This window comes from Mesocricetus auratus, unplaced genomic scaffold (genome assembly GCF_017639785.1).
Source record: "Mesocricetus auratus isolate SY011 unplaced genomic scaffold, BCM_Maur_2.0 Super-Scaffold_100028, whole genome shotgun sequence".
NCBI classification, from domain to species: domain Eukaryota; kingdom Metazoa; phylum Chordata; class Mammalia; order Rodentia; family Cricetidae; genus Mesocricetus; species Mesocricetus auratus.
Genome location: NW_024429209.1, coordinates 13,927,899 through 13,985,113, shown reverse-complemented (window position 1 = coordinate 13,985,113; position 57,215 = coordinate 13,927,899). Strand labels below are relative to the sequence as shown.

Genomic DNA, 57,215 nt, shown 5'->3' with positions numbered 1-57,215 from the left:
CAGAGATCAATGTTAGATGTCTTCTTTCTCGTCTCGTCTAAATTTGTTTTGTTTTTCCAGTCAGGGTTTCTCTATGTAGGCTTGACTGTCCTGGCACTCACTCTGTAGACCAAACTGGCATCGAACTCACAGAGATCCCCCTGACTCACAGAGATCCCCCCGACTCACAGAGATCCCCCGACTCACAGAGATCCCCCCGACTCACAGAGATCCCCCCGACTCACAGATCCCCCTGACTCACAGAGATCCCCCTGACTCACAGAGATCCCCTGACTCACAGAGATCCCCCTGACTCACAGAGATCCCCCGACTCACAGAGATCCCCCTGAGTGCTGGGATTAAAGCAAGCACCACTGCTGCCTGCCATGGCAGTACTTTTTGAGACAGGATCTCTCACTGAACATGGAGGACTCACTGGTCAGCAAACCCCAGGGATGCCCCTCTTTCTGCCCCCCCAGCGCTGGACTCACAAGCAAGCTGCCTTTGTGGATGGGTGCTGAGGCTCATCCTCACTCAGGTCCTGCACTTTCTGGACCAAACCATCTCCCCAGATCCGTCCCCCATTCTTCAGACCCAACAGGCCCAGGGACTGCAAACTTACTCCAGTGCGGCGAAGAACCTTGGCTTTGCTCCTGAGGGCAATTCCCAGGAAAGGACACGCAGAATCAATTCCCAGGAAAAAGGCCAAGGGTGTTTGTGTTTCCATTTTAATTGTTCTCAGCATAAAGTCCTCCTTCCAGGCTGTGCGGTCTCAGCTGCCTGTTTCGCCACACTCCTGCCAGCCCAGGGTGTTATCAGATGTTCGGTTCTCTGCCCATCTGATAGGTGCTCGAATTTGCATTTCCCCTACTGTATTTCTCTGAATCTGGTAAGTCCTAGTCCTAAGAGATGTCCTGATTTCCCCGATGCTCCAGTGTAAAATATGCATTTTAGAGTTCCAGAAATAGATGCATCAGTCTCTGGATTTATGAAGTGTTCGAATTCCTTGTGACCGCTTCTGTTTTCCGGGAAGACAGTGTAGCATTGCTGCGGTGATGGCTGATCTTTTTGGGGGGTTAAGGTGGGGTTTTGAGGGCGGGGGAGATGGCTCAGAGGTTGAGAGCACTGGCTGCTCTTCCAGAGGTCCTGAGTTCAATTCCCGGCAACCACATGGTGGCTCACAACCATCTATAATTCAATCTGGTGCCCTCTGCGGGGATGTGGGCGGAGCACTGTGTATGTAATAAATAAATAAAATCTTTAAAAAAAAAAAAAAGGTGGGGTCTTGAGAAAGTCTTACTTTGTAGCTACATAGCCCAGGCTGGACTGGAACTCCCTGTGTAGGACAGGTTAGCCTCAGATTCACTGTGATCCTCCTGCCTCAGCCTCCTGAGTGTTGTGGTTACAGATGTGAACCACTGTACCCTGTGTAACAGTCAATTTGATCATATCCTGGAAACATGATTGTCATAGGCCTCCTTGACTGCACAACTGGATCATATCCTGTCTTGTGAGGACGTTTCTAGGGATGGCTAGCTAAGGGGTGCCACCTTGAATACAGCAGCATCACCCGTGGACTACAGCCTGAGCGGACCAGAGGAGGGAAGGAGAAAGCTAGAGTGAGACCAGGACACTGAGTTTGGGGTGTGTTGGGCATGGGCCATGGCTTCTGCCATGAATTCAAAAGCAGCTTGGGCTGGGACTGTGGGGATGGGGGGAGAGGGGAGGAGAGAGGAGGAGAGGGAAGAGGAACTGGGAGAGAGGAAAAGAGAGGAGGGGACTTGGGGTTGAAGTCACAGCTCTGCTGCCTACAGACTTGTGACTAAGGTCTCAGTCACTTCGGGACAGATGACCTGAGGGAGTTGGTCCTCTCTGTTCCGCACAGCTTCAAGGCTAGAATTCAGATCCCACCTTGCCAGCCCAGTGTGGGCCAGCCTGGGCTCACACTTGTGATCCCCTTGCCCTGTGTTTTCAGCAACCCTACTGGAAAATGAGACCACAACCAGCCCACTTTCTGCTCACTTGTCTCTGTCAATGTGACATCTGCAAGGGCAGTCTCCCATCCTGCGTCTCAGATGCCTGACTTTCTTCTTCTTCTTCTTTCTTTTCCCCTTTCTTTTTCATTTTCTTTATTTCCTTTGCATGCTACGTTTTAGGTTATGGGTATTCTGCCTACACATGTCAGACCATGCACATGTCCAGTGCCCACAGAGGCTTTAAGAGGGTATAGGAGCCCCTGGAACCAGAGCCACCATATGAGTGCTGGGAAGTAAACCAGGGTCCCCTGGAAAAGCAGCCAGTGCTCTTAACCTCCAAGCCATCTCTCCAGTCCTGCCTGCCTGCCTGCCTCCCTCCCTCCCTCCTTCCTTCCCTTCCTCCCTTCTCTCTCTGTCTCTCTCTCTCCCCTCCCTCCTGTGTGTGTGTGTGTGTGTGTGTTTCACACTCACACTATAATAGTGGAAATTGAACCTTGGGCCTAATGCATATGAGGAAAACACTCTACAGTGCTCCACGACTACAGCTCCAGACCCTCTGACATTCCTTGTCCCAAGACCACAAAAATAGCACATACAAAATCTAGACACTGTGCAGAACAAGGTACACTATGAAAGCAGACTGGACCTCAGGGCGTGGCCCTGCAGCAGAGTATTGAGCTCAATCCCAGCACCAGGAAACAACTAGGAAAAACCCAAATGCTCATCAGTGGAGATGTGGATGGATGGTTCCATGACCCACCCCACCCGACCCTCTCCCACTCCCACAGGGTTGTGTAGTAATGACATCACTTATTAAAATGTCTTCCAGATACACTCAGACAGCCCCCAGGGAGGATTTAAAGCCATTAAGGAACTGTCACATATGCTGTTAACCACAAACATCTTGCAGGGTCCTGTTCCATCTCCTTGGTGTCCATGGCCTTTCTGTAAATAGCCTGCTCACTTTCCTGTCGGGAGTTCGTATGAGAAGCTAGGGCATGAGGTTGTGGCCATTGACATAAGCTTTGTTCTCACTTTTTGAACTGATTTTAAGTGATGTGCCTTTCCTGTCCAAAAAGTTCCCCTAGTCTTGCCAGAACAATTTATTTTATTTTTCCCTTTTTTTAAGATAGGGTCTCACTAGCCGGGCGTTGGTGGCGCACGCCTTTAATCCCAGCACTTGGGAGGCAGAGGCAGGCAGATCTCTGTGAGTTCGAGGCCAGCCTGGTCTACAAGAGCTAGTTCCAGGACAGCCTCCAAAGCCACAGAGAAACCCTGTCTCTTTCTTTTTTTTTTTTTTTTAAAGATTTTATGTATTATGTATACAGTGTTCTGCCTGCATGTATGCCTGCAGGCCAGAAGAGGGCACCAGATCTCATTATAGATGGTTGTGAGCCACCATGTGGGTGCTGGGAATTGAACTCAGGACCTCTGGAAGAGCAGCCAGTGCTCTTAACCTCTGAGCTATCTCTCCAGACCGAAACCCTGTCTCGAAAAACCAAAAAGAAAAAAAGAAAAAAAAAAGATAGGGTATCACTTAGTAGCCTTAGCTGGTCTCATGCTAGATATGGAGACCAGACTGACCTGGAGCTTGCTGTGTAGACCATGCTGGCCCTGAACAAATGTATCTCTGCCTGCCTTGACCTCCTGAGCACTAATATTAAGAGCGTGTGACATATGCCCAACCTGTTCTTCCTTTATTTAAAAAATGTATTTTTTATTTATGTCTGTGTGAAAGTTACCCACCTTGTATGTGCTGATGCCCACAGAGACCAGAAAAGGAAGTCAAATTTCCTGGAGCTAGAGTTCCAAGTGTTGAGTCTCCTGACTTGAATAAGTGGATGCTGGGAATGGAAATTGATCCCTCTGGAAAAGCAGAAGCTAAAAGCTTTCTTAACCAGTGAGCCATCTCTCCAGCCTCTCATTTTGTTTACTTGTATGTTTTTTGTTTGTTTTGGTTTCTCTGTGCAACAGTCCTGGCTGTCCTGGAATTCACTCTGTTGACCAGGCTGTTCTGGAACTATCTCTGCCTCCTGAGTGCTGGGATTAAAGGTGTCTGCCACCACTGCCCAGCCAGCATCCCATTTTTTTTTTTTTTGTTTTTTGTTTTTTGTTTTCTTTTTCGAGACAGGGTTTCTCTGTGGCTTTGGAGGCTGTCCTGGAACTAGATCTTGTAGACCAGGCTAGCCTCGAACTCACAGAGATCCGCCTGCCTCTGCCTCCCGAGCCAGCATCCCATTTTAAATACAACCTTTGATTTATTATTATTATTGTAGGGGCACATTAAAACATCTTGGTGGTCTTCCTTTGTTTATTTTTATTTCTTAGACTTTTTATGCAGTACATATGTGTACCACGTAAGTGCCTGGAGCCCATGGAGCCAGAAGACTTTGGGTCCCCTGAAACTGGAGCTTTGGGTGGTATGAGCTGCCATGAGGATACTGGGAATTGAGTCCAGGTCCTGTGTCACAAGCGCTCTCAACAGCTGAGCCATCTCTCCCCGTTTGCTTGATTGTTTGGTTGTCTCCCTTCCTTCCTTCCTTCCTTCCTTCCTTCCTTCCTTCCTTCCTCCCTCCCTCCCTCCCTCCCTCCCTCCCTCCCTCCCTCCCTCCCTCCCTCCCTCCCTCCTTCCTTCCTTCCTTCCTTCGTGTGTCTATTTTGGTTTTCAAGACAGGGTTTCTATGTAGCCCTGGCTGTCTTGGAACTTGCTCTATAGATCAGGCTGTCCTCAGACTCAGAGATCCACCCGCCTCTGCCACTGAGATTAAAGGTATGCTTTAGTAGACCCAGCTAAATGGAAGTTTCTGAAACTGACAAAGTTCACAAGCGGCCCTCCCCTTCCCCCCTGCTGAGGGTAGGAGATGGAATCCTTGGAACTTGCTGAAGTCTTGCAGAGAGCTCCAGGGTTGGGATGTCTTTTGTGCACCTGCACACACACACACACACACGGACACACACGGACACGGACACACGGACACACACAATAAATTAATAAGCAAAAGGGGCTGGAGAGATGGCTCAGTGTTTTCAGCACCTACACGGCAGCTGGAAACCATTGGTAAGTCCAGTTTCAGGAGACCCGGTGCTCTCTCCTAACCTCCACAAGGCAGTAGATACACAAGTGTTGCACGGACATAGGCGAACAAAACACCCATACACATAAAAAAATTAAACTTTATAAAATTTTAAAACATTTAGAATTGATTTTACTCCTGATGACCCAGGGAAAACTGTCTAACTGCTCCCGGCCTCAGGGTCCTTTTCTGACAAATGTAGATGATAAGCGTTACTTTTTTTTTTTCCGAGACAGGGTTTCTCTGTATTGTTTTGTAGGCTGTTCTGGAACTCACTCTGTAGACCAGGCTGGCGTCGAACTCACAGAGATCCGCCTACCTCTGCGCCACCAACGCCCGGCTTTTTTTTTTTTTTTTTTTTTTTTTTAAGCGTTGCTTCTTTGCTAGGGTCATTGAGTATTAAATACTTGGATAGCACTTAGTGCGGAGCACTCGTCTAAATTCGGTGGTTAACAACTTTAATCGTCCCACCAATCCGATAAACAGGATTCTCTCGTGTCCATCAGTTGAGCTCAAACGCACTGAGCGATTGACTGAGCGTGGGTGAGTGGCTGGAGGAATCCTGCTCTGGGTACTCGCTGTGACGCCAGAAAGGGGCGGAGTCTCCCCGAGGGACTATGTGCCCTGAGTACTACAACTCCCAACAGGCTACTACTGAACTACAATAACCAGCATGCCCCGGGGCATCCACTTTAACCTCTTCCTCTTGCGTCGTTCTTCTCGTGGGAATTTGCATGATCATTTTTGCTTGCCAGTTGTGTCTGCTGGCAGAGGGTTTATGAGCATAGGGAATAAAGGGCCGAATTTAGGCCGTCGATGCATCTACTGGTTCTGAATCCCCGTTTTCTCATCCTTTTTTCCCCTCTCTTTCCTGAAACAGGAACCTCTGTAGCCCTGCCGGGCTGGCCTGGAACTTACATTGAACCCTTTTTTTGTTTGTTTGTTTTGTTTTGATTTGTTTTTTAAGGCGGGGTTTCTCTGTATTGTTTTGGAGGCTGTCCTGGAACTCGCTCTGTAGACCAGGCTGGCCTCGAACTCACAGAGATCTGCCTGCCTCTGCCTCCCAAGTGCTGGGACTAAAGGCGTGTGCCACCAACGCCCGGCTTGAACCCTTATTTTAAAGGTTGTTTGTTTGTTTGTTTTCGTTTATATTTGCTATATGCATGTATGTGCATCACATGCATGTCTGATGCCTAAGAGTCTAGAAAAGGGCTCAGAGTTTCTGATAGTTGTGAGCTGCTGTGGGTGCTGGGAATGGAATCCGGGTCCCCTGCAGAGCAGAAAAAACTCCCAGCTGCTGAACCACTTCTCCAGCCTTCCTTTCCTCGTCTTTAAAATGGGACTATTCGGGGCTGGGGAAAAATAAAATAAAATAAAATGGGACTATTCAGCCGGGCAATGGTGGCACACGCCTTTAATCCCGGCACTCGGAAATAAAATAAAATGGGACTATTCTTAGGAGTGCCTGGGATTTGTACATAGCTTAATGAATGACAGGCGGCTTTCCTGGTCCTTCATCCTTTCATTGTCAAGGGTCAAAGCATGCAGGGTGACTCTGTATTCCCCTTTTCAGAACAGGGAAGCAGATACTAGATGTTTTATATCTTTGGGGTGTTCCTTGTTGTTTGTGCCCAAACTGGCCTCAACTCTGTATCCTCCTGCCTCAACATCCCTATAGGGGTGTCCCTGTGGTATTTTGACTACGCAGTAGTGGGTTTCTCCGCTGATGCAATAAGCCAAATCAAACCGAATTAATAAGAGCAGGTTTAATCTGAGCAAAGCAACTCCTGGGTGACTTCTTGGGAGAAGAAAGCAGGAGAGAAATCATGTGTCAGGCCTAAGAACTCGGTTTGTTGTTGTTGTTTTGGTTTTTCAAGACAGTATTTCTCTGATTTGCTTTGGAGGTTGTCCTGGAACTCGCTCTGTAGACCAGGCTGGCCTCGAACTCACAGAGATCTGCCTGCCTCTTCTGCCTCCCAAGTGCTGGGTTTAAAGGTGTGCGCCCATGAGATCGGGTCTTAAATACCCTGTGGCATCGACCCGGCTTGGCGGGCTTTCGCAGGGTTCTCAGCTAAACACCACGTTCAGCTATCTATACAAACCTTTTAGCAGAAACCACCCAAAAAAGGTGAGCAGTGCAGACTCAAACCCAGAGACTCACTTCTGAAGTGAGTCAGCCTCAAGAGCTACATGCTCACTCACTAAGTGAGCTATTGGCTCACTTAGGGCCAATGCTTTCCAGTGGCCCTAAGTCCAGAGCAAATACTGTCTGTGCTTCCAAAGGCTGAATTGTGTCATGCTGTGTGAAGCAAAGGCGAATTGCATGGCATGTAGTTGGAAAACTGAGCATTCTGAAAGTCAGTTATAGCTGAAGTGCTCCAGTTGGAGAAGTCTGGGAAGTTTTTCAAAGGGAGTGACACTGAGATTGGGAACAATAGGAGGGATGGAAGGCTCTGAAGTGTGTGTGTGTGGGGGGGTGTGCGAGGTTCCCGCAGCCTTGAAAAGAGCCACACTAGGGAGGTGCCGCACTCTCCAGCATAATGTAAGCATAGAGTGAGGCTGGTGTGGTATTGTGGACACAAACCTGGAGACGCAGTTCAGTAAGCACAGCATCGGGACAGAAGGAAAGCCTCCTCCTTAAATATGAAGCCACAGACACCTCGTGAGCCCCAGCATAGGCCCAACCCTGGGAGCAGAGCCTTGGGCATCGTGTAGTCATTGTTGGGATAAAGCGTGAGTAGAACCTTGGCTGATTCCATGTCGGGAGGGCGAGGTTGGCCAGAAGGGCAAACCAAACATGCCAGGCAGAGCTTAAGTGAGTTTTATTACAAAGGGAAGGGGAAGGGGGAGGTAGAGACAGAGACAGAGGACAGAAGAGAAAGACAGGAAAAACCCTGTCTGCCCCAGGAGAACAGCAGGAAAGAGAGCTTATATGAGCAGGGTCTTTTAAAGGGGTCCTTTGCACCTGCGTGCAGATTAGGCAACCATGGAACCCTGGGCTGACCAGGGTACTGCCTGAGTGCATTCTGCCCGGTGACATGGGCAGCCCAGCATAATGCCTGAATCCTTATAGTCATCTTTCCCAGTTTGTCTAGAGACCTGGTTCCCTCTGTATTCTGGAGAAATTGTAACGGACTCCTTTTAATCTGGTGTACGAGTCTTCTGCACTGGATTATATAATTTTACCACATACTTCAAGAGGGGATGCAATGGCGATGCTTAGTAAATATCAAACAGGTGACAATGGGACGTTCTGGTGAGGGTTCCCAGCTTCACGTTCCCTGCTGGCGCTTAGCAGTGCGACCTGGAGCTGGCTACTTTCTCAGCGTTGGTTTCCACAGCCACTTAGGGGCTTCACAGACAAGATGGCTTCCGGGTGGGGTTTACAGTGTGCACGGATGTGTGCCTCTAAGACGTTTGCATACTCAAGACTGTTGAAATAGAATCGCCAAAGTAGGCCTTTCCTAATTGTTCCCTATTCCTATCATAGGTAACATGTTCATTTATATTCACTTACTTGTTCTCTGTCCAGCTAGAATGTAAAGCCCTGAGAACAGACTCTGGCCTCTTTGGGGATGCTGTTGTCTCCAGCATCTAGCGGCTCTCCTACATAAATATCTGAATGGATGAATGTTTAGATCAAGAGTGAAACGATGCGCCGGGCGTTGGTGGCGCACGCCTTTAATCCTAGCACTCAGAGGCAGGCGGATCTCTGTAAGTTCGAGACCAGCCTGGACTACCAAGCGAGTTCCAGGACAGCCTCCAAAACCACAGAGAAACCCTGTCTTGAAAAACCAAAAAAAAAAAAAAAAGAGTGAAACGATGCAGGGGTGTGGCTCCGTTGGTAGACAGCTTGCATGTATAGCAGGCTCAAGGCCCTGGGTTCTGCCAGCAACCCTTCTGAAACCAGGAATAGCACAGGCCTGCAACCCAAGCTTTTAGGAGGTGGAAATTCAAGGCATCCTCCTCTATAAAGTGAACTCTAGGTCAGCTGGGGTACCTAAGACGCTGTGTCAAACAAACAAAAAACGATTTAAAAAAATGGGGGGGCTGGAGCAATGGGTCAGTGGTTAAAAGCAGTAGCTGCTCTTCCAGAGGACCTGGTTTCAATTCCCAGCACCCACATGGCAGCTCGCAACTGTCTGTAACTCCACTTCCAGGGGATCCAACAGTCTCACACCAGTGCACATAAAATAAAGTTAAATGAAATTTTAAAAAATGGTCGGGCATTGGTGGCACATGTCTTTAATCCCAGCACTCAGGAGGCAGAGGCAGGTGGATCAGCCAGCCTGGTCTACAGAGTGCCAGGACAGCCTCCAAAGCAATACAGAGAAACTCCGTCTCGAAAATCCAAATAATAATAAATTTTCAAAAATAGCTGAATGCATGCCTCAGGAAGGTTCTCAACCCCCTAGCAACGCCCCCTGTCCCTTCTGGCCTCAGGCAGCAGCGAAGCAGGAAACAAGATTGTAGTGGTCCATAGTTTGACCTATTCAGGTACCCCATAACAAAAATCATCTGGCCTGGGTTCAAATTCTGACTCAGCATCTGAATTGAACACCTCTCAGTTTCATTTTCACATTAGTAATGACCTGCTCCCTACGTGGTGAGGAGGCGCGGGGCTCCGCAGCCCTTCCCCCCCTCCCAGCACAGCGCGACCAGCGCGGGCCCTGGCGCCGAGCACCTGCACACCTCCCCCGCGCCCAGGCTGGGCGGACAACCTGCAAGTCCCGCCCTCGTGCTCGCTCACTGAAGACCCGGGCAAAGCCCTTCCCGCCCGGCTCGTGCGACCCCGAGCGGGCGTCAGCGACACCGTCTGCGTCTGCGCCTACGCCTGCGCCTGCGCACTAGCGCCCGGGGGGGAAGCTCAAGGGGGGGTGAAGAAGGGGCCGGCCTTCGAACGACAGCGACGCAAGATGGCAGCCACCACAGGCTCGGGTGAGCGGAGGCGTCGGGCGTGCTGGCGGACGGGGCGCGGGGCTGGCTGGATTGGGCCCGGGGCTGGCGGAGGCCATGGTGGCTGAGCCGGGGCTCCGCGCTGTCCCCGCGTCCGTTCTTGGCGGCGCGGCCCGGCCCGGGACAAGCAGGCGGCGGCCGGAAGCCCGGGCGGGGGCAGCGGGGCCGTGGGCGGTGCGGCCAAGCCGGAGGTTCCGCGAGCGCCTTCGGGGGGTGGGGGTGGGGGAGGCCGGCCGAGGGGCCGAGCGAGCCCGGGAACGCCCGGGCGAGGCCCCGCTGAGCCGGCCCGAGTGACGGGGAGCCGGAGATGCCTGGTGGGGAACGCGGGAGCAACCCTAGGGAGCACGGGAGGAGACGGAGCCTCGCGGGCCGCAGGCGAGGCCGCCCCAAGCGCCCCGCGCACATTAGGGGTCGGGGCTGCGAGAGGGAGAGTCTCATGGTGGTCGCTTCCCGGGGAAATCGGGGCATCTGCACAGGCTGAGCCAGGGCGTCCGCAGCGGGGGCAGGCCTGGGTTGTGGAGACCGCGGTTTGCCCAGACAGGTTTCAGAGGGGCGCGCTGGGAACCGTGCGCGATGTGGGGTGGGCACGAGCAGGTGCCTCGGGAGCCCTGCGGGAGGTCTGGTGGGGCGTGTCACCGGTGGTAAGGCGCCTGCGGTGGGGACACTGAGCTGGGGTGCCGTCCCGAAGATGTTTCTTTTAGAGAAGAAAAACCTCTTCCTGCACCGGGCGGATGGAGGAAGTGCCTGTTTGGTTGGAGGCGGTCACTTTGGATAATTGGGAAAAATATATGGGTTCAACTCAAACTCCCCCTTATCTGGATGGGCGGGAGAAGAACACTGAAATGAGAAAGAACCCTTGGGTGACACGGAAGGCCTAGCTAGGTGGGGGTGCTTTTCGAGAAGCTCTGCCAGTCTCTGGTGGGCTAAGAGAAGCCTGCTGTGCCTCCGCCAGAGATGGGCCCAGGGGGAACCCGAAGGATGTGTCTCAGGACGAACAGCTTGCACTTGGTTGTTGGAGCATGGGGCTCTAGCGGTCTAGAGATGGGGTAGGCATTGGTGGAGGGATCCCCCGGGGTCTGGGAAGGCAGGAGAGGCTGGCTCTTCCAGTGAAGGATTCGGGAGAGACCGATGCCCCTGTTGATGAAGAGCTGCACCCTCAGGAGTCCGGTAGTGGAGGTGGGCCAGGGGCAAGGATAGGCCACCAGCCTGGGTACCGGCGTCTTGGAGCTGTGTGAGACACCAACAGCAACAGAGTTGGGGGTGGGTTGGTTGGAGGGAAGTTCTAGGGGAGTCATCTTTCCACGATCGCTGCTCTTGTGGTATTCCAAGAAGCCCTTGTGTGTGTTAGGACTGGGGGGTGAAGGGATGGGAAGCATAGGGGTTCTGCCTGCAGTGACCTACCAAACACGACCTGGGGTCTCTAGAGAAGGCTGTGCACAATGGTGAGTCAGCTCACTCACCGGCACAGCCATGGGCACTCCAGGAAGACCACGGCTGAGTCAAGCAAGACTGGGGTGGGGTGTGGGCATCTCCCAGAGCAGTGTCCCTGCCAGACCTAGGAGTGCAGTGCCTGGCAGCCAGTATTGGGGTGGCATTGCCACTCAGCTCAACTTGTAGTTACTTGAGACCATCTCACAATCTGGTTTGACAGCTACTCCTAACTTCTGAGGCGCTGCCAGTGCTCATGTGTACAGGGGAGGGAGACACAGACAGCAGCAGGGCTTGGCCTGGAATGTGGCTCGGGGGTAGAGTGTTCATCTAGCATATTGGAGGCCCTGGGTTCCATCCCTGGCACCACAGCATGAGGCGAGATCACCTAGTGTGGTTAGATATTGTGGGGCAAGCTTTGAGGTATGGTGAGGGCTTCCCATAGCTCTTGTCTGTCCTGCAGATGGTTCCTGGGGCCTATCGGGTCCTACTGTGTGCAGCAAACAAGATAGATGCAGCACTATTCTTGAGTGCCATTCAAACCAGACAGAAGACCATTCAGGGTGTAGATAAAGTGACTCCAAAAAGCAGGAAATGCTGTGAAGAAAGTGGTGTGCTGTGATGGGGGAGTCTGGAGAGGTGGGGCAGGACTCAATTCAGTGGCTCTAGTCGCCAGCGCATAGTGTTAAAAGAGCATGGGGTCTGTGGGGGGGGGGTGGCGCACACCTTTAATCCCAGCACCTGGGAGGCAGAAGCAGGCGGATCTCTTGAGTTCAAGGCCAGCCTGGCATACACAGAATTCCAGGACAGGGTCCAAAGCTACAGAGAAAACCATGTCTAGAAAAAAAAATACATGGGATCAGTGAGATGGTTTAGTAGGCAAAGGTCCTTGCTGAGCCTTGAGCCCTGAGTTTGATCCCCAGGACCCACTTTGCTAGAGGAAAGAGCCAGCTTCCACAAGTTGCCCTCTGACCTCCATAGGTGTCCCTTCCGCTGATAAATGTCAAGGCCTTGGCAATGAATTGGAGGAGAGATGACTGGGTTTTTTTACTAATGGCAAAGGGAAGCCATGCAACACATGGTCTGGTATGAAGCAGGCATTCAGTGTGTATTGAATGAATGAATGAATGAATTCCTTGAAGAGAAGGGATGATGAGACCTGAATTGTGCCCCAAGGCATCAAGAGGCTGTGGAGTGTTAAGAGTAGAAACAGGGCCTTAACTGGTTAAATTTCGGTGCTTAGCCTCTGCTCCCCTCTACACCCTTCAGGTGTTCTCAGGCCTGAGTCCACCTTTAGACTGAGCCTTTTCATTAATCTCTGCCCTGGTTGCCAGGAAACCACTGTGTAGCCTTGGTGTTCTTGTAAGGGTTGAGCTCAGGTTTTGTGGTCCCTGCTGTTGGCCCCTTCCCACATGGTTTGCTGCTGTGATCAGAGAGGAGCTGAGACAGCACACTGCAACCACTCAGGATGTCTGCAGTGACAGGCGGCTTCTCTCCTGTGTTTCCAGGACTACAGGATGGCTGTCACACAGTGGCCCTGGGCTGCCCTGCCCTGCCCTGCCCTGACAGTTAACCAGATACCAAGTACCAGAGTGACGAGCCCTGGCAGGGTGCCACTGTAAATATGCATGCAGGGGTGTGGTCTCTTGCACACATCCAGCTTCTAGAAATGTCACCATCTGGGCAGTAGAGATTGTAGTCTTTCCTTCCATTCAAGGGTGTCCTCAGACAGCTGGAGATGGGAGAGGAGCCCCAATTCCCATGGGTCACTGAGCCATCTTGGGTATAGCCAAGTACCTTTTCTCCTCCATGACTGCCCTCAGGACAGCTGCGTTCTGTGCTCAGCCTGAGAAACAAGTCTGCCCCACAGTGGGGCCTGCTTGGTGACCCAGTCCAGGTGGCATTCTCCTTTTTGATGTTATTTTGTATCATCATTTTAAGGCTCTCAGGTAGCTCAGGTTGATCTTCAACCCATTGTGCAGTTGAGGATGACTCTGGCACACCTCGATGTTCCTGCCCCATCTCCCAAGTGCTGGGATCACAAGTGTGCTGCCAGCTACCATTGTGTCAAGAATTGCCACATGAGGACTGTCAAGGTGGCTCGGGCTAAGAGCGCTTACTGCTCTTGCAGAGGACCAGAGCTGTTCTCAGCACCACGACAGGCGCTCAGAACTGCTTCTGCCTCCAGCTTCAGGCGTCCACTGCACCTCTTTTGGCCCTTGGCACTTGCACACACGTATTGCTTACACAGACCCTTACGTATAAATAGAATAAAGAAAGTCAGGTCTTTAGGAGAATTGCCAGGTGAGTTTTCTTGGAGCTTTTGCCCCTTCACGCTAACTTAAGGGGCTGAGAATTTAGCTCATGTAGCACGGCCTTCGGTTTGGCTTCCTAGCATCAAAAACTGACAAAACCACAGCAGCTTTCCTCTGCCTCCACCTTCTCCGTCTCTCGCTCTGTCTCCAGGTGAAGTGTGAGGACAGTGGAATAAATACAAGCTAGGAGTCCACAGCAGCGCCTAGAGCAGTGTGTTGGATGAGATGATCCCCCTCCCCAGAGGGGGTCTCACTATGTAGCCCTGGCTGTCCTGGAACTCACTCTGTAGACTTCGTTGCCCTCGAACTCAGCGATCCTCCTGCCTCTGCCTCCCAAGTGGTGGGACTAAAGGTGTGCGCCACCGTGAGGCCTATCTTTGAGAAAGTTGTTGTGTGCACCTTACGTGTGTAACCCACGCCTGCTGAGCTGGGGACTCGTGTGTCACACAGTAAAGGCCCTTGCTCTCATCTGTGGGCCAGCCTTCAGGGGACTCGTGTGTCACACAGTAAAGGCCCTTGCTCTCATCTGTGGGCCAGCCTTCAGGGGACTCGTGTGTCACACAGTAAAGGCCCTTGCTCTCATCTGTGGGCCAGCCTTCAGGGGACTCGTGTGTCACACAGTAAAGGTCCTTGCTCTCATCTGTGGGCCAGCCTTCAGGGGACTCGTGTGTCACACAGTAAAGGCCCTTGCTCTCATCTGTGGGCCAGCCTTCAGGGGACTCGTGTGTCACACAGTAAAGGTCCTTGCTCTCATCTGTGGGCCAGCCTTCAGGGGACTCGTGTGTCACACAGTAAAGGTCCTTGCTCTCATCTGTGGGCCAGCCTTCAGGGGACTCGTGTGTCACACAGTAAAGGCCCTTGCTCTCATCTGTGGGCCAGCCTTCAGGGGACTCGTGTGTCACACAGTAAAGGCCCTTGCTCTCATCTGTGGGCCAGCCTTCAGGCTCCTCGGCTTTGCTGGGGCTTGGGGTGTTTTTGTTGTTTGGACAGCATCTCGTGTAGCCTGTCCTCTCACACTGGAGCAGTCCTCCCTGAGCCTGGGATCACAGGTGAGCACTGCATGCCTGGCTCTAAGACTCACTTGCCCTGCAGGACCCGCCGGATGTCGGGTATTGGCTGTCACACGCCCTCTCACTTTGCCACACCTGTTGAGGGAGATGCCTCTTGGGATGGTAAGGAAACTGAGGCCGGGGTGACATAGCAGGTATTCAGTAAACACCAAGGGCTGTTGTAATGTCTGAGGGTGATGCAGAGGTGTGGAATCCACAGTGGTTCTGTCCCCTGTCCCTGAAGGAAGGGACATGGAATTCAGTGACTCCTTCCTGAATTGAACTTGTGGCTCATTCTTGGCCTCTACCCTATCAGAGAAAATCTAACCTTTGACTTGGTCACTAAGTCTACTATCCTGTCACACTAAACTGTAAAGATTGGTAGATTATGGGGCTGAAGAAATGGCCCAGTGGTTAAGAGCACTGGTTGCTCTTGGAGAGGACCCAGGTTGGGTTCCCAACACCCACAACCATCTGTGACTCCCGTTCCAGGAGATCCAACACCCTCTTTGACTTCTTAGGACATCAGGCACACACATGGTGCACTTACATACATGCAGTAAATTTTAAAAAATCAATAGCAGACTGCCATGGAGTCTTCACTGACTAGATCTGCCTAGCACAGTCTGGAGGCCTGTTACAGTGCCATACCACCCTCAGAGGCTCTTGTCTTGGAATTCCTAAAGGACATCCCAGGCCAGCTCTCAGACTGACTGGCTATCAGAATAAAAGTCGTCACTTGCCCGCTGTCCAGTTTCAGTGATGCTGTCTCTTAGAGCAGCACTCTGGTCCTGGCACAAGCTGTTTTCCTTGAACAGGCACCTACACCATAGCCAGCAAGCAGCTGGTCTTTCAGGACCCAGAGATCTGCTGTCACAAACCGGAACCTGTGAGCTAGGTGGTCGTGGTCATGGTGGCGAACACCTTTAATCCCAGCACTCAGGAGGCAGAAGCAGACGGATTTTTGAGTTTGAAGCCAGCCTGGTCTACAAAGTGAGTTCCAGGACAGCCAGGGCTGTTATACAGGGAAACCTTGTCTTAAAAAGCCAAGATTGCCGGGCGTTGGTGGCGCACGCCTTTAATCCCAGAGTGAGTTCAAGGACAGCCTCCAAAACAATACAGAGAAACCCTATCTCAAAAACAAAAACAAACAAAAAAGCCAAAAGATTAAATTATAAACAAAACAAAACAACTGGGCAGGACACACAGGCTGCCAGAACCATGGCTCTGTGGTCCCCGGTTTTCCAAAAATGTTTGTATTGTAATTTTATTATTTTTGAGGCAAGTCTTACTTTAGTTTAGGCTGGCCTGAAACTTGTAGTAATCCTCCTGCATCAGCCTCTTTAGTGCTGCACTTACATAAGCGAGCCACTGCATGAGATTCCCAAAAGATATTTTTATTTTTTAGATAGGTTCACTATGCAGTTCTAGCTGACCTCAAACTCAGAGATCACTGTGTCTCCCTCACGTGCTAGGGTTAAATCCATGTCTCTGTTGCCTTGGCTGGCCTGAATTAACTCACTGTGTAGACCAGGCTGGCTTTAAACTCATAGAGATCTGCCCACCTCACCTGGGTATTTTGTGCGTTTGTTTTTGAGGCTGTGTCTCGTGATCTTAGACTGACTTCTAACTTGACTAGTAAAGGAGAGGATGGCCAGGCGTTGGCGGCGCACGCCTTTAATCCCAGCACTCGGGAGGCAGAGGCAGGCGGATCTCTGTGAGTTCGAGGCAGGGCTGAACCGATAGCCTCTGAAACAATACAGAGAAACCCTGTCTCGTAAAAACCAAAAAAAAAAAAAAAAGGAGAGGATGGCCACAGATTCCTGGGCCTCTGCCTCTACCTCCCAAATGCTAACATAGCAAGATACACACTGCTACCCCTGCGTTTTGATGATGCCAGACTCTGAGCTCACATATGTCCTCCTGCTTGCTCAGCGAGCACTCATCAACTGAACTGCTCTCCCTTCTGTCTCTGTAGCACTCTGTTTGTTTTAGAGACAGGATCATGCTGTGTAACCTTGACTGGTCTCAATCTCACAGTCTCCCTGCCTCGGTTTCCTGAGGGCTGCCATTGCATATCCCATAATCCTTTTCCCGAGGTTTAGTATGTTGCTGTGCTTCAAACTACTGTGTTCCGACTTTTTCAAGGACACCTTGTAAAACTATCAAATATTCATGCTTTTTCAACCTTCATATCATGTTTTTTTCCTTCTTAGGAGGGTGGCATGTGTTGTGGGTACTTTTGGAGGTCAGAGGACAATGTAGTAGGAGTTGGTTCTCTTCTTCCACGGTATCGGTTTCAGACTTCGTGACAATGCCTTCACCCTTGGCGTCGTATTGCTGGAACCTGGATTTCAGTTGCTTTTGTTTTTATTTGTTACTACATTCATTTGCTTTGTGTGGTTAAATGTGCCATATCGCGTGGGTGGAGGTCAGAGTTTGCATAGGTTGACTCTTGCTGTGTGGGATCTGGTGTTAGAACTCAGGGAGTCTGACTTGGCAGCAAGGGCACCTTGCCATTCCCTGGATTTCACTTGTGTTCAAGTATATTCATTCTGTACTTGAAATCGTGCCCTGAGGTTCTGGGACTGAGGTACCCTCAGGCCACACGATTTCAGAACTTTGTGAGTGCTCGTGCATTAGCTTTCTGTGCGGTTTCTGAAGGCGTGGGACACCAGTGATACACATCCAGGAGTCTTACTCTGAGGAGCCCTCCTAGGGGTTGGGCCTTGTCCTCGGTTTGCAGTGCTTGGAAAGGCTCAGGGCTCAGGGCTCAGGGCTCAGGCCCAGCACAGAAGAGAGGTTTCCCTTGTGAGGTTTGGTAAGGAGCAGTTGGCCTTAGTGTATAAAAGAGTAAGCAAGGCCTAGTGGCACAGACGATAAACCAGGCCCGCTGCTGGAGAGATACAGGCAGGAAGATCAGAAGTTGAGGGCTTACCTCAATTACAGAGGCAGTTCAAGGCCAGCCTGCTTACTTTAGTGAGATACTGTCTCAAAAGATGTGAAATAGGGGCTGGAGATAATATAGGGAATAATTGGAGATGATATAGCATAGTCATAGAGTAATTGGCTGACATGTGCCAGATCTTGAGTTCAATCCCCAGAAAACCTCTACCCAAAATAAGTTTTGCACAGATTCCTAGACTTCTTGGAACTAGGGAAGGCTGTTGGAATCATCTGTGGTATTGCAAACCTTTAATTCTAGCACTGCTGAGGCAGAGGCAGGTGAATCTCTTAAGTTCAAGACCAGCCTGGCCTACAGGGGAACCAGGATTAAACAGAGAAACCCTGTCTCAAAACTAGATATAAAATTTAAAAACCTGGGCCAGGTGCGGTAACATACACCTTTAATCCCAGCACTAGGGAGGCAGGAGCAGGTAAATCCTCTGAGTTAGAAGCCAGCCTGGTCTGCATAGCAAGTTTCAGGCCAACCAGAGCTGCAAGCTAGGCTTGGGGACTGGGAATGGATTGCAGAGAGGGGCTCTTGCTGCTAGGACTGACAACCTGAGTTCAATTGAACCCCAGGACAACATGGTAGAGAGAACTGATTCTTGGTGCTACCCCCTGAGCTCCACATGCCAGCTGTGGCACCAGCACATCCAAATATAATAGATATATGTGTACAAAAAGGTAGTAAAATGTAGTCATTTTAAAATCTACCAATTTTGGGGGACTAGAGAGGTGGCTCAGCGGTTAAGAGCACTGACTGTTCTTCCAGGGGTCCTGAGTTCGATTCCCAGCAACCACATGGTGGCTCACAACCACCTTGAATGAGATCTGGTGCCCTCTGTTGGCACTTAGGCAGAAGACTGAACACATAATAAATAAATAAAACTACCAGATTTTATGTAAAAACCCTGAGATGACTCCGTGGATAAAGGTTCCTGCCACACAAATTCTGGTGACCTGAATTTATTTAATCCTTGGGATCTACGAGGTGGAAGGAGAGAACTGACTCCTAAAAGTTGTCCTCTGACTTCCTCAAGTGCATCATAAGTAAAATGTCATTGAAAGACAAAACCCTGAGATTGGGCCAATGAGGTAGCTCTGTAGATAAGGCATTTGCTGGCTAACCCTGGAGACTTGAGTTCCATCTCTGAAACCCATGTAAAAGGAAGGAGAGAATTGTGTCCACAAAGTTGTCCTCTGACCACCACATGTACAATAAATGTGAGACACTCAGATACCTCAGTTGTATGTTGTCGTCATCCAGTGTTCTGGTCTCAGTCAACTTAGAGCTCCCAGATGATTATGCTGTTTGTCCAGGAAGCATTTTTTGAGCACCATCCTGTGCCAGACAGCGGGGAGGGGCAGGCTGACTCAGTCACAGCTCTGTCTGAAAGGTGCAAAGATGGAGTGAGATAGTAAACAAAGCAGGAAAGAGAAAGAGAAAGTACTGGTGGGGGGGGCAGGGCTGGTAGGAGGTCAAGGTGCATGGCTTCTGCTGGCCTCTGCAGTTGGAAGATTGACAGCTCTATGCTTGTTCGTTTGCATGGGTGTGTTTAGTGTTTGTGTTTTGAGGTGTGGGGGTAGGTTTACAAATGCCACATGGTACTCAGAGATTAGGGGACAATTTGCAGGGCTTTTCTCCTGACATGCAAAAGGGATTACAGAAAGAGTTGAAACCTAAGCAAAAAACAGTTACGAGAAAAACACTTCAGGAACCATTTTCTGTATATGTTTCATGACCCCCAGGGTGTCTTTGAATTAGCTAGCAACCAAGGATGATCTTCTAGACGCCCTAATCCTGCTGCCTGTACCTGCCCTGCTCTAGAAGACAGGAATGCATCACCAAACCAGTCTCCGCCACAATGAGACTAACCCAAGGTTCAGTGCATGCTAGGCAAGCATTATACCAACTTAGCCACACCCCCAGCCCATTTCAGAATCTTGTTTCTTCCTGTCAGTTTATCACTCATTACCTTTATCTTATCCTAAATTTGCTGTAACCTTAATCTCTTATCCCTTCTTACAAGCCAACTATCCTCAGTTACCAAAAAAAAAAAAAAAAAAAAAGTGGCTGTGCAGGGGCCTGTGAGCTTGGCAGCCTTTGACATCCTAATCTCGACCTGCATCCTAGTTTTCTTACCGGAAGGACCATCGTTTGGGGAGTATTCAATCACGTCAGTGTGTGAAAAGTTCTTGCACACCCCTGAACCTTCATTAAATAAAAGGGACACTCTGGCGTCCTGCACTCCGAGGAGCCTCCACCATCAAGGGAGAAGTTCGAGGCTGGAGTCTGCAGCAGCAGCATCCACTGTCCCTGAGATTCTGGTCCAGGTAAAGGCTTAACGCATCCCTAAAGCGGGGGAGGCCTGTATGGGTGTGGAATTTTGTTTAATTTTAAAATCCATACTTAGCCTTTTGATAAGATTTTTAAGCCAAGCATGGTGGCCATACCTGTAATGCTAGGATTTGGGAGTGGAGGCAGGTGAATCATAGGCATCTTTTGTTATAGAGCTACCTCAAGGCTAGCTGGGCTGTGTGAGACCCTCTCTTCACCCCCAAGAATAATAATTAGGATCCCTTTTAATGGTTTTGTATTTCGGAAATCTGTTAGAATTTTGTGAGACTGAGGTCTTTTTGTTGTTGTAGTTGTTTTGGTTTTTCGAGACAGGGTTTCTCTGTGGCTTTGGAGGCTGTCCTGGAACTAGCTCTTGTAGACCAGGCTGGTCTCGAACTCACAGAGATCTGCCTGCCTCTGCCTCCCGAGTGCTGGGATTAAAGGCGTGCACCACCACCAACTGTCTTTTTTTTTTTTTTAAGACTAAGGGCTTGTCAGCACATATCACGTACCTGCTGGACAAGACAGTGAGCAAAACAGGCTGGCTTGAGTGCCCGCAGAACATGTGCTCAGATGTGTGATGTATCCAGTCAGCTTGCAGTTGCTGAGCAAGAGTTAAGGGAGGGAATACAGGTTGGGAAAGACCTAACTAGTAAGTAGCCAGCCCTCCCTGCCCTGGGGGACCATAGTGAGCACAAAGGCTGGAGGAAGACAAGGCTGAAGAGTTGCTGCTGTAGTGGCAGCATGGAGGAGCCACGGTAGAGCAGATCCCAGGGGTAATGGGAGGTTGGTGGTGACGTCGTAGAAGGAAATGATGAGGTTCTGTTCACCTATGAAGGATCATCCATGGTAAGACGGTGGCAGCACTGGGAAGGTAGAGGCAGGCGGGTCTCTGTGAGCCTGGTCTATGGGGGAGTTCCAGGATAACCAGGGCTACACAGAGAAACCCTGTCTCAACAAAAACATCAAAAGAGTCATCCGTTAATCTTTTAAAAAGGGGGGCTGGAGAGATGGCTCAGAGGTTAAGAGCACTGACTGCACTTCCAGAGGTCCTGAGTTCAATTCCCAGCAACCCCATGGTGGCTCACAACCATCTGTGATGAGATCTGGTGCCCTCTTCTGGCTTGCAGACAGACATGGAGGCAGGATGTTGCATTCATAATAAATAAATAAATCTTTTTAAAAAGGGGGGAGGTCATCAATGGAGAATAGACAGGGTCCCCAGCAGTCACCAATGAAGTGATGTGCATGGCAGGAAGGCCAGACTAAGATGGAAAGAGGCAGGAGACCATGGATTTCGGGAGGAGTTCACAAGTTCTGTTGGAAGGGTGCTAGGTGCTGAGGCTGTTGGCAGTGTTTAGGAGGGAGGGCATTGACATGGAAACTGAAGGTCAGCTTATTACAGGCTATGGCCCATGTGGAAACACTTGAGCAGTGGGACCTATCTAAAACTCAAGGAATGGGTTAGGAGGCAGGGCTTGAAGGAGAGAGCTAGCAGCCTGTGGCAGGGGCACGGAACTGATCGCAACATCTGGCCAGGTGGAACACTCACGCAGAGCAACAGCATGGAACAAGTGACCTTTTCGGGTAGTGAATCTGCTGAATTGGGGAGGCCATGGTCCAGGAGGGGCTTGTTTTGCTTTGGTATTTGGATGATACATTGTACTGCGGAGGGGGTGCCACACACAGCGAGGTGGTCATGTGACAGGCATCATCTGTACAGGGCTTCCTGGGCTCACTCCTCCTATAGAGGCCAGCATGTTATAACCCTGCTGTCCTGGGCAAGGGAAAGTGCTCAGCTCACAGTAGACTAGTATAAACTGACTGCACACTCTGGCCTACATCCCAGAAGAGGAGGGCATCAGATCCCACCATAGATGGTTGTGAGCCACCATGTGGGTGCTGGGAATTGAACTCAGGACCTCTGGAAGGGTAACCAGTGTTTTTAACTGCTGAGCCATCTCTCCAGCCCCACTCACACACTCTTACCGAGCTCAGCTCCTGTATCGAATCTTCTACAAAAAGGATGCCTCTCCTGTGGTTCTTATTGGTGGCAGCCCATGCTGCTCTCTGTTCCTGGTTCTGCCTCTGGGGTGCTGGTAGCTGCAGTGGAACTCAGTAAAGTTCTTACTGTCGCATGCAGCCTTCATACACACTCTGCACACTTATCTTTTACTTTTCAATCCGGGGGTGGGGGAATCTCCCTTTGTACCCCAGGCAAGTGCCACCAAACCTGTCTTCTTTCTGGTACCCAGGGTGTCACACAGGCTGTATGACTCTGTTCACTGAACTATGTGTGTCCTTAGTCCACTTTCTGTTTTTAAACATTTTGAGATGGGTACACAGGCTGCAGGCCTGTGCTGCCATACCAGCTTGGTTTCCAGCAGGTGTGTGTGTCTGAAGCCTGTCAAGTCCGAGAAGAGGGAGTGGAGTATTGTCCCTTCGATACCTAGGAGTGACACCACACATGTGCTGTGGTGTGCATTACCTGCCAGCTCGGTCTAGCATTCCTCCTTACCACTGCCAGGCCTTCAGGGAGTTGGTGGCAGGTGTTTGTCACTTGCTCTTGTGGCAGACGCCCATCCTATACCTTGGCAGAAGCAGTCCTAAGTTGGGTCAAAACTGCTGCCTCATCTGGAACACTAACCAGAGACTCAGTTTACCTTTTCTCTGCTTCTCCACAGAGCCACACATTACCATTGAGGGGTGGCCCAGTCATTGGGGGCTCCCATACCTCAGACTGTCACTTCAGAGCTTGTCAGCATTGGTGGTTAGGAAGGTGTTCAGCGGTAGATCCTGTTTCTCACCGTTTCTTCTTATTGTCTGTAATTGAACATTGGTGTTCTTTTTATGGTGAGATTCCATCTTCACTCCTGCTTCCCTTGTTGTCTGACATGGTGCTAGACAGTTTCCATACTGAATGAGGATGGGCATCCATTGTGTTGTTGGATCATTTTTTTTTTTGAGACCAAGTCTTGCTGTGTAGACCAGGCTGCCCTTGAACTCACAGAGAACTACCTGCCTCTGCCTCAGGAGTGCTGTGACTAAAGGTGTGTACCACCACCCCCAATATATTGTTGATTTTTTGTTTGTTTGTTTAGTTTTGTTTTTTGTTTTTCGAGACAGGGTTTCTCTGTGTAGCTTTGGAGGCTGTCCTGGAACTTCCTCTGTAGACCAGGCTGGCCTCGAACTCACAGATCTGCCTGCCTCTGCCTCCCGAGTGCTGGGATTTGGCACTAAAGACGTGAGCCACCAGCGCCCAGCCTATTGTTGATAATTTGTGTAAGGGATTGTTTGTTTGAGACAGTGTCTTGAGTAGTCTGGGGTGTCCTTCAACTCCCTATGCAGCTGAGGGTGAATGGTCCAGAGTACCCAGACGGCAGGCCTTAGCCACTTCACTTGACTGGACAAAGGTAAAGAGCCTAGACAGCCTCCACTGCAGCCCGTGAGTGGGTGAGTTTGATACACATCGAGTGCCCATGGTGAGCATAGGAGTTCAGTGAGACTAAATGTCCTGGGACCTGACTCCTGATTTCAGCCAGCTGTTACTATTCCTGTAATCTTTTAATCAAGACTTTAATGTGAATTAAAACTTGTTTAGAGAGTAAGTGAGTTGTAGCTGGACATGATGGCACAGGCTGTTTTAATCCCAGCAGAGGCCCACAGATCTTTGTGAGTGTAAGGTCAGCTGGTCTACATAGTGAATTCTAGGACAGCCAGGACTGTGTAGATGTACCCTGTCAAAAAACAGAGGGAGCGTAAATGGAAAGTAGCACGCTGGTCTGGAAGAGTGGTGCAGGCCTGCCATCCAGCCACTCTAGCAGCTGAGTCCGGGGTCAGAAGTTTAGCCATCCTCGGCTGCGCGATGAGTTTGAGATGAGCTCGGGTTACAGGAAACTGTCTCAAAAGAAAAGAACAGAAAAGAAAAAGACTTTGGACCCAGTCTGGGGGCATACTAAGGACTGCTGGTGTGCTTGTGGTATGTGTGTGGGCACTCACACCATGACACGAGCGCAGAGGTCAAAGGACAGCTTGTGGGGTCAGTTCCCTCCTTCCACCACACAGGGATAGACTCACATACTCAGGCTTGGAGGCAAGCACCTGGAAGTGCTGAGGCAGCTCACTGGTCCCCAGCCTGACCAAAGACAATAGCAGATTACTGAGATAGCTGTCAGAACTCAGTCCCCAGAGAAGGTGAAGGAGTCTGTCTTGGGGCGTCTGAAGGACGTCTTCTACAGAGACTAGAAAGTGCCAGGAGTGCAGTGGGCACATGTGCTCGCACAGAGTGTGCTCACTGTGCTCACCCCGTAGTTCGGCTGAGGAGGCTCAGGAAGGCTGAGGAAGATGGTGCGGGAAGGAAGGAGGGAGTCCTGTGCAGTCCTGTCTCTACAGATGCTAGCATCATCTCAGTCTGCATCCTTCCCGGCCTTCGTTGAGTTACCTCCCACTGTCTGAACCGCTATAACAAAATACCCCAGCAGACTTTACTTCTCTCGAGCCCTCTGATGTCTTCTGAGACCCTGCCCTTTTGCTTGCATGTGATTCCTGCTGGTGGTTTCCCTAGGGTCTTTCTGTCTCCTAATGTCCTCTTAAGGAGCCGATAGATTGGTTTAGGGTCCCAAGCTGACCCCTGAGTTCAGTCCGTGACTGTCTTACTTTTCTGTGGTAGAGTTGCAACCCAGAGCCTCATGCCCACTAGGCAGGTACTGTTGCTGAGTTGGGCCTGGCCCACAGACTGTCCACTAGTAAAGCCCTTGGATAGGGGTGGTCATGGCTGTCTAGCATTGTAACTGGTGCTCTTGGATCATTTGTTCCATCCTGCTGTTGTGGACTTAGATAACAGCCGGGAGTGATGTGCAGTCATTTGTTTCACAGCCAAGTTTGTATCATTAAAAATTTAAATTTAGGGCTGGGCCTGGAGGAGGCTCAGTGTTTAGGAGTATATACTGCTCCCAGAGCTGAACTTCGGGGCTCACAACCAGCTGTAACTCCAGCTCCAGGGATCTCTCTTCTGGCCACTGTAGGCACTGCACTCACATGTATAGAAACACATATGTGCTGTCTTGGTTTTTCCAGATAGGGTTTCCCTTTGTAACTCTGGCTGTCCTGGAGCTCAGTCTATAGTTCAGGTTGGCCTAAAATACAGAGAGTGGTAGTGGTCTTGATTTTTTTCATTACATTCGTGTGTGTGTGTGTGTGTGTGTGTGTGTGTGTGTGTGTGTGTCAGAGGGCAGCCTGCATGAGTTGGTTTTCAGGGATCAAACCCAGTCTATCAGTAGACACCTTTACCTGCTAAGCCATCTTCATGGCCCTTAATTTCTTTTTTAAAAATCACATACATAGCTGAGCAGTGGTGACTCACACCTTTAATCCCAGCACTCAGGAGGTAGAGACAGGCGAATCTCTTTTGAGTTTGAGGCCAGCCTAGGCTACATATGAAGACTGTCTCTAATAATAGTAATAATAGTATTAGTTAGATTTGCAGGAGCCAGAGCAGAGACTGGTGTCTCCTTACAGCCTTGAGGCACAGTCTCACAGTCAGCAGCTCGCCTGACTCCACCCCAGTGGCAGGGTCGTAGGCACATAAGCATGCTCACCCGTGCCCTGATTTCTACATGGGTGCTGGGGATTTAAACTCAGGTCCTCTTGCTTATAGAGCAAGTGCTGTTGCCATTGAGCTGTCTCCTAATTCTCCCCCTCCTTTTTTATTTAACTCTAAACGTAATAATTGTGTTGTTTGCATTTTGCCTCAGATGTCCAAACCTCTTTAAGCTTCATGTTTGCTGTAGGATGTCACCAGCCAGCCCGTACAGCTGGCTCTCCTGAGTGTGACAAATGCTGGTGTTTCCCAAGCCAGTGAGTCAAGTATGCTTTTAGGTTTTGCTGCCCCCCAGGACCACATGTGCTGCTATTAGTGTTTTCAGACAAATGGTTCTTTTGCTTGCACACTTGTGGGGGGTGGCTCAAGTGATACTGCCTTGTGAGACTGAGGATCTGGTTTTGAGCCCCAACACTCAAGTAGAAAGCCAGGTAGGCAGGCGTGGTCTGTATCTCAGTGTTTGAAGATGGGGGCAGGATCCCTGGGGTTCACTGCCCGGCCATTGTAGTCCGTCAGTGAGCACCAGAACACCGAGAGACCCTGCCTCCAAAAAAATATGAGGTAGACAGCTCCTGAGGAATGATACCTAAGATACATGCATGTATACACACATGTGCACAGTTCTTCTTTTAGACAGGGTTTCTCTGTATAGCTCTGGCTGTCCTGGAACTCACTCTGTAGACCAGGTTGGCCTAGAACTCAGAGATCACCTGTCCCGGCCTCCTGAGTGCTGGGATTAAAGGTGTACACCACCATTCCCAGCTTCAAACACAATTTTTAAGAAGGAACCTCAATGTCACTGTACATGGGAGTTAGAGTAATCTTATTTGCCCTAAATAAGTTCTGTGGTTCTAGAAATAGAAGGCAGTGGCTGCCTTGCTCTGCCACTGAGCTACATCCCAGCGGTGAAGACGTCACTCTCATTGGTAGTGGTGGCGGTGAGAATGGAACCCGGGGCCTTCCAGCTGCGAGGCCCTGTACTGCTTCCTAGGCAGTTGTGGCACTGGAGGATGAAGCACTCCGTCACTGCCAAAGTCATCTCAGGTCCATGAGCAAGTCTGCCCCAGATGCTCACACTAACCCTTTGGGTGCTAGAATTGACCTCACACACCACAGGCCACCCAACAGAAACCCTGTCTGCTGGAACCATGCTCTCCTTGCCACATGGCCACTGGTCCTTTTCAGCACCCCCTCATAGCACTTGCGGTCTGTTTGCGTAGGGAGAAGGACTCAGGTCACTCTGAGAGCTCCAGTGGCCTCTCATGTTACCCAGGTGCTACACTGTCAGAGCTCTTTCCTGTGGCATTGGCTTCCCCATTTCCTCTGCTGGGTTGTCACCTGCATGCTGCTCCTTGGCCCTAAGAAATGTCAGACCTGGGAGCCTTGGGCATGCTGTCCCTTGAGCCACCCTTCAGCTGAGACCTGTCACCCTCTATCTGTGTACATACAGTTCACTTGTCTATCCCTTTCCTCCCTGGGGTAGTGGGCTCCAGGAACACAGGTTCTGCTCTCTGCCTGTCTCCCAGCACCTGGGGCATGACTGGCCACCATGGGGCAGGTGAGCTAGCGCTGGCCTGTGCCCTGACATACCAGGAGCTCTTCTGGTCTCCTGGGACGCTTTCTTCACTGTGCTACAGACTGAGTGCTGGAGTCTGCCAGGTGAGGCTCAGGGTTAAAAGTGAGCCTGTGACTTGTGTAGAACCTGAGCTTCTTTCTCAGGGAAAGTTGCAGGGGAGTCCAGGAACAAGCTGTCACCTGCCACTGCAGGCGTTCCTGCACCCAACCTGAGCTCTGCAAGACACCATGCTTGACCTTGAGGTGGCTCAAGGCTCAGTCCCAGCCAGACGCCTAGTGTGAACCTGGTGGTGTTTGCCTATTACCTTCGTATACAACCTGCTAGGCTTTGGGACTGAAAAGTAAGTCAGAACCAGCTGCCTTTTGTAGCATTTCTCACAAATGGAAAAGTCTTGAGAGCCTGCTCTTGGCACCTCTGCTGACAGCCATTTGTGGGGACAGCATTTCATGGATACAGTGCTTGTGCCTCTAAGGCCACTTGAGTATTCCCAGCCAGGACCAGGACCATCTCCAAGTCTCTGCAGCCTCCAAAATGTGGTATACCAGGACCTGGAGAAAGAATGTGCTGTGGCCCAGGGTGCAGTGTGCATTTGGTGTTGGCACTCCTCAGCCAGCTCTCAGACCCAAAGGAAGCAGCATCTAGACTGGCGGGGTGTGTGGAAGGAAGGGCTGGGGCTGAGGGCCTGCTGCCCTGTGTTCAGACAGCGGTGACGATCAGTCTGCTCTAGGCTCTCAGCTTCCCCTGGACTTGCTAGCATCTTGAATTTCTTTCCATTTGTTTTAGGAGTGAAAGTCCCTCGAAATTTCCGACTGTTGGAAGAGCTGGAAGAAGGCCAGAAAGGAGTAGGCGACGGCACAGTTAGCTGGGGTCTAGAGGACGACGAAGACATGACACTTACGAGATGGACAGGGATGATAATTGGGCCTCCAAGAGTAAGCACCACACTATGCTGTTTGTCATTGTCTTGAGTCACTGTGCCTCCATTTAAAGCAACGGTAGCCTTGTTGGCAAAATGTTCACCAACAGTGTTTTCTGAAACGTGACTGTTCTTTCTCTGGCCAGTTTCCATTTGAGCCCCTCTGGGGAGATCTAACCCTGTTGGGTAAGTGAATCCAGTATAGGCAGTAGTGTGAATTTACATGACAGTGTAGTGGCCTTTGAGCTTGCTGATTCCCAGGCTGAAGTTCAGAATGCGCTGTGAGCACCTGGACTGCCAGCAATGCTCCTGGAGCAGCACCGCAACCGTCTAGCTGGGCTGTGCCTCTGCGTACTGCTTGTCACTGAGCACAGGCTCTGTTTCCGCCTGTCAGCTCTGCTGGGTCCACTCTGGTTTGTGAGGCCCTGGCCAGTTGTGTTTGAGGGTACATGGTTAGCCCCCCTGAAGTGTATTTAGTGCTCATAAGGTTGTTGTCAGGTCCTCCTACGTCACCACATTCCAGGTCACAGGTGGGGAAGCTGTCCCAAGAGTGAAGTCACCTGCCCAGTCACAGAGCTGGCTATTCCCAGCCTGGGTCTGTTTGCCCAGCCTGTGCTCCTCCTGCCCACTAGGCCACGCTGACACACTTCCACTTGAGAAGTTGAGTTTACATCGGTCAGCACTAGGGCGATAGATGTTTACTACTTGGTGCAGGAGAGAATCTGGGAGAAGGAAAGACCCTAGAATGGGACAGTCCTGCAGATGAGCCCTGGGAGGTGTGGCCTGAGTGTGGCTAGACCTGTCTAGTGTGTTTGTGCCTAAGGGTGACAGCTTCCTTCCTTTTCAGCTTGAGCAAGGTGCTGCCTGTGCACTTTGGAGCTGAGAGGACTCCAGTTGTGGGCAGCAGGGACTGACACCTGCCTCAGGCTCATTAGCATTCAGATACTGAAGTCATCTTAGAGGGTCGTTGATACTATTGGGGAACTTGCATTTCACTGTTGCTTCCTGAGTGGTTTTTGCAGTTCTGATGCCGGGTATGGAGAGTTAATGTGTGTGATCTGGTTGTGCCCGTTTCCCTTCTCCCTGTGACAGCAGCGTACTGACTCTGTAGAGTACATGCACGTGTAGATGGCTCTGCAGATCCTGGTTTTACTGAGAGGACCCAGCCTTCAGTGTCCTTCTCTCCAGAGCACCTGCTTCACATGGTTCAGGGTCCACTTCACTGATTCCCAGGCTCAGCAGGCTGAGACAGCATGTGCAACGCGGAGTTACCGCTGCCCTGGATGTGGAGGGCTCAACAGTTAAACAGGCGTTTGTCATGGCTACAATTGCCTGAATCCTAGCATGTGGCGGTGGAGGCAGGAGGATCAGACAGTCCTTACCAAACTCGGAGTTTCGGGCCAGTATGTATCCTTGACACCATCTCAGAAGACGGCTCAGAGGTTACGAGCACTTGTTATGCTTGTAGAGGACTCAGGTTCCATTCCCAGGACCCATTTTGATGGTTCACAAACATCCATGACTCCAGCTCCAGGACACATACATGTGAACAAAACAAAAGGGCAGACAGACAGAAATCCAAAACAGCTCATAAATGATACCGAAAATACTCTGCTCTGCCTAAATGCAGGCTGGGTGTGGTACAGCGCACACCTGTAAACTAGGTGGGGCCCCAGTGCTACAAGTTCAAGGCGACTTGGGCTCCATACCAAGACCCTGTCTGTAACACCAAAAGCTGCTTGCATTGGCCTGAGCTTAAGTTTGCCTTTCCTAAAGGGGTGGAAAGCCGGGAGCTGCTAGAGCACTGGCTACTCTCCGTGTGCTGACTAATGTACATACTCGCAGTGCAGCCCAGGGGTTACAGATCCACCTTAGGACCTCACAAAGGCTTGCTTGTAAGCCATGAATCATGCCACTGAGCCACATCTCAAATGTGCCTGCACATCTTATTTAAGGCAGGGCCTCGAGCCAGGGCGGTGGCTCAGACCTATAATCCTAGCTCTTGTGAGGTTGGGGCAGGAGGATCACTATTGGTTGTGAGCCAACCTGGGCTACATATCCAGGATCTTGAACAGGATTTTGCTTTGCAGACCAGGCTACCCTTAAATTTGACATTTTCCTGTCCCAGTCTCCCAAATGCTGGAACTTTTTTTGTGTGTTTGGTGTATGTATGTGCATATGTCTGCAGATGTCCAAGGAAGCCAGAGGTATTGGATTTCCCTGGAGCTGGACTTAGGAGGCTGGGATCCACTGCTAGGGGTGCTGGGAACTAAGTGGGTCCTCTTCAAGAACAGTATGGACTCTTTAACAGCTACACCATCTCTCTGGCCCCTGATCCTTGATTTTTGAGATACAGTTTGATAATGTAGTGCAGGCTGGCCTCAGACTCGAGATTCTACTACTGTTTCTGATTACATGTTTCTGAGATTACATGCATGTCACCATGCTTCGTTTAAAGTGTGTTTGTAACGTGTATAATCTGCAAATTTTTATTATTGACTTTTCTCAATACTCTGACATAGTACCTGACAAGGAGACTGCTGGTCACACTGCAGGAGAGAGCACTGAGAGCAGATACTCAGCAAGAATCCTCCCTCCTGTGCTCTAGGGCCCAGTCTATGATGATGTTGTAACATCCAGGGTAGCTCAGTGGATAAAGCACTTGCTGCCAAGCCTGGCAGGCAGGCAGGCAGACAGACAGACATGCATGCGCACACACTAATGAACAGCATCCAGTTAACTAGACCACCACAGTATCTGTACTTATCATCGTTATTTTCGCCACTGAGAACTGTTGGTGGTGACTTCTTCCCCTCCCTCCCTGAGCTGTAGACAGAGCCCTGTGATGCTGCAGACTCAGGCATCAGTGAGAGCAGAGCTCTATAGCACCTGCAGTACTCTGTGCCTTTGCACTGCGGGAAGGAAGCCCACTCTGGGCGTGCCTGTTTAGTTTCCCACTCATTGGTTGTAGCTGTGGGACCAATACTGGTGGCGTGTGGTGGAAGTTTTTGTGGGGACCACTGTTTTCAATTCTTTGGGGTATGTACCTAGGACTGGCATTGCCTGATTACCTGGCAGCCGCCTGTCCCACTGCTACTAACACTCTTCCCTTCCTGGTCTCTTCTTTTTCTTTCTCTGTTTTGTTTTGGGTTTTTTTGTTTTGTTTTGTTTTATTTGAGACAGGGTTTCTCTGTGTAGCCCTGATTGTCCTGGAACTCACTCTGCAGACCAGACTGGCAGGCTTCAAACTCAGATCCTCCTGCCTCTACCTCTCAAATACACTGAGCATGCACCATGACTGCCTGGCCAAGATGAATTGCTGTTTGTTTGTTCGTTCGTTTGAGACAGGGTTTCTCTATCTAACAGGCTTGACTGACCTCAACTCAGGGATCCATCTGCCTCTGCCTCCTGGGTGCTGGGACTAAAAGTGTGTGCCATTACTACCCAGCCTGCTCTCCTGTTTATCTATTTATTTATTCCAAATGTTTGTTAATGTATGGGTGTTCTGTCTGCATGTATGCCTGCAGGCCAGCGGAGGGCATCAGATCACACAAAAATGGTTTTGAGCCACCATGTGGTTGCTGGGAATTGAACTCAGGACCTCTGGAAGAGCAGCCAATGCTCTTAACCTCTGAGCCATCTCTCTGGTTCCTCTTCTTCTTCTTCTTCTTTTTTTTTTTTTTGTTTGTTTGTTTGTTTTTTGTTTGTTTGGTTTTTTTTGTTTTGTTTTGTTTTTCGAGACAGGGTTTCTCTGTAGTTTTGGAGGCTGTCCTGGAACTCGCTTGGTAGTCCAGGCTGGTCTCGAACTCACAGAGATCCGCCTGCCTCTGCCTCCCGCGTGCTGGGATTAAAGGTGTGCGCCACCAACGCCCGGCCCTCTTCTTCTTTTAAAACCTATACCTTCATTGTTTGCTTAGGAGACATTTTAGAATCTCTCTGCAGCCCAGATTGGCCTGAATTTAGAACAATACTTCTGCCTCACCCTCCCAAAAGCTGGAGCATTGTCATAAGCTGCCACACCTAGCATCCCTGTAGTTTTGATTGATTTGGTTCTCTGATGTTAAAAACAAAGTCATAAGCAACTATTTCTAGGTCCCTGGTGTGAGTGAGCTGCTCTATGATTGGTTCATAAGCATATGTGCTCTGGATCTAAGAGTCAATTTGGTGTTTTTGAGTTGGGGTCTTATTAGTACAGGCTGGTCTTGAACTCCTGAACTTCTGATTTCATGATTCTCCCTCCTGAGTGTTGGGGTTATGACTATGTACTGTCACACCTTGCTCTTGCTCTGACAAAAATCACTTTTTTTTTTTTCTTAAAGATAGGGTCTCAGCCAGACACTGTTGGCATTCTCCTTTAATCCTAGCACTCAGAAAGCAGAGGCAGGTGATTCTCTGAGTTCGAGGCCAGCCTGGTCTAAAGAGAGAGTTCCAAGACAGCCAGGACCACACAGAGAAACCCTGTCTCGAAAGACAAAGCTAAGGTAGGGTCATGGGACTCACAGTGTCAGTTCACAGTGTGCCTGCCTCTGTCTCCTAGTGCTGAGACCCAAAGTGTGTGTGTGTGTGAGCAGTTTAGTTTTTTGGGGTATTTTTTACATTTAGTAGTTTATGGGGTTGGAAAGAATGGCACAGCAGCTAGAGTGCTTGCCACTCAGGAGAACTAGGATTTCATCCCGGCCTCCATGCTGCTTCAGGGCCACCTCAGGCCTCTGTGGTCTCTGGACACTGCACACCTGTGCACAGTTTGTACATATACATAATATGTGTGTACATAATAATAAAATAATCTTTTTTTGTTTTGTTTTTTTGAGGCAGGGTTTCTCTGTATTGTTTTGGAGGCTGTCCTGGAACTCGCTCTATAGACCAGGCTGGCCTCACAGAGATCCACCTGCCTCTGCCTCCTGAGTGCTGGGATTAAAGGCGTGCGCCACCAATGCCCGATACATAATAAAATCTTTACATTTATCTACACATATATGTACACACCTGCATGTGGAGGACAGGAGCCTCTCTGAATTGTCTCCTACCCTGTGGACCCCAGAGAAATGAGCGCAGGTGTCAAGCATCTTTTCCTGCTGGATCAGCTCATTGGCCCTTAGCAGAGCATTTCAGTAGAACCCCTGAGAGAATCAGCTCTTTGTATATTTATTTTAGCATTAGAGACTGATGTTAGGGCCCCCTCTATACCAGGCAGGTGCTGTTTAGCTGGTTTTGTTCTTGAGGCAGGCTCTCACTTTAGTATTCACAGCCATTCCCTGTACCTGAGAGGCAGAGGCAGGAGGATCTCTGAGTTCAAGGCCAGCCTGGTCTACAGAGTGAGTTCCAGGACTGCTCCATAGCATATGTAAAGGTGTGCATTGTGTGGATGTGACCCGCAGATCTGCTAAGAATTCGCTGCCGCAAAAAAAATAAAAATAAAAAAAGAATTCGCTATCGCGTTGATAGGTTGTTTTGTACCCGCTGATGCAGAAGAGGCCAAGTTCAAGACCAGCCTGGCTACACAGCCTGCCTCGGGCTCTCAAGTGTGGGGTGACCATACAAGCCACTATACCCAACTCTCCAGAAGGCTTATTTGTTTTTGTTAGGAGGCTGTCTCACTATGTAGCCCAGACTGGTCTTCACTCTGCCTTCTAGATGGTAGAGCAGAAGCAGGTGCCATCAGACGTGGCTCGGCGCTGTGTTAGATAAGGAACCCTTGCAGAGCTGTAGGTGCACCTGCAGAGGAAAGCCATCGCTGCATCCACGGAGCACATAGTTGTGTTGGTTTGGGTTTTCTGCTGTGCTGGGGATGGAAACCAACACCCTGTACACATTAAGTAAGCCACATGCCCAGCTGCTGGCTTTCTAGAAGGCCAGTCTTCTGTATGTGTAGGTAGGTGCTTAGCCTGTGTGTATGTATGGGCTATACGCATGTCTTGTGTCTACTGAGGGCATCAGATCCCCTGGAACTAGAGTTATAGGCAATTTTGAACTGCCATATGGGTGCTGGAACTGAACCCTGGACTTCCACAAGAGCAACCAGTGCCTTTACCTGCTCGTTCGTTTGTTTATTTTTTGAGGCAAGACCCCCCCCCCCTCTCTCTGTCTCTCTGTCTCTATCTCTCTCTCTCTTTTCGAGACAGGGTTTCTCTGTCTTGTTTTGGAGGCTGTCCTGGAACTCTCTGTAGACCAGGCTGGCCTTGAACTCACAGAGATCCACCTGCCTCTGCCTCCTGAGTGCTGAAATTAAAGGCGTGCGCCACCACCGCCCGGCTTAAGACCTCACTGTCTTACTCTTACCTGAAACTTTGCGCCTTGGCAGTTTTATCTTGACTTCTCACAGATAACCCTTGGGGGTTATGGGTCTTGATGGAGCCTCTGCTGGGAACTGAGGGGTTAACCCTGCATGCTTGGAGAGATCTCAGTGATGCAAACCCACAAACTATGGGGTCACTCCTCCACCCAGACCCTGCAGCTAGGTTTTGGCTAACCATGCCGGATAAGTGATGGGTGGCAGCACTCCCTAGGGAGGAGTGGGGGTTGAAGGTGGGAAGACCATGTCTGTGCGCTGGCCCTGAGAGTGTTTTTCGCACTTGTATGGTGAGTGACCTGAAGAACCCGGCTTCTTAGACGCGTGTTCAGTGATTTTTAAAAGGAACCCAAGACCACTAGGTGTCACTGTTTGCATAGGAGCCGCTGTTGTGTGTGCAACACTAAGGAGGGGCACTGCCGCTGAGAAGAGTAGAAAGAAGGGTAGCCCCTGGTCCAGGACATGGCTCCCATGGGCGAGGCCATGGCGCTGCTGTGGTTAGACATGGCCCGGTCTTCAGAGCTGTGTGGTGGTTCCAGTTGCAGTGAATGTTGCTGTGGGACGGGGCCTAGCAGCAGCCAAGCTTTACTGCTGAGCGTTACAATCAGTGGTGCCGGTGTGGTGTTGGGCTTGCCTGTGTTTCATGAGGGTGTGGTTGGCTTTTAACTGGGTGGGTAGAGTGCCCGTCCCTTCTCTCACCCTGACAGGCTCGAGTAATGAGCACCTCTACCCACTGCACCATCTCCACAGCCCTCAACAGATTGGCCTCAAGGTCACTATGTAGTTACACATAACCCTGAACTCTTGAGCTACAGGTGAGCACCACCACGCCCAGCCACCGTTGGTATTTCAGAATTGATGCTGTCGCTGGAGGTCTGGTGCGTAAGCTGCATGACCTCCTTCACTCACTTGATGCTGGTGGCTTCTAAGGGCAGGTGGCACACTGCAGGAGAAGTGGCCTCGGCTTGGACTTGTTGACACTTAGAAGCACACATCTCTAGCTCTCCTGTCCTTTGCTCATTTCTCGGAGGCCAGTGCAGGGCCTTGCGCTCTCCCACCTGTCCCCACAGACGCCTCACTACGGTCGGAGGGCAACAGGGGCTCAGCACTTGTATTTCTCTTAGCTCTTTGACATCTCTGTACTTTTTTTTTTCCAGACAATTTATGAAAACCGAATATACAGCCTTAAAATAGAATGTGGACCTAAATACCCAGAAGCGCCCCCATCTGTAAGATTTGTAACAAAAGTCAATATGAGCGGCGTGAGTAGTTCGAATGGAGTGGTAAGTCCATCCTGCCCATGGTGCCTGCTGAACTCGGGGGTGTGGCGGTGGTCCGAGAGACGCTGCTGGCTTATCTTCTACAGGTTATCACAGTGTGTTGTAGCATTGGGGCAGGGCTACTTGCATTGTGTCTTGTCACTCCTCTGAGCTCACTCCCGGATAAGAGTGTTGAGTGCCTGTGACATCTTGAGGTGGAGATGCAGAGGCATGGCCTTGCCCACATCTTACGTGTGCCTTGACCACTGCTGTGTGATATCTTTAATGCTATTTGTTTGTTTGTTTACTTTGTGATCATTGGTGTTTTGCCTACATGTATATCTGTGTAAAGGTGTCAGATCCCCTGGAACTGGAGTTAGCAGACAGTTGTGAGCTGTCATGTGGGTGCTGGGAATTGAGCCCTTGTCCTCTCATCTCTTCAGCCCATCCGCTTATTTTTCTTGAGAGAATCCTGTTCTGTGGCCATGTCTGAACTTGGGACTCCTTATGTAGCCCAGGCTGGCCTCCACCCATGGTAGTCCTCTCGCCAGCCTCCTCAGGGCCTCACTGGGACCTTACTTTTTAAGCACATTTTGACAACAGACTCTCTAATCCAAAGCGCTCCCAAGTCTGGGACTGCTGACCGGGACACTGAAGTACTTGAGGGTGGAGCTCACCATGCCGAGGTTGCTCAGCTGCTCAGGTCTGCACAGCTCTCAATATCTGAAGCACTTGTGGTCCTGAGCACTGCGGCAGGCGCTGTTCTGCCTGCATATATTTTCTGCTTCCTTGATGGGACTGCCAGGCCATTCCCTGAGGAGTCGGTGCTACAGCACTGCTGCAGACTAGAGCCCAGGACCTTCCACAGGCTAGGGAGATCTGCCATGGAGCCACACCCCAGCCATAAGTCCTGAACCCCTGTGCTGCTGGCTGGATTCTTGGCACTGTGCCCAGCCTCTGTCTTTGAAGTCTTGAGAAGATGGGCCAGAGATCTAGAACTGTGTCAGAGCCATCAACTCCTTGGTGACCCGAGAGACCTGGGCACCGTGGCGGCGCTTGCTGACACTCCCGTCTTTATCAGCTCCTCCCTGGGTGTAGAATGGAGAAGGGACAGGGTGTGGACGCCCAGGTGCTGGTCCATCAAGGATGGTCTGAGTTTGGCAGGTTAGGTCTCCACATGTGTTCGCTCTTCAGTGCTGGCAGGGAGGGTGGCTTGGCATGGCGTCTGTGGATGGGGCCATGTGGGCTCAGTGTATCAACCTTGGGGAAGGCTTTGCTATAGGGTGATCTGGGTGTCTGCCTCTCTGCAGGTGGACCCAAGGGCCACAGCAGTGCTGGCAAAGTGGCAGAATTCCCACAGCATCAAAGTCGTCCTGCAGGAGCTTCGGCGCCTGATGATGTCAAAAGAGAACATGAAGCTGCCACAGCCGCCAGAAGGACAGTGTTACAGCAATTAGTCACCAAGGCCCTGGCCTCCCCTCCCCAATCCAACCTAAGTCTTCATTTTCCACAGTAGTGAATTTTCTAGATTCATCTTGTAGACCTCAAAGTACTGGAGAGGACGCTCCATTGGGACTTCATCCTGAGACACTGTTCTGATACTAATTTCTTGTCCATTTGAAATACCTAAGTTGTGCTGTGTAACATCTGTTGAGTGTAACCGCTGGCTGCCTAGTTGAACTTCTGGGATCAAGAAGGTGTGTTGAAATCGGTTTCCTTTGGGAGCGGTGGGCACAGCTAACGCAACTGTGAACAGACACGTCACACAATCTCCTGCTGCTGACACGTGGCCTGGGCCTGCCCCCCCCCCCCCCGCCACAGCTGTGTGCTAGCCCTTAGAATAGACGGGAAGGCTTCAGGTAGCAGCCGTGGGACTACTGCTGGGCTTGGGGGTGCTTTGGCTTCACCCCTGCTTTCATAAGTCTTAAGTGATGCCCCTTCCAAGCCATTGCCCCCCCACTCTGCTCCCCCACTCCTGCCCTTGGCCAAAGCTTAGATTGTAACCCTCCCTCCCTCTGAAATTGGCCGTGGGTGAGGAATTCAGGGCTTCCCGTCTCCCCACCTTCATCAAGGGGTGCTGCTCTCCCCCAACTCCCCCATTGCCCATCACCACCCCACACTTGCTGTGGCCAGAGCCGTGAGATGAGGTTGGAACAGCCTGGCCTCTTCCTCAGCTCTGGACCACACGTTCACTAGCCACCAGCCTGGGAAGGGGGTTCCGGGCCCTCAGCCCCGCTGCCACCATCAGCCGATGCACTCTGGGCTCAGGTCTCGGTGAACAGAGCAGTCAGTCGCTGGGACAAACCCGCCAGCGCTCAGGGCCTAAGGAAGGCCGTGCGGAGAGTCGTCAGCGCAGGGCACTGAGTCGTCCCTTTCTCGTAGCCGCTTTGCTTTACACACTGAAGTGGTTTGGACAGGACGCCCTGGCCACCCGTCAGGTCTGACGTGGAGCCTGACAGCTGGAACACAGGCCCTGACCCTGCGGACTCAGGTTTCAGGGGTGCTGCTTCTCAGACCCTCGGCAGGGACCTGGAGGAGCTCCGTGTCATGGGTTTTCAGATCGGTGGGCCTGGCCTCCTGGCTCGTGGCCACGCTCCCCACTCTGTTCAGGACCACTAATTGTTGAAATGTGGATGCATACCGAAATAAAGGCGATTTGTTGTGTTGCAAGGGTTTTTGGGTTTGGGTTTTTTTGGGGGGTACATTAAGTATATGTGAACCTACCTGCTGAAGCAGCAAAGCTATCAGGTCTGAAAAGTGGCCGATGTGGCCGTTGATCTCTCTGGGTCAGACTGTAGCTGTCCGGGCTAGACCTCGTGTGAGTCAAGTTCAACAGTGTCCTTCCGCAAGCAGTGTGCTGTCAGTCATCGCCTGATTTTACTATAATAAACCAGTGTGCACTGATCCAGAGCAGGCTGTGCCCCTTTTCTGCCAGGCTTATTCAGCAAGAGGGCCAAATGCCTTAGATGCTCTGGGGCCTGCATGTCATCCAAAAGCAGGGCTTGACCCTTGTGTGAGAACATTCAGGGTGTTCCCGCCAAGCCCAGGCGTCATCGCTGTGCGTGAAGTAGAGGGAAGGAACAGATTCCTCAGTACTTGGTGAGGTGCAAAGCCAGGCACAGTGGCGTTGCCTGCTGGAACCCATCAGCATTCCCTGCGGGCCCACAGGGACATCTGTGGGTGAGGCTTGCCCTTCATTTGAGAGACTGGTCAGAAGCAAGCAGTGGTCTGGGTTGGCCTGTGCACCAGTTTGTCGTCCTGTCTCAAAAGATACAGGGTTTTTGTTTTGTTGTTTGTTTTTGAGACAGGGTCTCTATTATGTACATGTAGCTCTGGCTGTCTCCAAACCCTCTCTGTAGACCAGGCCGGCTTTGAACTCTCTGATCTGCCTGCCTCTGCCTCAAGTTCTGGGATTAAAGGTGTGTGATCTACTACCAGCCAAAAGATCAGTTTCTTATTTGAGAGGTAGAGGTAGCAAGGACTTTGACCTACAGAGACCCGGAGGGGAAAAAACAACTGGGCAATGGTTATCCACCTGTAACCCTTGTATTAGAGGTGGAGGCAGGAGGATCAGGAGTTGAAGGCCCGGTGTATGCATCCGTTGGTGAGTTTTGGTGAGCCCACCAGTGTCTCAGTGGATGACCCTGTTTAAATCCAGTGGATCACAGCACAGAGTGGACGTGGGGGTGGTGCTTGTAAGTGAAGGCTAAAACGGCTCCCCTTGCTTAAGAAGCTTCTCGTTCATTGGGAAGAACCTGCACTGGCTGGATTTTCATAGCCAAAAATAAGAAAAGTGGTGTCATAATTGTGATATTGCAAACAAGAATTTTGATCTGAAAATTGGCAGCTTGTCCACGGCTGTCTATTATGCAAGGAGTGGGGACACATCTGGCTGCCTTGATCAGGAGCTGAAGTTCGTCCTGTGGACCTGCTGCCAGTGGAAACGCAGACCAGCCTGCAGCAGCAGCAGCAGCAGCGATTCCTGCTGGCCAGTTAGGCTAGGCCAGCCCCAACAGGTGGCCCTCAGAAGACTCTGCCAGGTCCCAGGTAGATGAGCACTTGCTCTCTGCGCTTGGTGCCTGCCCAGCGGGTCTCTGTATGGTGTGCCCTCTTGCCCTTGCCCATGGGGAGTCAAGGAGCAAGAGGAGTGCTTCCTCATCACTGCCAGGTGAGGGACTTGGGGCTCAGTCCTGGGGTCCTCTCCACTCAGCAGTGCTCAGAGAAGAATCACATCCTCTCGTGGTAGGTGACACCACCATGAGCCCACAGGACCTGGCTCTGAGCTCTGGGGTCCGCAGTAGCAATGATAAGGGTTACTACATAGAGATTCTCAAGCTGGAGCCAGCCCTGTAGCTGCTGCTGTCACCTGTCATCGAGGGGGACACTGCACACAGGTGTGAAAGTCTTCAGGTTTGGGACACAGGTTCAGTAAACAGCAGAACTTTGTGTGGACACCAACTTTATGCGAAGTCTCGCAGCAGCCACAGCCAGTTAACCTACATATGCACGTGTGACAGTGGCCATGCCTGCAGCCTCAGCACAGGGCACCTACCAACCCCAGGTCCTCCTGTGATGCTTGAAATGTACCCTTTGGCTTGCCGTGGTCCTAGGAGCTCTTTGAGGAACATGCTATGGCCCCAGGAACCTGGGTGTCAGCATCTGTGTTCACGGGCTACACAGGAAATTGACACACCGTCTGCAGAAGCTGACCAAGGCACCATCAACGAGTGTCCACTAACACAGCTTCGAGACGCTGGTCATTGTGAGAAACCAGGCATGCCAGCAAAAAGACATCGGGGAGACTCTAGTGTCATTTTTAGTTTTTTTCTTTTCAAATAACAATAATGGGTTTCATCATGACATTTTCACATAATTATGTCTTGATCATATGGACCCCCAAATATGCTCATAATTGTGAGATAAGGTTTCATAGCCTAGGCTTTGAGGGAGGGTTGGTTTGGAGGGGGTTATTTGTGTCTTTTTAGTTTTTCGAGGACACCGTTTCTCAGTAGCTTTGGAGTCTAAGAACTCGCTCACTTTGTAGACCAAGCTGGACTTGAACTCAGAGATCCACCTGTCTCTGCCTTCCCAGGTGCTGGGATTAAAAGTATGCATCCTGCTAGCTCAGGCTTTTTGAGTGTCCCCAGCAGATCCTGGGCAGATGCAGAGCTAGACTGTCCCCATTGGGGACTAGCTTTATTTTGGGGGTCCCAAGAGTACCCTTCTGGGTACCAAGGACAGAGCTCCGAGGACAGTGATATGACCATCTCAGATATGTCAGGTTGGGCATGTGACTGAAACTGGGACACATTCAGGCTCTATCATACCTGATAGGGACATATTTACCCCTATTGTTTGCCCCTCCGTCCCACTGAGCCTCAGGGCAGGGCCCATTGTCAGTGCTGTCAGCTCGCCATCACTGACGGGCAAGCATTCCCTAGGAACTCCATAAATACTGAATGTGAGTGGGTGGGTGGGGGACAGGTATTGTTGAGAGACACAGGTGAAACCTCACCTGCTCTGCCTTGCAGACCTCAAGGCTAGGTCTGCCCTGTGACTCCAGGCAGGCTCACTTACCCCTCTGTGCCTCCCCACGTACACATCACAAGTTAATGCTAAGATTTCAGGTAGATCTCACGCACAGCTGGCGTCATACTTTGCCTGCAAACGTCAGCCCTTCTTCCTGGCCCTGGTCTGCATGCTATACTGACCTCCAGGTTCCGCTCCGGCCTCCCTACCCACGGGGGCCAGCAGAGGGTGCACTTGCGCTGCAGATGCCGCCTTGCACGCATCAGTTCCCATCAGCCTTACTAAACCGGACAGGTAGGGACAGGTGGGGACACTGGGCAGGGGAAGAGTCAGGTGTCCTGCAGAGAAAGGCAATGCCTTCATACCTGTGCTGCTCCCAGGACCCTCTAACTCCAGCGAGGGTGGGGGCAGGGAGATCCTCAGATGATCACTGACTGCCGCCAAACTCAAAGCCTAGAGGGCCAGACAGGCCCCAGAGAAGGCAGAATGTGGGTGTCTGGGACACAGGCCTCACGGGCCACCCTTTCCCCTCAGAGAAGCCAAGCAGCAGGTGAGGTGAGGCGTCTTGCTCTTGTGGGGACAGCGGGCTCTAAGGGTTTAGCGTTTTTTCTGTCACCGTCGCTGCCTCGCCCTGCCCTCCGGCCTGTGTTTGGGAAGAAACTCCTCCCTGCTTCCCCGCCTCCCATCAGCCCTTCCCCAGGCAACTGGCCCTGACAGTCCGTTTAATATCCGGGAGCTCCAGCTCTGAACTGCCCTAGGAGCCTCCACACACTCACCCAACAGCCATTTTCTGTGTGCTCACTGTGTGTCAAGGCCTGCGAGCTGAGCAAGACCGGTGAGCTGCAGCCGGAGGAGGCAGGTGCACAGCGCGGCTGCCGCAAGCGCCTGTGGGGAACTGAGGGGCGGGGGGGGTCCCTGGAGAGGTGGCTGGCCAAGGCTGTAGGCAGTTTTACGAGGGGGGGGCTGAGAACTCAGGCCCAAGTCAAGGAGCGCAGGTCACACTAAAGTCCCCAGAGTGCCCCACTCACTGAGCCGAACAGGTAAGTGAACATGTGGCAACTCGGGGGCCTCCGCAGTCCCCCATTGGCTCAGTGGACACTGCCAGGTGACAACTGACCTGCTGCCCATCCCCCAGAGAAGGCGCTGGGGCGGCCACACCCACCCACTCACAGTTTGGGGGAAACCTCGCCTCTGGCCCAGTGAGCTCGCAGCATTCCTGACCCTGCAACTTGACCCCATACCCCTCGGGCAGGGCCACCTTCCTCACCAGCCTCCTACTGGCTTACACCACAGCTTCATGGAATGTAATTATTTTTTTCCTCCCAAATGATTCAGGCCAGGAGACCCCCAGGCTCCTTCTGGCCACACTGCCCTAGCCACCCACCTCCCTGAGTCCTCTGACACAGTGACTGCTTCAGGTGAGAGACTTGATGCCCCCAAAACTCCTGACCCCCCCTCCTGGGCCCAGCCCCAAGAACCTGGCTGCAACCCACCCAGGACCTCAGCTCTAGTCTTTCCCAGAACCCCCGACCGATTGGCTCTGCATCCAAAAAGCATGCATGGCACTCGACAGTTTATACAGTGAGCCACATTACAGGGCCTTCGCTTAGCTGGGGACACACCAAGGCTTCCCTCGGGGCTCACTTGTGCCACCCGTGTTCAGGGAGCAGCCACTGTGGAGGACGGAAGGGCTTCCAGAGGCCCAAGGCACAGCACAGAGCTGGCCTGGCCAGCAGACCCTCTGTTGGCATGGGTGACCTAGGTCAGCGAGCACTGCAAGGACAGGAAAGTGACAATGACAAATGTTATGGGAGACATAGGCAGGGGATGGGCACCAGTGACAGACACAGGGCTGAGGTGGAGAAAGTCAGGGAAGGTGGCATATGAGCAAAGCTGGATAAAGAACCCGGGAGTCTGCCGGCTTTGGGGGAGGAGAGTTAGGAGCATGGAAATCAGTGCAAAGGCCCGGGGCAGGGGCAGGCTGGATGCGGTGTAGCTGGGAGGGAGCCAGGAGGAAGGAGGCAAGGGACAAGGAAGTGACCATGTCCCTCCCTGCAGCAAGGCTAGAGTCTATTCTAGTGCCCCAGACATTTTACCCAAGGCCAGAGCTACTAGTGACCTGGGAACCAGGTGGCCCCTACAGCCAGGTAGAGCAGGGGCCCCTGGGGACTCAGTTTAACAGGTCAGCCAGGTCTACACAGATGCAGGGCCGGTGCAGAGCCCCACCCTGTCACTACTTGAAGCCTGCCCCTTTCTGGCCAGAGTTCAGCCAACCCTTAGCCAGCTGTTTGCCACTGGGAGTGAGCAGGGACTCAGATACCCAGAGAGGAGCGCCAGACAGTGTGTGTGACCGAGCCTGAGAGCTGGGATTAGCTCTCCCCTGGCTGATGTGCCCTGTCCTCCAGAGGACCCTGGGGCAGCTCACCCCCTCTGTCTATGAACCTGTGACGTGGCTGAGCAAGGGTTTTCCGGCAAGCCGCCCTGGTTCAAGTGCCAAGCCCAGATCTACTGCAGTGTCCTGAGTGACAGTGGCCAGTGTGGCGGGGCCTCCAGAGTCCCTCACACCACAAGGGTCCCAAGAACTATATCCTGTGGCTGGCTGCCTCGGGGGGACGGCCTTCCTTTTTTTTTTTTTTTTTTTTTTTTGAGACAGGGTTTCTCTGTGGCTTTGGAGGCTGTCCTGGAACTTGTTCCATAGACCAGGCTGGTCTCAAACTCACAGAGATCCGCCCGCCTCTGCCTCCCGAGATTAAAGGTGTGCCTCACCACTGCCGACTAGGACTGGCCTTCTTCCCTGCCACCTTCCCTTCCTACTTGACAGACACCCCTTGACCCAGAAATCAGGACTTTGCACAGGTGCTGGGGTCAGAGGTCATCCAGATGAACACTGGAGGGAGACACCTGGTTCACAGTTCTGGGTATGACATTCGCTCCCTATAACAAGTCACCTGTGCTCCACAGGTCTCAAGGCTGTCTCCCCAGTAGCCAGGGACTTCCTGCTGCAAGAAGGCGTGTCCTTAAGGGTCTGTGAGCCCTGTCCCACCAGATCAGCCTCTACAGAGTCAGCCAGCTGTCACACCTGTGGGGCTCAGTGGGCAGGAGCCAAGGATGGATGCTGTGAGCCCTAGGTGCCAGGCAGCAAGCAGTGCCTCTACACACACACACACACACACACACACACACACACGTGAGATCTATGAGCCCCAGGTGCCAGGCAGCAGTGCCTCTACACACACATACACACACACACACACACACACACACACACACACACACGTGTGAGATCTGGTCCCAGCATGGTGTAGCCAGCACAGCTAGTGAGCAAGAGTCCCTTCAGAAAAGCTGAAGGACCAAGGGTGAGCATGTGCAGCCAGGGCGGTGTCTGTCTGTCACAGTCAGCTTCAGCTGTCACCTCCACACAAACCCAAAGCCAGCATCACCCAGGAAGAGGGAACGTCAGCTGAAGAATTGTACAGATCAGACTGGCCTGTGGCTACGTTTGAGTTTTCCTCTTCTTTCTTCCTTCCTTCCTTTCTTTCTTTCTTTCTTTCTTTCTTTTTTTTTTTCGAGACAGGGTTTCTCTGTATTGTTTTGGAGGCTGTCCTGAAACTTGCTCTGTAGACCTGGCTGGCCTCAAACTCAAAGAGATCCACCTGCCTCTGTCTCCCGAGTGCTGGAATTAAAGGTGTGCACCACCAGCGTCCAGCTAAATATAATTGTGTTTTGTTTGTTTGTTTTCCAGAGAGAGGGTTTCTCTGTGGCTTTGGAGGTTATACTAGCTTTTGTAGACCAGGCTGATCTCTAACTCACAGAGATCCGCCTGCCTCTGCCTCCCGAATGCTGGGATTAAAGGCGTGTGCCACCACAGGTTTTCTTTATCTTTTCTTCCTTTCTCCCCTCTTCCCCCGGCCCCTAGCCCCAAGACAGAGTCTCTCTGTGTAACAACCCTGGCTGTCCTGGAACTCACTTTGTAGACCAGGCTGGTCTCAAACACACAGATCTGCCTGTCTCTGCCCCCAGAATGCTGAAATTAAAGATGTGTACCACTGTGCCTGGCTTCAGCAACTTTTTGTTTTGTTTTGTTTTGTTTTTCGAGACAGGGTTTCTCTGTGTAGCTTTGGAACCTCTCCTGGCACTTGCTCTGTACACCAGACTGGCCTCAAACTCCCCGAGATCTGCCTGCAGCTGGCTCAGAGAGCTGGGATTAAAGGTGTGCGTCACCACTGCCTGGCTCAGTAACCTGTTTTACACAGCCCAGACCCGCCTGCCTAGGGGCAGCACCACCCACAGTGGGCTGGGTCCTCCTACATCAGTTATCAATTAAGAAAATGCCTCAGGACTGATGGGTGGTGGTGCATGCCTTCAATCCCAGCACTCGGGACGCAGAGGCAGGAAGATCTCTGTGAGTTTGAGGCCAGCCTGATTTACAGAGTGAGTTCTAGTACAGCCAGGACTACACGGAGAAACCCTGTCTCCAAAACAAACAAACAAACAAAAACAAAACAAATAAGAGTGTAGTGACTCATGCCTTTAATCGCAGCACTCGGGATCTCTGAGTTTGAGGCCAGCCTGGTCGGCATAGGGAATTCCAGGACAGCCAGGGCTACACAGAGAAACCAAAAGCAAAACAAAAAACAAAAAACCAATAGAGGACCAGAGAGATGATGCGGCTGGTAAAGGCACTTGCTGCTAAAGTTAATGACCTGAGTTTGTTCTCTCGGTATCGCACAATGGAAGGAGAGAATCGAGTCCCACAAGTTGCCCTCTGACTCCCACACACGCACGTCCTCACGTGCACACTCTCACACATACGGTGTGTGACAAAAACATTTCTAGAAGGGGGGCCGGTAGCTGAGCAAACAGGCAGCGTTCCTCTTGGTCTCCGCTTCAGGCCCCTACTGTGGCCTGGCGTCCCAGGAGGATGGACTGTAACCTACATACACTCCTTCCTCTCCGAGTCGCTTTTGGTCAAGGTGTTTATCCCAACAGCCGAAGGGAAACTAGAACAGGGTTCGGCTCTCAGCCCTGCCTTCCACCTGCGGTGTGTCCTCCAGCCTCCCACCACGGCTTCCATAGCTACAGCCAAGAGTTGTGGGATTCCACCTCAGGCATGGGAGATTCGTAAAATAGGCTCCACAGAGTTAGAGAAGGTAGGAAAACCAACGGGGCAGAGCACAGCAGCACGTCCCAGACGGTCATTTCATCAGCCTGAGGGAAAGGCTATCCTTTCCCTCCATTTAGTGGATGAGGAAGCTGTTGTACTGAGATGTCAGCAGCCTGTGCAGATGTGCAGTGGGGACCGGAGCCCCTCCTGAGTGTGTACAGTCCAGCCAGCGCCCCCTCCCTGCGCCTGTTACCATGAAGGTGCATTTGTGTCACTCGTCTGAAACTTGGAGTTTCGCCTCCCCGGTCTGTCAGGACACATTGCTCTTGAGAAGGACAGGCACCAGAATTCCACACCCCTTCCAAACCTCAGCCACTTCAATCCCCTCCTGGTCTGAGGCAGCTTTGATTCCAGGCCTTTCCACAGTAGGAAACAGAAGCTGTCCCTCCGAACGTACCTATGCCTGTAGCCCTGTGAGGCTGCTGGACAGGCCTCAGGACAGGCCTCGGGGCAGCAGGTAGATCCGGCCTTGGCAAGACCAGTCCCTGCTTTAGGTCTGGGTCTATGTTCAGGAAGCAGCCCCTGGGCTCACGTCCTAAGTGGGCACCTACTGACTGCCCAGCACTCCACTAGCCCCTGTTAGCCTCCACTCCTCACAACAGCTTGGTTTGGAACAATCAGGTGACCTTTCCCTCGACAGCAGATAGGGAAACTGAAGCTCAACAGGGAATAGTCAGGACAGAGCCAGGTTTTGGGCCCTTTGTTGAACTGCTTCCTACTGACTTCCAGAACCACAGCAAGAAGGACTAAGGGCAGACAGGTGGGGAACTTCCCTCCACCTGCCTGACTCTGGGCTGTGCCTGAAGGAACCAAGTGCTAGCTGCGGTTTCTCTGGAGGCATCAGTAGAGATGACCCTGAAGTTTTCAGTGGGTACTGGCTTCACTTCGAGGTTGAGGGGGTGGCATCTGTGCCAGCCAGGCCCTGACAGTAACAGCAAAGCCTCCGTCCTGCTCCCCCAGGTCAGCAAGTGCTGGGCAGCCCAGTCCCAGTCCCCTGTGAGGGTCTCAGCCCCGTTCTTCCTGCAGAGACCTGCTTTCAGCCTCTATGCACTCCCTCGTGGAGACACCACCCCACGACACTGACTATGGCGGCCGCAAAGAGAAGTTGCCAGGACCTATGGCTTCAATCTAAAGAAATGCTTCCTGAAGCACACGCCTGTAAACCCAGCACTCTGCAGGTGGAGACAGAAGGATCAGAAGTTCAAGGTCATCCTCAGCTACTTAAGGAGTCTGAGGCCAGCCTGGGCCGCATTCGACCTTATCTAAACAAACATAGAGACCCACGGAGACAGAGAGAACCATTTCTTTTCATGGTTCTAGAGCCAAAATCCGAAGCCCAGCTGGGACACAGTGCTGCTGCCCCAAGGCTCTCTCCATCCCCTGGTCCACTGGTGCTCAACTTTCCTGATGCGGCAACCCTTTAATACAGTTCCTCAGGGCTGTGGTGACCCCCAACCATAACATTACTTCCGTTGCTACTTTGTAACTGTAACTTTGCTACGGAAGAGTGTCTCTGTTCCTAAGACCATTGGAAATGTGTGTTTTCCGATGGTCCCCACTCAGGTTGAGCATCGCTGCGCAGGCACCTGGCTCTCCTTGGCTTCCGGCAGCATGGCACCAGCCTCCCATCTCCAGGCCAGGTCTCTGTCCCTGTCCCTGGTTCTCCCTCTCTCCTCAGTGGCGTCGCCCTCTGTCATTATGTATTTGTGTCTTGAGACCCTTAGTTAATGAGTCTATGAGAGTCTATTAACTAAGTCCCAAATACAGTCCTTCCTGGGGCCCCAGGTGCACATGGATCAGAAGGGAACACAACCTAGTCAGCAACAAGCACCTACTGTGTGCTCTGGGGACAGACCGCTGGGCAGGCTAGCTGGGGTCTCCCTTGGAGATCCAGTTCTGGGAAGGGGCAGGCAGAGGTAGAACCAACAATTACAGAACTGAAATGTGGCTTTGATTACAGCCTCTGAGACCCTACAGGAGACATGGCTGGCCTATTCAGGCCACCAAGCAAGAGTTGACCTTGGGGTGGCCGGGGTGCGGGCCCTCCATAGGGGCCCTTCCCTCTCGCCTGTGTCCCCCAGCTCCCCATTTTCTCCCAGTGTCCCCAGGGATGACGCATTTTCACAGACTTGGGATTTGGGGCTTGGGTGCTGGGGATGGGATCCAGAGTCCTGTACAAGTTAGGCACAGCCCACTTGGAAACGTTTGTCTATTTGCTAACAACAACAACAACAAAATAGCTTCCAGGCTGCATATCCAGCCCAGTGGTTAAGAGCCCTTGCTGCTCTTCCAGAGGGCCCGATTTCAGTTCCCAGCTCCCATGTCAGGTGGCTCCTAACTGCCTATAATTCCGATGGATCTGACACCCTCTTCCTGCCTCTGCTGTGCCCACATGCACAGACAGCCATGCCAGTAATTAAAAAATAATAATAAACCAGCTAGGTGGCAGTAGTGCAAGCCTTTAATCTTAGTACTTGGGAGCCAGAGGTAGGCAGATTTCTGAGTTTGAGGCCACAACTGCTTTCAGAGGACCAAAGGCATCGCTTGCTTCACTGCTAAGACTCGACCCCCAAAGTCCAGACAATTCGTCCCCAGTCCTGGAACACAAGCGCAGCGAGCCCAATGCAGACAGTCTATAGTGTGTGCCACCGGGAGAGACCTAAACACCCATCGCCACAGGCCTAGGGAACAGGGAAGTTTATGCTGTGGAATACTACACAGCTGTGAAAATGACTTAGTTTTAGAGCTGTGTAGACTCGGAGCAGGAAATGAACGCATGCAGCCTAGGCCTTCTCCAGCTCGCAGGGTGAGATCCCTGCCAACCTAACCCGGCGGTGGTGGTGCAGGCTAGGTATGGTAGCTCATGCTGTTAAGTGTAGCACTCGGCAGGCAGAGGCAGGCAGATCTGTGAGTTCAAGGTCAGCCTGGTCTACAGAGCAAGTTGCAGGACAGCCTCCAAAGCTACACAGAGAAACCCTGTCTCAAAATACCAAACGAAACAAAAACACTAACTAGGAAAGGGGTGTGTGTATGTGGTGTGCCCGGACTAGCTATGGAAAGCGGCTCATGTCAGCAAGGCTGAGGCTGCTGCAGACGGGGAATTCTGCTCTCATTTATTTACTTTTTGGCTATAAGTTTTAGTAGTACCAAGAAACAGAAAAGAACAGTACCCTCGCCAGCCCCAACCAACAGAAGAGAAGAGGGGACCTCCTGCCCCAGAAGCTGGGCGCCCAGCGGTCCTGCTGTCTCCTCATCTTCTGCCCCCCATCAGGCAAGTGGGAGCCCCGTGCGGTGCGGTGCGGAGGGGAGCTGCTGGCTTGGGCCCTGGCTGCTGCAGCCTGGTGGGGCGCAGAGCCAGCAAACTGGAGCCAGGCAGCCTCCCGGGCCTCCTCGCAGCCGCTTTTGATAAAGCCTCTCTGTGCGTGGGGTGGGGGCCCGGCCGGCTGGAGCCAGCGCACATCTGGAGGCCAGCAGAGGCCCAGGCAGCCGGCGGCCGACAGCGGCGCCATCCCGAGCCACACGCCCGGCCCTGGGTAAACACGCCCGCGCCCACCCAGCGGCTCACCTTTCGCCCACAAGGCTGCCTTTCTTCTCGGACCCGGGCCCATGCCACCGCGAACATTCCTCCCGGGCACAGGGCAGAACAGGCCGCTCACCCCAAGGCTGGTTGAAATCCGAATCCTAGCAGGCGCAGGTTGAGGTGGAGGGGGGGGTGCTCAGGGAAGCGTCTCTCGCCTGCCAGGCCCTGACTGTGGTTCAGACCACCCCACAGGACCCCCGAGATGGGGATGTGCGCCTGAAGGTGATCCATGAATTCCTACGGAAGCCAAGGTTGAAATCCCGGCTCCAGCTCTGTGTCCTTTGGAAAGTCATCTGCCTCTCTGAGTCTCAGGCTGGGGCACACAGCTGTCCTACACTCAGGGGGTCCAATGGGTTTCCAGAAGTTACCATGAGCGAAGTGGTGAGACAGGGGGTCTCGCTGCAACCTTGGGCTCCCAAGGTGGCTAGTCCCATGGGCTTTCCCAAGGCCCCTCTGCCAGACACTGCAGCGAGGTGGTGGAAACGGGTACAGGCCTTGGAGCTGTGTCATTTCTCAGAGGAGCAGTACCCCCACCATGTCTGGCAGCTGTTGGGAAACCAGCAGACTCCTCTGTCCCTTCCTCTGGTAAATTGCTACTCAGTTCGGGTCGCGGGGACAGCAGGCCCGGGACCTCACCATCTGAGAGGAGACAGGGTCCCCTGGCTTCGGCAGTGCCCGTCAGCATACTCTGCTGCCTCCGCAACCTCCTGCGCCTTCTTCAGAGAGACGCCTAGAGGGCCGGCACTGGTCAGATGGTGACAGCCACAAAGGCCCTGGAGCAATCAGGGCGCTTCCTGGAAGAGGGGGCCCGGGGCTTTCAGGTTGGAAGAGGAGAGGGCATGGTTGGCAGCTGTGTATATAGCATAGCTTGAACGCCCTGTGGAGCTTCAGCCTTGCTGACCTGAGAGGAAGCTGAGGCTCACTGAGGGAACTACTTCATTCAGTGGGGGGGGGGGGGACGAGAGGGCCCCGCGTCTACTGTGTGCTGGGTCCCCAGTGCTGAAGTATGCTCCTTGCCTCTCTGTCCCTGCCCCTGTCTCTTCTGGCCTCTGTTTCCATCTCCGAGCAACAGCTTCACCCTCCAAGATGCCCTTCTGGCCAGGGTCCCCGACTGGCTGGGGCACGTCGAAGTGGGCCAGCTGAAGCCGGCTGGTGGGGAGGGTCCTCCACCTGCTGGCCCCCCCCCGGTCCCATGAACCTGCTCGCCTGGCTGGAGCCAGCCGCCATCTGGAATGCCGGGCTGTTTATGGAGCGGGGCGGCTGCGGCCCTGGCCCTGACCCGGCCAATCTGGAAGTGATTAGCAGCTGGGCCAAGGGGTATTAGGAGTTCTCATCATTGTGGGATCCACCGCCCACCCCTGCACCGGTGGATCCCAGGCTGTGCTGGGGGTCTCTGAGAAGTCTGCTCTCTCCCCCAGCTCCTGCTCCACGCCCACAGCTCAGAATCCCATGATGCACAGTGGCAGGAGCCAAGCCACATGCAGGCCAGGGGTCTGGGTGGAGCTTCGGCCAGAATCTGGAGCTCCCCCCCCCCCCCAAGAATGCCTTTCCAGAATATGAAAGTACTCAGAAAGGGATACTGACTCCATCAGCAAAGTCCAGAGGCAGACAGAGAGAGCCACTGTCACCAGGGTCTGGGGGCTCTTCTTGTGGTGGGAACACCCACTCATGGAAACCAGCAAGCCTTCCTTCCGTGTTTCCGGGAGGTCGACATAGGGCCTCATGCACCCCAGGCTAGCCTCAAGCTCTTTATGTAGCTGGGGGTGACTTTGAACTTCTGACCCCCCCTGCCTTCACCCCTTGAGTGCTGGGATTACAAGCTTGAGCCACCATGACAGGGCTAGGCTGTGTGGGATGGAATCCAGAGCTGTGAGCATGCTAGGCTTGCTCTCTACCAGCCTTCCTTTTCTTTCGGGGCTGCGAGTGGGTCCCAGGGACCCGCTCGGGCTGAGCAAGCGCTCCCCCTGCGTCTTCTCCTGAATTCTGGGATTGTAGGCCTGTGTCACCACACCTGACTTCTCTAGCCCTTTTCATGCAGTGCCAGCCCTCTGTCCTGCCCCTGCCCTAACCCCAGGACGAATCTGCACTTCTGGTCCTGCAGTCCATGAGCATGAAACTAGAGGCTGCAGCATGGAGGGAAGGGTGTCTTGCTGCGCGCCCCATGCATTTGAATGTTTCCCATACATTAATCGCATGGTGGGAGACCCTGTCAGGAGGCTGTTCTCTTCGCCACTGTTCCCAGTAGAGGAAACGGAAGCGCACAGATGAGGTACCTGCCTGGTGTGACAGGCCGAGCTGAGATGCAGGCCTCAACTGCCAGCTCCCAGGACCAAGTTCCAAACATCTTTACCATGATGCCTCTCCCTGGGCTACAGAGAGTTCTAGAGAGATCTGGTATCTGGACAGGCCTCCAGTGGTGCACAGCTGGCTGGCTTCCATCCTGGGCTGGCCAGACGACATCTGTGGCAGTGGTGGGGGTGTGGGGTGTTTCCATTCCCAGAAGGGGCTGTTTGTCACCATGGTGACCATTTCCTGGGCTGAGGGCCATCCGCCCAATGTTCTCCGTGGGGAGGTGTTGCTGATGTTGACCTGGGCCCCTGCCTTCATTCCCATGTCTCCGGCTTGCTTCCAGGGACCTCAGGGCATGTAGCCATGTAGCGCCTTTCCCTCTGCACTGAGACTCTCCGCTCGATGACTCCCCCAGCTTCCCTTCCCTGTGCAGCCACCCCCATCCCACGCTCCCACTCCAGCCAGAGAGGAGACAGCAGAGGAGCAGGGAGGGGCTGGAGAGCCTTAGGAGCACTGGCTTCTCTCACAAAGGCCCTAGGTTCAATCCCCAGCATACATGCTGGGGGCTGACAGCTACCTGTAACACCCACTCCAGGAAATCTGACGCCCCCTTCTGGTCTCCACGAGTTCGCTCTCTCTCTCTCTCTGTCTCTCTCTCTCTCTCACACACACACACACACACCTACACAAATAAATTAAAATAAAGCTAAAGTATGAAAAAATGGAATCATCTCCCAGCTGAGCCTCAGCTCCTCTGGCCAGCCCCTCCCTGCCCCCTCACAGGTGACTATGACCACAGTGTATCCCTGCCAATGCTTTGCAAGGACTCTCATTTATGTGTCCACAGACCTAGAGTCTGTCATGTGACCTAACAGCACCTGACGATGCAGCCTGTCATGCCATCCACTCAAGAAGCTGAGACAGGAGGATTGCAACAAGGCCTGCCTGAACTACAAACTGAGTGCAAGGACAGCCAGGCAACCTAATAAACTCTTGTGTCAAATAAAAAAGTAAACACAGGGCTGAGCCTAGTGGCGCACTCCCTTAATCTCATTCAGCACCTGGTGGATCTCCATGAGTTCAAGGCCAGCCTGGTCTACAGAGCGAGTTCCAGGGCAGCCAGGGCTATACAGAGTCCTGTCTTTAAAAAAAAAAAAACACCAAAAAAACAAAGAGAGAGGGAGGGAGGGAAGGAAGGAAGGAAGGAAGGAAGGAAGGAAGGAAGGAAGGAAGGAAGGAAGGAAGGAAGGAAGGGGAAGAAAAGAAAAAAGTGAGCGAGAGACAAGCAAACTTGCAATCTTTGTTTGCCGGTTGTGGGTGTCCCTGATGGTGGCCAACAGGTGACAGTGTGTATTGAATTCTCAGCTCACTCTTCCAAAGTAAGGACTATCATCACCCCACCTTATAGATGGGGAAGCCGGGCTCGTAATGGTAAGACTGGTCCAGGTAGAGAGAGAAGGAGAGGGAGACCCAGGAAGACATTCACACGGGTTATGGAGGGGGAAAGCGGGGACCACAGAGGCAAGACAGTCTCAGGGTTCCTATGGCCTTGGCAGGTTTGTAGCTTTCTGGGAAGTGGGGCCATGGGAGCTCAAATTGTACCCCTGAACTTCATTGCATATCAACAGAGCCCATCACAGCTAATGACCACGAAGCCCCACCGCAAAGTGACTAACAGTGGGCATGGGGCAAGCCTTTGGTTAAGTCTGTGGCTGAAGCCAGTCTGGGTGTGGGCTCTGCCTAGTCCCCCTCAGCCATGGTCCTCCTGGCCCTTGGTGACACAGCTGTGGTGGTATTTGGCAACTCCAGCTGCCCACAGTTATGACAGCTGGGGGGTGGGGTATCTGGGCAATCCCAGCCCCCGCCAGTGACCCCTTCTGACAGACTAACAAGAACTGGACTCCCTCCCTCCCTCTTCAGAGACTGCCTCAGAACTAGAAAGTCAAAGCCTTGCAGGCAGGACCCTGCTTGTCACCCTGTACCAGGAACCAGATGGCACCTGGCCTTTTCGTTGTTGGTTGGTTGGTTTTTTGAGACAGGGTTTGTCTGTGAAACAGTCCTGGCTATCCTGGAACTCACTCTGTAAACTAGCCGGGCCTTGAACTCACAGAGATCTGCCTGCCTCTGCCTCCTGAGTGCTGGGATGAAAGGTGTGCACCATCACTTTTTTTTTCTCTGAGACAGTGTAGCTCAGGCTGGCTTTACTATGTAGCATAGGTTGGCCTCAAAATTCTGGCAACTCTTTTGCCTCCGCTTCTCCAGTACTGGGATTATAGGCATGAGTCACCAGGCCCAGCACAGCTGGCATTTAGTGCCAAATAAGGAAATGAAAAACTGAACAGTAACTGGGTGTGGTTGCATATACCTGTAATCCCAGCATGGAAGATCAGGAGTTCAAAGTCAGCCTGGGCTACATGAGATCCTCTCTAAATAAATAAATAAGAAAAACCTAACAAAGGAATGTAGTCACTTATTCCCACCCTGCACCCCCCAAATAGCTGTTAAGCAGCTACAGTGCGCTGGACACCAATCTTAGCCCCAGCCGCATGACAGGGCACAGGACACGCCCGTGCTCAGAGCAGAGCCTGAGGAGAGCAGCCAGCCCAGCACAGCTGGGGATGGTGCAGTGAGGAGGTGGGTCACCCCCACAGGGCAGGTGAGCACCAGCTCAGGCCCAGCTCTGAGGCTAAGGGACAGGGACCTTCGGTTTGAGCCGCACATTCTTTATGAAAGCGGAAACCCTCGGGGCTCTGAGCAGGCGCCTGGCCGGGAAGGTCCCTGAGGAAGTGACGCGTGTGCTGAGCTGGGATGGGGCAGATCTGCAGGCCGCTGGAGGAAGAACTTTCCCAGCAGGGCAAAGCTGGGGCAGAGGCAGGAAGACAGTGGCCACCCCTGGGAGCTGGTGGCGGTGGGAACGCCCCCTCCTCGGCCTTGGGTTTCCCTCTGTGGGGAGGGAGGGAGGGAGAGAGGGAGGGCCTTTCAGGCCACCACCGGGACACATCTCCCCAGGCCGCTGGGATCCCCCAGGGCCAGGCACCTTTCCCCCAGCAGTCGGGTCCCCAGCTGCCTGGGCCTGACCTCATGACAGGTGTGTGAGGAAGGTGTGCCTGTGGTTCACCACCTCCGAGGAGCCTCAGTTTCCCCATGTGTGGAGAGATAAAGCTGCTGTCACGGTCTCGTGGTAGTCAGCCCCTCTGAAGCCCCATTTGGACCGAGGTGAAGGGTTGATGTGGGTGGGGTAGACCCTGCTCTCGCAAAGGAAATGCTACTTAGTCTCCTGTACAAAAGGAGGAAACTCAGACTCCTGAAGCAGCAGCAAGGTGGGTTCTGGCACTTCTGGGCACTCACACTGAACCGGGCACGGGGCCGAGCCCTTTGACCCCAGCTGCCTTGCCTGGTTCAGCAGGAGAGGTCGGAAGCAGCCGCTGCTACCCGAGCTCTGCAAGTGAGGAAGTAAATGGAGGCTGAGAGGAAAGCCTAGGCCATAGTCAGGTCACGGGGAAGCTGGGAGAGCAGGCTGGACTCCAGACCCAGGGTCTCAACCTGAAGCTGCTGCCTGTGCAGGCAGGATGAGGATCACACATACACACACTCACATGCATGCACACACACACACACTCACATGCATACACACACACACACACACACACACTCACACTCTCACACACACACAGTTGGGTGTGGTCAACAGGGCCTTGTCTGACTCCAGGGCTGTGACATAAGCAGTTGCAGGAGGGAGGGACTAGGAGGGACTGACTGGTTCCATGTCTCTCTCTCCTTCCCTTCCCTTCCCTTCCCTTCCCTTCCCTTCCCTTCCCTTCCCTTCCCTTCCCTTCCCTTCCCTTCCCTTCCCTTCCCTTCCCTTCCCTTCCCTTCCCTTCCTTTCCTTTTTTCTTCTTTTCTTCTGAGACAGGGTCCCATATAGCCCAAGCTGGCGTATAATTCACTATGTAGAGCCGGGCATTGGTGGCACACGCCTTTGATCCCAGCACTCGGGAGGCAGAGGCAGGTGGATCTCTGTGAGTTCGAGGCCAGCCTGGTCTACAAGAGCTAGTTGCAGGACAGCCAAGGCTACACAGGAAACCCTGTCTGGAAAACCCTCAGCTGTGTAGCTGGGAGTGACTTTGAACTTGAGTTTCCTGCCTCCACTTCCTGAACGCCGGGATCCCAGGCATGCACCACCACACCTGACTTACCACGTCCATTTTGGTGGTTGTACTTTTGGGGTGTTTGTTTTTGTTTTGGGTTTTTTTTGTTGTTGTTGTTTGTTTTGTTTTTTGAGACTGTTTCCCTGTGTAACATCCCTGGTTATTCTGGAACTTGATCTGTAGACCAGGTTGGGCTCCAACTCACAGAGATCTACCTGCCTCTGCTTCCCCAGTGCTGGGATTAAAGTCATGCTCTACCACTGCCTAGCTGATTGTTGTGGTTTTGATACAGGGTCTAACTGTACAACCCAAGCTGGCCTTGAACTCACAGCGTTCATCCTGCCTCGGTCTCCAGAGCACTGGGTTGCCAAGGTGTGAGCCAACATTCATACCTCAGTTTCATGGTTTTGTTGTTGTTGTTGTTGTTGTTTTTCGATACAGGGTTTCTCTGTGGCTTTGGAGGCTGTCCTGGAACTAGCTCTTGTAGTCCAGGCTGGTCTTGAACTCACAGAGATCCGCCTGCCTCTGCCTCCCAAGTGCTGGGATTAAAGGCGTGTACCACCAATGTCTGGTTTAGTTTCATGTTTTTATACCTGGATAGTCCAGCATAGCTGGGGAAATTCCCAGTCTCCACCTACCCCAGCATCCCAGAATTCACTCACTCACTCACTCACTCACTCATTCATTCATTCAGTAGAAATGACATGCAACTGAAATGCTACAATACTAGCCATACATGTAAACATATTAACTCAGCAAGACCGTGTCTCAAAAAGGGAGGAAGGGGCCAGGTGTGGTGGCCATA

At 52.2% G+C, this 57,215-nt stretch overlaps 1 protein-coding gene across 3 annotated transcripts; it reads left to right on the top strand.

Moving 5' to 3' along the window:
* Positions 1–9,650: 9,650 nt before the first annotated feature.
* On the top strand, positions 9,651–38,370 carry Ube2v1 (ubiquitin conjugating enzyme E2 V1). 3 transcript variants are annotated; one of them, XM_040732941.1, is made up of 4 exons: positions 9,651–9,967; positions 28,020–28,168; positions 35,599–35,724; positions 37,011–38,370. In XM_040732941.1, the coding sequence occupies exons 1-4, from the start codon at positions 9,946–9,948 to the stop codon at positions 37,155–37,157; spliced, it is 444 nt and encodes a 147-aa protein (XP_040588875.1). In that variant the 5' UTR covers positions 9,651–9,945; the 3' UTR covers positions 37,158–38,370. The 3 variants fall into 3 exon arrangements, with proteins under 3 accessions (XP_040588875.1, XP_040588873.1, XP_040588874.1); XM_040732939.1 differs by lacking the exon at positions 9,651–9,967 and adding an exon at positions 10,278–10,299; XM_040732940.1 differs by lacking the exon at positions 9,651–9,967 and adding an exon at positions 20,039–20,057.
* The last annotated feature ends 18,845 nt before the right edge of the window (positions 38,371–57,215 follow it).

Excerpts from the sequence above, each read along its gene's own strand:
- Ube2v1 (XM_040732941.1), top strand. The coding sequence starts at position 9,946 with ATGGCAGCCACCACAGGCTCGG. Across the intron at positions 9,968-28,019 it reads GGCAGCCACCACAGGCTCGG|GAGTGAAAGTCCCTCGAAAT; the intron begins GTGAGCGGAGGC and ends CATTTGTTTTAG. Across the intron at positions 35,725-37,010 it reads TGAGTAGTTCGAATGGAGTG|GTGGACCCAAGGGCCACAGC; the intron begins GTAAGTCCATCC and ends GCCTCTCTGCAG.